Source organism: Trichomycterus rosablanca, chromosome 2, assembly GCF_030014385.1.
Source record: "Trichomycterus rosablanca isolate fTriRos1 chromosome 2, fTriRos1.hap1, whole genome shotgun sequence".
Classification (NCBI taxonomy): Eukaryota; Metazoa; Chordata; class Actinopteri; order Siluriformes; family Trichomycteridae; genus Trichomycterus; species Trichomycterus rosablanca.
In genome coordinates, this window is record NC_085989.1 from 37812312 (window position 1) to 37867078 (window position 54767).

Genomic DNA, 54767 nt, shown 5'->3' on the forward strand with positions numbered 1-54767 from the left:
AACATAAGTGAGTACACCCCACAGTGAACATGTCCAAATTGTGCCCAAATGTGTCGTTGTCCCTCCCTGGTGTCATGTGTCAAGGTCCCAGGTGTAAATGGGGAGCAGGGCTGTTAAATTTGGTGTTTTGGGTACAATTCTCTCATACTGACCACTGGATATTCAACATGGCACCTCATGGCAAAGAACTCTCTGAGGATGTGAGAAATAGAATTGTTGCTCTCCACAAAGATGGCCTGAGCTATAAGAAGATTGCTAACACCCTGAAACTGAGCTACAGCATGGTGGCCAAGGTCATACAGCGGTTTTCCAGCACAGGTTCCACTCGGAACAGGCTTCGCCAGGGTCGACCAAAGAAGTTGAGTCCACGTGTTCGGCGTCATATCAAGAGGTTGGCTTTAAAAAATAGACACATGAGTGCTGCCAGCATTGCTGCAGAGGTTGAAGACGTGGGAGGTCAGCCTGTCAGTGCTCAGACCATACGCCGCACACTGCATCAACTCGGTCTGCATGGTCGTCATCCCAGAAGGAAGCTGACGCACAAGAAAGCCCGCAAACAGTTTGCTGAAGACAAGCAGTCCAAGAACATGGATTACTGGAATGCCCTGTGGTCTGACGAGACCAAGATAAACTTGTTTGGCTCAGATGGTGTCCAGCATGTGTGGCGGCGCCCTGGTGAGAAGTACCAAGACAACTGTATCTTGCCTACAGTCAAGCATGGTGGTGGTAGCATCATGGTCTTGGGCTGCATGAGTGTTGCTGGCACTGGGGAGCTGCAGTTCATTGAGGGAAGCATGATTTCCAACATGTACTGTGACATTCTGAAACAGAGCATGATCCCCTCCCTTCGAAAACTGGGCCTCATGGCAGTTTTCCAACAGGATAACGACCCCAAACACAACCTCCAAGATGACAACTGCCTTGCTGAGGAAGCTGAAGGTAAAGGTGATGGACTAAACCCAATTGAGCACCTGTGGCGCATCCTCAAGTGGAAGGTGGAGGAGTTCAAGGTGTCTAACATCCACCAGCTCTGTGATGTCATCATGGAGGAGTGGAAGAGGATTCCAGTAGCAACCTGTGCAGGTCTGGTGAATTCCATGCCCAGGAGGGTTAAGGCAGTGCTGGATAATAATGGTGGTCACACAAAATATTGACACTTTAAGCACAATTTGGACATGTTCACTGTGGGGTGTACTCACTTATGTTGCCAGCCATTTAGACATTAATGGCTGTGTGTTGAGTTATTTTCAGAAGACAGTAAATCTACACTGCTATACAAGTTGTACACTGACTACTCTAAATTATATCCAAGTTTCATGTCTATAGTGTTGTCCCATGAAAAGATATAATAAAATATTTGCAGAAATGTGAGGGGTGTACTCACTTTTGTGATACATTGATGATATATTAAATATACATATTGAAGACCTACTGAAGGGGGCGTGTGGTGACCAGACTGTCCTTGATCAGATTGGGAGTTCACAATACAACTGTAGATGACTATACTGGGGGGTAAAGGGGGGAAGTTGCTGCTGATTTTTAACCCCATGGCTGTTGCAGGCCCGTATTCAGGCCCAAAAATGAACGAGAATTAATATCTGTAAGTTAGACATCGACAACATATCCCTTGCTGGTAAATAAAGAACCATTTAAAAGCCTAAAATGTCTACTTTACAGCCATGTAAATAATTATAGTTTATTTAGTTTATAAGTTATCTTAACAAAGTACTATTTTTTGTACTATTACAAGGCTGTAATATATAATTATATCTAAAATCATTATAATACATAATAATTGTCAATCATTACTTCCCTTTTCTCCTCCTTGTTTTGTTTATGTGATTGTGAAAGAGAAAAGATCTTTACGTGCGCACAATCTGCGCAGCATTGGACTGTAGTGAACAAACCTTCTTTTACGGCTGTCAAATGAGTCGATCTCACTGACAGCGCACAGAAGAGCATGGATGAGTCTTGATCCAATGATATGTATTACATCGTTCTGTGCTAAATGGAATTATGGGTGACAAAAAGGAGAAAGGCGCGGTGACGCGGAGACGGAGAACCGCCACCATCAGTGGAGAAGCAGCAGCGGGAGCGAGCAGAAAGCACAGCATCTGTAATTCCACCCGAACCACTGCACAGAGCTGCGATCAGCACAGCAGCACCAAAGAGGATGGCACTCATGACAGGATCAGGTAATATTACTCATGGGTTTACATTTAAAAGACTTTATTCTAGGGTCCTAGGCAGATGCGAATTAAACACATTCATTGGTTTGATGCTGTATAAATGTGCGCAAGTTCTTGACCATATTACATGGGTGCCAGGATGCTCTGCTGTATATACTGTATATTGCTGCATATTTGTCAGCTGCACATTCATGCTGCAAATCTCACTTTCTCCTACATGCAAAATGTGCTTCATTAGATTTAGATCCGGTGACTGGAGAGACTATTGAACTAAACAGAACTTACTGTTGTGGTATTGAAAACAGTTTGAAATGATATGTTTGTGACATATAATGCTATCACGTGATCAATAACATGCTGAAAGCCATTATAAGATGGTATATTGTGCCAAAAACTGAGATGCACCACCATCAGCTTTGTTGAGACAAGAAAGGTTAAGTCCATGGATTTATGCTGTTTTCACTAAATTATCACCCTACAATATGCATGTCTGGCACCGAAAACATGCCTCAGTCAGTCAAATTTTCCCCCTAACGTTGGTGTTTGATGTGAACAAAAACTGATGCCTACAAGTGGTATTTAAATAATTTTATAAATACCGTCTTATAATTGATTGATTAGGCAATTGCATAAATAAGCAAGCAGGATAGATAGATAGATAGATAGATAGATAGATAGATAGATAGATAGATAGATAGATAGATAGATAGATAGATGCTCTGCTGTATATATTGCTGCATATTTGTCAGCTGCACACTCATGCTGCAAATCTCACTTTCTCCTACATTCAAAAGGTGCTTCATTAGATTTAGATCTGGTGACTGGAGAGACTATTGAAGTAAATAGAACTCACTTATCATGCAATCATTATCATGCTGAAAATAGCCATTATTAGATGGTAAATGGCCAACTTTTCACTGGGATGCACCACCATTAGCTTTGTTGAGACAAGAAAGGTTAAGTCAAAGGATTTATGCTGTTTTCACCAAATTATCACCCTACAATATGCATGTGTGGCACCAAAAACATGCCTCAGTCAGTCAAATCTTCCCCCTAACTTTGGTGTTTGATGTGAACAAAAACTGATGCCTATCAGTGGTATTTAAATAATTTTATAAATACTGTTGTATAATTGATTGATTAAGCAAATGTGTAGACACCAAAGCATGTTGTGCATGGACTTATTAAACGCTAACAATGTTGAGATGAAAACATCAACGTAATGGATAAAAATTTTATATTTTTAAGTTTGTATTTTAATTTGGTCATTAAAATAGTTTAATTACTTAATTTAACAGTAATGAAAATGATTAGGTAGTTCCAGATCCAAACTGGAAAGAGTAAGCGCAGAGCTGAAATGCACCCTTCAGTCCATCACAGGACACCATACACTCATTCGAACGCTCACTCACTCACACTGAAGCAATTTAGAACAAGGAAGGTGAAAACCTGCATACAGTGATCAAAGCTAAGTGTTAAACCCTGGTCCCCAGGTCCCACATAAGTTTTACTAATCTGCATATTGGTGGCTAAGTGGGTAGCACTGTCGCCTCACAGCAAGAAGGTCCTGAGTTCGATCCCCTGCGTTCGGTCTGGGTCCTTTCTGTGTTGAGTTTGCATGTTCTCCCATGTCCGTGTGGGTTTCCTCCGGGAGCTCCGGTTTCCTCCCACAGTCCAAAGACATGCAAGTGAGGTGAATTGGGGATACTAAATTGTCCATGAACGTGTTCGATATAACCTTGTGAACTGATGATCCTTGTGTAATGAGTAATTACTGTTCCTGTCATGAATGTAACCAAAGTGTAAAACATGTTAAAATCCCAATAAACAAACAAACAAACTAATCTGCATATAATCTGCACAGTGCCCTTACAAATACGTATTGGCACCCCTGGGACACAATACTGTAGAAAACAATTATTTAATTCAAAATATAAATGAAAAGCACATGTTTTAAATTGGCACCCCTTTATTTATTACTTTCTGTCACCTTCCTTTGCTAAGATAACAGATCAGAGTCTGTTTTTGATCTAATATCTGTTGGCACTTGATGGAATCCATGTAATCCTGTCAACATTACACATCCACCACCATGCTTCACGGTAGGAATAAAGTACTTTTCTGAATGACTATGTTTGTTTCTGCAGCAAACATAGCTCTGGTGTTTGAATAACTAATTATGGTTAAGAGAAATGTCCAGAACTGTGTAAAGCAAATGTCTCTGGTGCTTAAAGTTTCATATTAAACTCATCTGTCTCAATTTGTTGTTTCAACAGTTGTCATCGGCTACAGGAGTCGCTGCTTAGCTCAGAAAGTGGCTACAGTAATTACAGAGGAATTCTTAACTGGTGTGTGGTCATGCTGGTAAGAGCTGTATAGACTATAAAGGAGTAGGGGTGTTGAATCCTTAATTAAAATGAAACATAACATGAAACACCTAAACACAGTTTAAGTGTGATAAGACATGCATTTAGCTTTGGAATTGGAATTATAACTGTGGATAACAGTTATGTTCTGTTTAAAACATCATTTTATTATTTAGGCATACTTATTTTTAAGACTGTTTTAAATAGGCAAAACCTAATATCATCAAACAGGAAATTAATTTTTATTATATATACCTCTACGATGGATTGGGTTCTTGTCTGGGGTGTGTTACTGCATTGCACCCAGTGATTCTGGAAAAGCCAGACCCAGAATATCTGGACCAGAAAAAAAATGAAATTGTACACTGCCAATCAAAGCTTTTAGAACACCACAATTTTCAAATTTGTGTTAATATTTGTAAAGATTAATGTCTTATTGTGCTGGTATATAAGATTAAAGCAATTAAGGCATAGAAAAAACAATTTAATATAATTATTGATGTCAGCTGAGCATGAAAGGAATTATTTCTACAATAGAAATCAAACATTGTTCAGAAAGTTCTTCAAACATTGTACAGAAACTATTAATTTATTGGGATTTTAACATTTTTACACACTTTGGTTACATTTATGACAGAACAGGTTACTCATTACACAAGATTCATCAGTTTAAGTCTTTAATGTCAAACACAGTCATGGACAATTTAGTATCTCCAATTCACCTCACTTGCACATCTTTGGACTGTGGGAGGAAACCGGAGCTCCCAGAGGAAACCCACGCAGACACAGGGAGAACATGCAAACTCCACACAGAAAGGGCCCGGACCGCTCCACCTGGGGATCGAACCCAGGACCTTCTTGCTATGCGGCGACAGTGCCACCCATACAGAAACAATATATAAAGATTTGAGAGTCACAACTCATGCTACATTTTGTAATTTGATATGTATATATAGAACACAGAAATGCCATGCATTAAACCTGCTGACCTGGGATCTACATCCAGAATATCTGCTATTAATAGTGTTTTCTACCTTGGTGAACTCTGTCAAGCCTGCATGCTAGAGCTATGTGCTTTATAGATAAACACATACAGCAGGATCAGGTTGTGAACAATTGCTTTGTCAGTAATAGATGTTTTAGATGTTGCTTTATCTTCTGAACCTCTGCAAAGATTTTGGGTTTACCTGTTCTAACAGCAATTTTACATTTGCTAATAAGACAAAGAGACAAGGTCAGGGTTTTTTTTTTTTTTTTGGATCAAGGGGGGTTGCCTTAAACTTCTACAACAGAATGTCATGGTGCATGACAAGTCGTCGTCTGAACATCTGTAAAAAGTGCAGCAGAGTCTAGGTTGTGGATGCAACATTGTCAAAAATTTCGCAAGGCTCTTAAGAAATTGTAGGCTTGACCAATATACTGTTTACATGATATAAGTTCATGCTCGGGTGGCGCAGCAGTAAAATACGCTAGCTCAAGCGTAACACTGGGATCCAGTCAGCCAGACGTCTACATACAGGCATGACTGGCTATGTCTGGGTGGACGTCTTGTCCAGGGTGCATTACTGAAAACGCTGATAAAGTGGATACCACTGGATTTACCACTGGATAAAGTGGTAAAATAAAAAAATTTAATATTTTCTCAACAAATAATTTAGTTAATTAATATTTTTTAAAAATCTGCCGATTATAAAAAGCAATCATCAAGGATTAATGCAGTGTAAAATAAAGTAAAATAAATGTTTTTATATAGATGTTTGGGAGACGTAGAGAGGATACATTAACAAACTATTTAATATAAAATGATCAGGGCTGAGGTGTGAAGGTATGATTGAACAACAATGTAATCAAAATCAAATCCTTATATAATAAGGGCTGTTTTATAGATTGCATACAATAAATTAACATGAAATATTGTGTTAAAACATCAAAAAACAAAAATCAAAGTTTCTCCACACAGAAATGAGGATAAAAATTGGTTTCCTGGACATATTTCTATTAAACTTTTTCATTCCTGCTTTAAACTAGGTACACTGAGTGGCCAAAAATTTGTAGACACCAATTTTCTAATTGACTTTGGGTGTTTTTATGCTTTCAACTTTGTGGCAACAATTTTGAAAAGTTCCTTACTTGTTCCAATGTAAATGAGTTCCTGTGCAGAATATGAGGCTTGTAAAGAAATAGTTTGACAAGCTTGGTGTAGACATCCACCAAGCTCATGGTCACGTGTTTACATGCGTTTGGCAGTATTGTATACTTGACATTGCAATCAGTAGACTTTAAGCATGGAATTACAGGTGGGTCAGGGTAAAGGTGGTATCTCCCCACACATTTACTCACTAACACTCACTAAAAAGGACAATTTAGATTAGGCAACCAAAGCGTGCTTTTGTCCTCACAGATAGTGATCAGAGGCAAGATTTGAACCTGAACCTAGGTTTCCTCTATCCCAGCTCATGGTTGCGTCCTCATGTTATGCAACAAATAAAGTATGAATTGGCTGCTTTAATATGTCCCTAGGTATGAGTGTGTGTGTTTATCTGTTCAGAATTATTTACCTATATATTATTCACCTAATATTTTTCAGTGGTGCTGTATCCACAGCTGCCCAACATCTCCAATATGAACCAACCTTATGTTTTGTTATGTTGCTGTACTTTTGCTGTGCATACTTTGTTTCACTTATTTTACATACTGGTCACACTGTTTTACATGCTGCTCAATGCCCTGCTGTAAAAAAACAAAACATGAGTCTCAAAAAAAGTCTTTAAATGGCTCTAGAATTTTAGTGGAACACTGTTGGGACAGAGGGCTAGCTTGGCATAATTGAGAAGGTAAAATACAACTAATGCAGCTGCAATGTCTGCTCAAAATTCAACTTTAAATCAAAAGCCCAATTTACTCAAACTGTAGCTAATTCTATAAACTGCACCTGGAACGGTCTACTTTTTAAGCTCAGTGCAGTGCAGGATTAAGAAGCTGCTATAAAATAATGAAAATGTTTAACCATATTTAATTGTAGCATAGGTGACTTATTAATGTTAAGGGATACATACACATTTTGGAGCAACATATGCAGCCGTCTTGATGACTTGTTTTCCATAGATATGTTATAGAAGAATCACTTCTTAGTGAAAGAGCAGGTGCTAGATTGGGCTGCCTGCTTTCCAGACCTGCATAATGAAGCAAAATACACGACAACCGAGACCCCAGACCAGTAAGCAGTGTTATATTAAGCAGGAATGGAACCAAATTCCTGTAATCATTGGTGGTCTTACTTTTCAGGCTATTACATAAAGCTGTGAAAAGGTGACATAACACAGTGGTAAACGTGATCTGTCTTTGCCTATCATTGCTGTCTAATTTTATTTTTGTACTATTGTCCCAACATTTTTGGAATTGTGTTTGCACATAATTCATGAACGGCATGTTAACGCATTTGTTGCAGTTTCATTAAATTATAAAACAAAAAGTTCTTGGGCAGAATAAGGTCTAATGGCACCTGAAACTAGACTACAGAAGGTTTGTACTTCTAGCCCTGGGTCTGTTTTTAAAATTCAAAAGTAGGAACTTGTAAATTTATCAGAGTTGCCACTGCTTTTACGGCAGCATCTTTTACATGTTAAACGTTTGGTCATTGTAGCATCTTCTAAATGCAGAGAACATTTTTCTTAGATCCTTTCTTTCATAAGACAACACTTAAATGTAACTCTCAGTGTGCCCTCTAAGTAAAATGAATCAAAGTTGGCACAACAATGATTGGCATGACTGTGTAAGAACGGTATGAGCTTGGTTGTGAAATGATGACTTGAATGAAACTGAAGTAACTTTGCTCTGTAACCCTGCTTACCACATATAACTGGGTAAAACAAATAACGTTCTTCCCCAATAGCTGTACTGTACTCCATGTACTCATAACGGTACTGTTTTTAGAGTGGTACATGTCGATCACTTCTGACTTGCATTACATTACTATTGTAAATGCTGACCTATCTATGTCAAGATAAAATTACATTGTAAAGCATCAGGCTTTTAATAAGCTTTTTTTTAATTTTATTTTAAATAAATAAATTTTTTTTAAAACAAACAAATTTCTCGACCAAGGGCATTGAGTTTAAAAGATTTTGAGTTTCAAGGTACCACTGTATATTCAAATTACATAATATAGGATATTCAAACAATTCGCATTACCAGTTTGATACCACAAGCAAAGCATAGATGCCATTAAACATAATCCTTTGCTTATAAACTACAGCTGAAATTTACATATGTACACCAGTACATGTATAGTAAATTCAGAAAGTATAAGAAATATGTTTACAACTCAGAGTCCACCAGTATTCATTGTCACAACAAAACACAGCCATGAGATCTAAGTATGTGTACATATGCATTATGGAAATGCCAGTGATGTATAACAACATCCAAAGCTTTGAGTATTCCCAGGATCACATTGGCACAACCTTAAACCTTATTATAGTTGTTTGTCTGGCCAAATCAAGCATCTAGGAAATAATGGCCTTGTTCAAGGAAATGAGAAAGAACCCAACTGTCATTTGAAAAGAGCTCCAAAAGTCATGTGGGGAAACCTGTTGGATAGACAGCGACCTCTGGGCTTCATGGCAAAGTGACAAATCTTAAACCACAGTTGAGGGAAAGGCAGATGACAGCTTGCTTGGAGTTTGCTGAACGGCGTGTAAACGTCTTGCTCTGATGAGGTGAAAATTGAACTCTTTGGGGAGAATAGCAAGCAGCTTATTAGGTTCTACACATAAACTGACTAATACTGTTCCTACAAAGATACGTGTTGGTGGAAAAATCATGCTATGGAGGTGCTTCTTAGGGTCAGGGAGGTAAGAATGACATTCTCAGAGAAAACCTAGGTGGCGCCAAACTCATCAATGTGTGGGTGGCAAAGATGCATCCGGCTGCAGCTCATGTTTCGGAGGGGATATGGATTAGCTTCAATCTCCTCTGTCAGGGCAGGGTTTGGCATTGGATGCGCTAAAGGGGGAGAAAGAAAAAAAAAAGAATCCAGGTGTGCAATAATTGCTACCAAAGTACTAAACAGGTCTGAATACTTCTGTAAGATATTTCAGTTGGTGCATCTGTGTGGGCACCCGGCTGGCTTATAGCAAAGTGGTTGGCTAGCGTGTATTACCACTGTGCCACCCAAGCGCCCCATAGTAGTGGGGTGTCATTTCTGTACGCTTTAAGAACTTCCCAAGGAAAACCTAGTCAAAGTTGGTGTATGCATTTCACCAGTCATTCATCTATAAAAACGAATGTTTGCAGTCCTATAACTGCTGTTTCCTTCATGTGTCCTCTTAAAATTTGACTTAGTAGTAAAAAGTTACTTTAGTCAATATATTAAAGTAAATGTAGCACATTAGTACCAATTTCAGACTGTATTAATATATGGCGTTTACATCCTGGGACCTTTACCCCCTTGGTGACTTGATGTGTTAAGACTCTTCTGGGACTTAATGATTTACAAATTAGCTTTGCCAGTGTCTTCACACAACCCAGTTACCCTTTACCCCAATTTCTCACCCAGTAACCCCTGACTCTTCAAAAACATGGCAGGCATCTTGGCTGGCTCATGCTTGAATGGAATCAGCTTGCTGTGTGTGCCAGTTTGTCTATGGTGGAGGTAGCTATTATTATTATTATACAAGTATGAAAAAAGACATTGACATTGTTACTTTAATTAATACTAAATCCATTTCAAGAGTCACCAGAGTTCTTTTTATATTTCAAGCACTGGGTGTGCACTAAAAATAAACAACCACTTCCTCTGCAGAGGGTCACTGGGAGTAAATGACAATTTCAGTGCCATTATCATGCCTGTGGTTTAATGAGGTTACATTAACATCCTCTCTGGAATTCTCACTGTCCCATTTTTGCCCCTTGAGTGTCCCAGAATGCTTCATGTCTACTTACGAATAATGAATAAAAGGCTATAAATGATGAACCTGGATGACATAACTCAAGCTTTTTTCCCAGTTATTTTTTTAAGGGGAAACCTGGTCCCTAATTGATGAAATACTTTTATTTGAACCTAATAACTCATTTTGACACAGCTCAAATTTTAATTGAATAAGGAAACTGCTATGGATTGGTACCCTGTCCAGGATGGATTACCAGCTGGTGTTTTGTAGATGGCACTGACCCCAGCACAACTATAAACAAAATAAACCCATTAGTAAAAACACTGATTGATTAACATTTTATATATGACCAAAAAAAGGTCACCACCTGGATTTAACTAAGCAAATAGGTAAGAGCCTCCCATTGGATATTACTGCATGGGTGATTATGTTTCAGCTGGCAACAAGTTATTTAACCCTAACTGATGCAGTGAGTAGCTTCTCATTTGTTAAACAACCATGTCGAAAGACACATCCTGTGGTCGTGGAAAAAATGTTAATCTGTTTCAGAAGGGTCAAATTATTGGCATGCATCAAGCAGAGAAAACATCTAAGGAGATGAAACTACTAAAATCGGGTTAAGAACTGTCCAACGCATTATTAAAAAGTGGTAGGACAGTGGGGGAAACATCATCTTCGAGGAAGGAATGTGGTCAGAAAAAAACCTGGAATGATCGTGATCTGCGATCACTTAAACGTTTGGTGAAATCAAATGGTAGAAAAACTACAGTAGCACTCAGGGACATGTTTAATAGTGAAAGTAAGAGCATTTCCACACGCACAATGCGAAGGGAACTCAAGGGGTTGGGACTAAACAGCTGTGTAGCCTTAAGAAAACCACTTGTCAGTGAGGCTAACCGGCAAAAACAGCTTCAATTTGCTAGGGAGCATAAAGATTGGACGAAGGTCATGTGGTCTGATGAGTCCAGATTTACCCTGTTCCAGAGTGATGGGCGCATCAGGGTAAGAAGAGAGGCGGCTGAAGTGATGCACTCATCATGCCTAGTGCCTACCGTACAAGCCTGTGGGGGCAGTACTATGGTCTGGGGTTGCTGCAGTTGGTCAGGTCTAGGTTCAGCAATGTTATGTGCCCAAAGAATGAGGTCAGCTGACTACCTGAATATACTGAACGACCAGGTTATTCCATCAATGGATATTTTCTTCCCTGATGGCATGGGCATATTCCAAGATGACAATGCCAGGATTCATCGTGCTCAAATAGTGAAAGAGTGGTTCAGGGAGCATGAGACATAATTTTCACACATGGATTGGCCACCACAGAGTCCAGACCTGAACCCCATTGAGAATCTTTGGCATGTGCTGGAGAAGACTTTGTGCAGTGGTCCAAATCTCCCATCATCAATACAAGATCTTGGGGAAAAATTAATGCAACTCTGGACAGAAATAAATGTTGTGACATTGCAGAAGCTTGTGGAAACGATGCCACAGCGAATGCGTGCCGTAATCAAAGCTAAAGGCGGTCCAACCAAATATTAGAGTGTGTGATCTTTTTTTTGGCCAGGCAGTGTGTATATATACAGTGGGGTCAAAAAGTATTTAGTCAGCCACTGATTGTGCAAGTTCTCCTACCTAGAAAGATGAGAGAGGTCTGTAATTTTCATCATAGGTACACTTCAACTATGAGAAACAAAATGAGGGAAAAAAAATCCAGGAAATCACATTGTAGGATTTTTAAAGAATTTATTTGTAAATTATGGTGGAAAATAAGTATTTGGTCAATAACAAACAAGCAAGATTTCTGGCTCTCACAGACCTGTAACTTCTTCTTTAAGAAGCTCTTCTGTCCTCCACTCGTTACCTGTATTAATGGCACCTGTTTGACCTCGTTATCTGTATAAAAGACACCTGTCCACAGCCTCAAACAGTCAGACTCCAAACTCAACCATGGCCAAGACCAAAGAGCTGTCGAATGACACCAGGAAGAAAATTGTAGACCTGCACCAGGCTGGGAAGAGTAAATCTACAATAGGCAAGCAGGTTGGTGTGAATAAATCAACTGTGGGAGCAATTGTAAGAAAATGGAAGACATACAAGGCCATTGATAATCTCCCTTGGGGTCAAGATCTCATCCCGTGGGGTCAAAATGATCATGAGAACGGTGAGCAAAAATCCCAGAACTACACGGAGGGACCTGATGAATGACCTGCAGAGAGCTGGGACCAAAGTAACAAAGGCTACCATCAGTAACACACTACGCCGAGAGGGACTCAAGTCCTGCAGTGCCAGGCGTGTCCCCCTGCTTAAGCCAGTACATGTCCAGGCCCATCTGAAGTTTGCCAGAGAGCATATGGATGATCCAGAAGAGGATTGGGAGAATATCATGTGGTCAGATGAAACCAAAATGGAACTTTTTGGTAAAAACTCAACTCGTCGTGTTTGGAGGAAGAAGAAGAATCCAAGAACACCATACCTACTGTGAAGCATGGGGGTGAAAACATCATGCTTTGGGGCTGTTTTTCTGCAAAGGGGACAGGACGACTGATCCGTGTTAAGGGAAGAATGAACGGGGCCATGTATCGTGAGATTTTAAGCCAAAACCTCCTTCCATCAGTGAGAGCATTGAAGATGGAACGTGGCTGGGTCTTCCAGCATGACAATGATCCCAAACACACCGCTCGGGCAATGAAGGATTGGCTCCGTAAAAAGCACTTCAAGGTCCTGGAGTGGCCTAGCCAGTCTCCAGACCTCAACCCCATAGAAAATTTGTGGAGTCCGTGTTGCCCAGCGACAGCCCCAAAACATCACTGCTCTAGAGGAGATCTGCATGGAGGAATGGGCCAAAATACCAGCTACAGTGTGTGCAAACCTGGTGAAGACTTACAGGAAACGTTTGACCTCTATCATTGCCAACAAAGGTTATGTTACAAAGTATTGAGTTGAACTTTTGTTATTGACCAAATTCTTATTTTCCACCATAATTTACAAATAAATTCTTTAAAAATCCTACAATGTGATTTCCTGGATTTTTTTTTCTAATTTTGTCTCTCATAGTTGAAGTGTACCTATGATGAAAATTACAGATCTCTCTCATCTTTCTAAGTAGGAGAACCTGCACAATCAGTGGCTGACTAAATACTTTTTGACCCCACTGTATATATTGTTTATCAAATCTAACACAGCTAGATTAGCCATTATTGTTTAGATTTCCACTTTAAAAAGTCCTGTTTAATTGCTGCAGATGAAACGGTGGCTCTGTGGGTAGCACAGTCGCTCCCAGCAAGAAGGTCGTGGGCTCCAGGTAGAGCGGTTTGGGTCTTTTCTGTGTGGAGTTTGCATGTCCTCACCATGCTTGTGTGGGTTTTCTACGGGTGCTACGGTTTCCTCCCACAGTCCAAAGACATGCAGTCAGGCTAACTGGAGATATACATTGCCCTGGGAGTGTGAGTTTGTCAGGGTCGTGCTAGGTACATCTCACTGGGTGAAAGGTAGGAGCACCCTGAGGAAACCCACGCAGACCTGGGGAGAACATGCAAAGTCCTCACAGAAAGCACCCGGAATCTCCATCTACGAATTAAACCCAGAACCTTCTTGCTGTGAGGCGAAAGTACTACCCACCAAGCCATCATGCCACCAAAGAGAATAAATACACTGAAAATATATTTAATAACACAAACAAACGTGTATTTTTTTCTACTCACTGTATATTTTTTCTTGTTGTTTGAAGTGCACTCTTTTACTACATCTTTATCAACGTGTGGAGTAATTCATTGATCAAACGACTGCACCTTAGTATCTTATAGCTGTAGACTTTGATCACTGTGATAGATAATAGTTTTACAACACTAGGGCATGTGGTAAATTGATGTAATCAATCAGAAATAAACATTTACCATATCAGATTGTTATCTACTGACTATTGACAAAATTCCTTTTTTCTTTGTTTAAGGTGTTGTCCAATGCACGCCTTTTCCTGGAGAACCTTATAAAGTAAGTGCATTGTAAACTCACATACAGTTTATGTTGTATGTCTATAATTGTTGTATGCTTATAACTGTTTACAATTTTGATCACTGATATTAGCCAGCTTATCCAAACATTCACAAGGATAACAATTAGTCACATACACCATAGGCATGAGTTTGTGGAGACTCCTACTATTTATGGACTTTAGGTGTTTTTCATTACTAAAAGGTGTATAAAGGTAAAGGTGGTGTGTTAGTGTGTGTTGTGCTGGTATGAGTGGGTCAGACACAGCAGCGCTGCTGGAGTTTTTAAATACCGTGTCCACTCACTGTCCACTCTATTAGACACTCCTACCTAGTTGGTCCACCTTGTAGATGTAAAGTCAGAGGCGATCGCTCATCTATTGCTGCTGTTTCAGTTGGTCATCAGGTACAACCATCATCTTGGTTGGTGGACTATTCTCAGTCCAGTAGTGACAGTGAGGTGTTTAAAAACTCCATCAGCGCTGCTGTGTCTGATCCACTCATACCAGCACAACACACACTAACACACCACCACCATGTCAGTGTCACTGCAGTGCTGAGAATTATCCACCACCCAAATATTACATTTTACATTTTACAGTTTTTACATTTTCAGCATTTAGCAGACGCTTTTATCCAAAGCGACTTACAATTATGACTGAACACAATTTTGAGCAATTGAGAGTTAAGGGCCTTGCTCAGGGACCCAACAGTGGCCACCTGGTGGCGGCAGGGTTTTGAACCGGCAACCTTCTGATTACTAGTCCAGTACCTTAACCACTGAGCTATCACTGCCCTTGCTATATTACCTACTCTGTAGTGGTCCTGTGGGGGACCTGATCATCGAAGAACAGCATGAAAGGGGGCTAACAAAGCATGCAGAGAAACAGATGGACTACAGTCAGTAATTGTAGAACTACAAAGTGCTTCTATATTGTAAGTGGAGCTGATAAAATGGACAGTGCGTGTAGAAACAAGGAGGTGGTTTTAATGTTGTGGCTGATCAGTGTATATTGTGTGTCGAGTTTTCTGCATGCAGGTCTTGGATATTATCCCCAAATAACTAATCTTGAGTTACATTACTGTAGTATCCAGTAGCCCAGCAGTACTGTAGTCTCAGCAGGTCAGATTGACCTTCGATGGTTTAGAGGGGTTTTAAAAGTTGACCAGGTTGGAAGCCCAGTTAAAGAACTAGCTAGACCAGCCTGAACAGCAAAGATCAGCAGACCATCTTAAACTGGGCTGGTTCAATGTCAAATAATTAGCAAAAATATACCGGGGTGAAAAGGGCAGCATGTGAATCATCGGTTCAAAGAAAGTACTCACATCCACTACACATCATCTATTATAAAAATGAATGTTGTTAAGAAATGACAATAAAATGTTTGTTATTTTGTTATCTCCTCTATCTCTACAGATATGGGATACTGGTGGACCCCATCCAAGTGGTATCACTTTTTCTAAAGGACCCATACAGTTGGCCTGCTCCATGCCTTATCATTGGTAATCCTGCAGGATTCTTAGTGTTAGTGATTTTGACATAGGCCTAGAGTGTCATCCAGATGGGAGCATCATTCTTTCAGTACTAACCTACAGTACTTCAGTTGGTATTGCCCTCTTGGCCAGGTTTAGGGGGAAACATTTTGCCTGTGGCACCAAATTTGCCTAGCTTAGCTCCAAGCCTCTCAGTATGTTTTTGCATTATAAATTGTGTGCATCTATCAATGCACAAAACCTGCATATATTGTGATTTTATAATTTTCTCAACAGACAGATATAGGTTATCATGTCTATATTTAGGAACCCGTTTTCGAACAGGTGCAACTGTCTGGTTGAACTCTGTAATCACTCAGTATTGCGTTTTCATCATGCAACTCTCATACTGGAATTTATTATTGCTTGTTTCATGCTGTCAAGCTGAGGTTAAGCCAGTTTGATTTGTGCATATGTTTTTTCAGTGTCCAATGTGTTTATACTGGCAGCTTTGTACACAGAGAGACAGCTGGCTATGGTGAGTGTCATATTATAGTTGAAAACCCAACAGAGGCTTTTGTAAAGCTGACAAATGTGTAATATTTTGCATACAGGGTTACACATAGTTGCCTTGTACCTTGACGTATTGGCTGTTTTATCATGCTGGTTTAGCCTTCCACAAAGGTGCACGTGGTATGACTGTAGCACATCTCTTACTGGGCATTATACTTTTAGCCTTTCTAACCCATTCATCAGTGGAAGATTTTGGTTGGAAGAAAATGGTTAAAAATTGGGGGTAGTAAGAAGTAAAATAAAAAATGGCCAATAAGTAAATGTACAAGACAGGTGTATAGTTCATAAGATATACACCAAGTATACAGTCTGATAAATAATTTTGGACTGATCAAGTCTCTAAATGTTTGTGTTGCTTGGCTTTGTTTTCAGGGCAGAATCTCAGAGAATACTGGAACATTCCTTTATTGTGCCAATCTTGCCACAGTTTTGTGCTTTCCGTCAGGCACCGTTCTTTTTGTAACATCCATGACCCCAGGTACCATTGCTCTTTCAAAATAACATATAATTTATATAGGGAGTGTGTGTTAATATTGTATATTAACATGAATATTAAACTGTCAGTATTAAATAAAGAATATTTAGTTTGTTTCCAAGCCATTTTAGGAAATGTTAATATGCAGTGGGGTTGAAAAGGAATTGCCCCACTTCTTATTGCCTGTGGTAGTGCATCTTAGTCCCACTGAATGGTCATTAAGCAAATATGATATCACACACATGATATTCATGTATTCATGTCGACTGGGTTTTTAAACTGGCTAAGTAAACTGGCTTGTCTAAATTTCCTCTTGTAATTGAGTTATTGAATGATTTAGATTGTCACCTTGTCCAAGGTGTATTTTACTGCCTCTGCACCTATTCATTCCAGATAAGATGGAAATGATGGCATTTATCCACAGCGACTTATGATTGTGACTGTATACAATTAAGCCATGATTAAAGATATCATCAGATTAAATATAGATAAGAATGCCTTTATTTGTCATATATACACATACAAAACACAATACAGAAAAATTCTTTTTGCATATCCCAGCTCGTTTGAATGCTGGGGTAAGAGCACAGGGTCAACAATTGTACGGCGCCCCTGGAGCAGAGACGGTTAAGGGCCTTGCTCAAGAGCCCAACAGTGACTAAATCGCAGAACTTGGATTTGAACACTCAACCTTTCAATTGATAGCCCAAAGCTTTACCCACTAGACTATAGTCACTGTCCCAAATAAGAGAATGATAGATACAGATCACTAAGAATCTCAGATATTTACTGTCTATCAAAAAAGTTCAGATTAAAAAATTTCAGTGCATAATGCTCCATGTATAGTGTGTGGTGAATGGAAATAAAACTTTTTTTTGTTGTGTGTGTTTGCAGTGGGTGGCGTCTTTGCACTATCGGTGTACACTGTCCTCTTACTAAAGCTCTACTCCTATAAGGATGTGAATAAATGGTGCAGGGAGATCAGACAGATACAAGCACGAAAACTATTACGCTCCAACTCTTGTAAGTACAATCAGAAACGTATCTTTATCAATCATCTCTGCAGATCTTAAGAGATTTCCTAATCTTTTTACAATATTATGTTCAGTAGATGGTAAAAGATGAAATTATTTGCAATCTTGCATTGAGAAATGTTCTTTTTGAACTGATAATTCTCTCACAAAGTTTGGCACAAAGTGGTGAGCTACAGCCCATCATTGCTTGTACAGTCTGATCCTTTGGTGGATCCTCCTTTTATACCCAATCATGATTCCCTCACCTGTTAGCGATTCACCTGCTCATTGTGGAGCACTGTAACTTGAATATTCTATAAACTTTTCCCTCTTACTTTGACCCGTCCCAACTTTTTTTGTAGTGTGTTGTGGGCATCAAATTCGGAACGTCTTTATATTTACAAAATACATGTTAATCAGTTAAATAAAGATTCAAGAGAATTAAAATATTACAGTTCTTCTTTTTACTGCATTTTACTCAGTGTCCCAACTTTTTTGGAAACAGGGCTTGTACATGTGGACTGACTTTAGCTTATAATAGTAAATTCCAATGTACGCACTATGTTAACATACATTTGGGATAGTGAGCCCACAGTGATATATTTTCATGGGGCCTAAAATATCTGGCAGTGCCCCTGCATACCTTCTACCATGTTTAATGTGTGTGTGTGTGTGTGTGTGTGTTCCCTGTGCATTTGTTGACTCTTAAAGGGCGTTTAGTGTTTGATTATTTGAAAGCTCATACCACAGTAAACTGAACGAAGACGCCACGTTTATTCCTCTATTGCCATTTGTTGTTCTGCTAATGAGGAACTTGATCTGCCAACCTTTGCAATGCTTCCACCTGCTGAACTCAATTCATGTTGCTTTAAAATCTAACTAACTGCACACAAATGGCAAAGCCAAGTGATGTTGTTTCACAGTTACAGATGGGAGACAAATAAAATCAAAATAAAGTCTTTATGAGGTGTTCCGTCATCATGAGTGACTATAACAGCTTCAGTGCACATCGGCATAGATTCTGCAATTATCTGAAAGTGTATTTCCTTCTGAAGATATTCCCTCAGTTGCAATTTTGATGATGGTGGTGAACTGCTTGTATACATATTAGGGCTGTCGAAGTTAACGCGATAATAACGCATTAACGCGACCTCAATTTAACGCGATTTTAAAAAATAGTGCCGTTAACGCAGATTCTAGTTCATGTTGAGACTTGACTGGTAGAACAAACATTTTAATGTCGGACTTGCCACCGTTTTTCATTTGCGGTTTGTTAACATAATGTAACCGATCGTGGTAGTGATGCACTTGCATAATAAAGAAATAAATACACGCTATATTCACAAGTTGTCGGGAGCAGAACACTTTATTACACTTAATTAACTTCTTCTTCTGTACCGAATACCAGAAAGCTGAGTCAAGCACGTTAGTTCATGAACTATGGAAGCCCCAAAGGGTCAAAACACACTCACTTCGTGTAGAAACGTCCATCAAACCATTGTCACGATACAACCACAGAAAAGTCTGATACAATAACTACGCCTTATCCCATCTAAAGCACCGCTGATCTACAGTGTTTGCTGATGGAGAAATTCTAACCTACAATCTGACATTTACTGCCTAATATGTGAGTGAATAAAACTCCCTTACAGTTTTCTCTTGTCCCAGCAGTTTTTAACATCAGTACATTTAGCATAAAATATGTTCACCATTTTAATTGTAACATTTCACATAAAAATCCTTGTTTTCTATAACATTTACACAGATTTTTTTTAATGCGATTAATCGCGATTAACTATATGAAATTCTGAGATTAATCGCGATTAAAAATTTTAATCGTTTGACAGCCCTAATACATATACATCACTTTTATAATACTTATTAAACTATTCACTGACCCCTTTAGGTGGGTCTTTACAAGCACATCATTAGGGGGTAAACAGAGTACTTGGTCAAAACACCTGTGTGCAAAGTGAGCTGCAACTCCCCACCCTGGTTCCCACAAACAGCAGGGTTTAAAATAAATTCTGACTTTTCTGAATTCATTAATAAATGATGTGTTGTGTTGACTTTCTGATGTATGTGCTCCACTGTAGGTCCGTCTGTGCAGAGAGCCAATGGGAATGCAGTCCACAGCCAAGTGACCTACCCTGGAAATCTTACTCACAGAGGTACTACTACCACTATACCTTGCTACACTGCATGATCACAGATTCTAAAAACCTGTAAGCCTAATAAAGACACAATTATAGTAATTGCTCCTTTTTTGACATTAGAATTTTACCAATTGTAGTAATGAAACACATTTGGATCACTGACCTACTCTTGTTTGACATAATCTTTTAAAAACAAATGGTATTAAAATAGAGTGACTTCTAAGAAGACTTCTCTCAAGACTTTGAAGTGTGTCTGTGAAAATTTGTGCTTATTTAGTATTTAGGAAAGGTTTAAATCCTGGTTGGGCATCTACATAGACATGATTGGTAATGTTGGGAGATTGGGGGGTGGAGCATGATGGATTGGGATCCTGTCCAAAGTGTGTTGCTGCATTGTGCCCATACACATCATGACCCTGACCAGAATAAAGCACTGGTAAAATCAAATAAATTTAAATTAAATAAATTGTTAAGAAGGCTTATTTAATGTCGTCTTGTTCTCTTATAATTTTAATCCCAAAAAGGTCAGTTGCACATGGCCAGCATATTGATATGTCACAGAACATGACAGGATGTTAATGGCTAAATCCTATCATGCAGCACACCAGTCTGAAAGCATTTGCTCTTGTTATGTTTTTTTCACTTAAATCTTTCCTTTTATTGGTCACATGTTTGTATGTAGGTAACATAAGCCAGGTTCATTCATAATGGTAATGCGCTGGATCTTTGAACAGTTGAATCTGCATTTAAAAAAGTCAGCTGTACAGACAGACAGAGGAGATTTATTCCACTTTGGCACAAGCATAATGCTTGTTGTCAGATCAGTGCATCCCTAACTGATGTTCATGTGTGTTCATTTTTCTGTACAGATATGTATTATTTCATATTTGCTCCAACACTGTGCTACGAGCTGAACTTTCCCCGATCGGCAAGAATACGGAAGCGATTCCTGCTGAGGAGGCTTTTGGAGATGGTGAGGATCTTAGTACCAAATCTAATCAAATCTAAAAGTTGCTTATTTCTTCTTTATGTATTGCTATAATAATTAAGATTTTAATGTGAAACAAAACTTAATTACAGAAAAATTTGAACAGTATGTAAATGGTATTTAAACAAAGTGTTTTTAAATCCACTTGTGTTTTTTAATGCAGCCCACTCCTCAGGGTTTTATCCGATTTTTGGTTGTGGTGGGTACAATTCGGGCAAACGCGCACACACACACACACCCACACACATATTTTCACTTAGTATCTCCAGTAAACCTGACTGCATGTCTTTGGACTGTGGAAGGAAACTGGAATTGTGAAGGAAACCCACACAGAAATGAAGGAGAACATGCAAACTCCACACAGAAAGGACCCAGACCACTACACCTGGGAATCAAAGCCGACAGTGCTACCAATCGAGCCACCGTGCTGGTTAATACATACTGCTTTCTATAATGAAGCATTTTATATACTGTTCCAAACATTTTGGAATTAAGGTCTGTTGAACATTTAGAAACATGTAGCTGATTGTACTGCATGTTAAAGTTGTATTAATATTTTAGGAATATATTGTCATATTTACATTAATTAATATAACATAATTTGTCTCCAACATGCATTATATAATATAAATATTTTTATTTATAACAGCTCTTTCTGATGCAGTTACAAGTTGGTCTAATACAGCAGGTAATGAACTTCACTAAGTTTTATTTGCCTTGTTTATTTTCACTGGGTGATATGGGTTTGTTTGGTAATGTGTAGCTTTGACTTTTTCAGTGGATGGTTCCAACTGTTCAGAATTCCATGAAGCCTTTTCAGGTAAAACACTTAGATTCTTACATGTGTTCATTTTTAGATATTACAAAGCAAGAATTACAAGCAAGACTGAATTCAAACTAAGCACAGACCTCTTCAATATTGTAAAAAGATTTGCCCCTTACCCAGTTTCTTCTGTTGGTGCTGTGTTAAAACACAATTCCACCATCAGACTTTGCATCTGTGCCCTCTCTGCTGGCCAAAAATGGCAATGCAGAAGGACACAGCTTAAACGTTGCTCACTGTTGAACTGATTTAGCAGCTTAGCCACATTACACTGTATAATTGATTTAAAACTTTTTTTTGTTTTGTGACAGGACATGGACTTGTCACGAATGGTGGAGCGCCTCCTGAAGCTGGCTGTGAGTACAGTTAGAGGAAAAGACACTCGGCTCTTGTTTAACCAATTTATTGCCTTCTTATACTTTTAGCAATCTTATCGGTCCCTGTTCTTCCACAGGTGCCAAATCATTTGATCTGGCTCATCTTTTTCTACTGGTATTTTCATTCCTCCATGAACTTTGTCGCCGAGCTGATGCAGTTTGGAGACAGAGAGTTTTATAGAGACTGGTGGTGAGTTCATTTTATGTGCTGTTGATCCGAAAAGGGATTTTGTATGTTTGTAATAAAGCTTAAAATGATTGCCTTATGGTCAGCCAATACTGCGTTGCCACTAGCCTGGCCACTAGCCTTGGGTGTGTCAAAGGCAGGTAGAGACAATAGGGTTAGGGTTAGGGTCCGAGATGCTGGAATGAGTGGTAAAGGAATACAGAGAGAATAGTGTGATGCTCCATGTGTTAATACTCTCTGTTAGAATCTACCAATGGCCAGTGTGATGAAGTGGCTGGCAGAGGCGTGTGCTAGCCTCTGGCCCTCCTCAGCCAGCAAGGGTGTCATGCAAGGGGCAGTGCTCGCGAGGCAGGGTGCCAATCCATCACAGGGCTTTGGCCATTCTTGGAAACATAATTTATTCAATATATTTCATTTTGTAGACACACCGTTGGGTGTGTCTGAAACATGTGAACTTAATAATTAGAAAGAAAGTCTACAGAACCTCACTGTGCTTTAAGGCAAAAGTTCCTCAAAGCAGCAGATCTATTTCGTTTAAAGAAAAGCATTTTTAATCAGATGAGAAAAAATATCTAAAGCCTCAGAAGCCTCCGATTTGTTTATTTTCATTAACCTCTTCCTTCTGGTCATGGTAGGTTTGGTAGTACCAGGATGCCTTGGTGATATACCAGGAATACACCCTAGATAGGGTGCTTACACCTGAGTAGACTAGCATGGTTTTACATCTACAGCATTTAGCAGATGCTTTTATCCAAAGCGACTAACAATTGTGACAATACAGTTTGAGCAATTGGGGGTTTAGGACTTTTCTCAGGGGCCCAACAATGGCAACTTGATGGTGTTAAGGCTTGAATCTGCAACCCACTGATTACTAATCCAGTACATTAATCACTGGGCTATCACTGTCTGTCTACCACCACAGTGGTGAAAAGAGAACAAACTACCAAGAGAAAACCTACATGGACAACAAATAAACATTCTCTTTAGGATACATGTTACATGTGAAACCCGTTATATTATTCTATGAGCTACATATGCTCTTATTTTGCATTGTTATCAAATGATTATGAAAGGTTGATCAACATATAATAACATAATGTTAACTGCATCATAATTCATTTGTATTTGTAGGAACTCAGAAACTGTGCCATATTTCTGGTCAAACTGGAACATCCCTGTCCACAAATGGTGTCTTCGGTGAGTCTGAGATCCTGCTCTGTTTTTACAATTACATTTCTAAACTTGCTTTGTGGCAGGAGTGTGACAGCACTACACTTGCGTCAAGTTAAGCTGTTTTTTATTTACCTCCCACAGACACTTTTATAAGCCCATGTTAAGAAAAGGTGTGAACAAGCTGCTAGCTCAGATCGCTGTGTTTCTGCTCTCTGCTTTCTTCCATGAGGTAAGAAAGGATCATTATGGCTCCATTAAAAATGTTAGTGCATGTTTCTAAGAAGACATTAAACTCAGGTACTGGTGGGGATGCTCAGGTGAAGCAGCATTAAAACACTCTAGCACAACTCGTGAGTTCCAATCTCAGCTCTTCTGTTGGGAAGCTAAGTGTCTTGAAAAGCTATTTAAACTGTTTTTCAAAATATTACGACCTCATCTTAAAGTCAAATATTTAAAAACAAAAACAGTGGTCCTAAAATTCTGTTGTAGGACTAAGTACACTAGGCTGTATTGTTTTTTTTTGTTTTTTTTCAAACATGGGGTGGGGGGTATAGCCACAGTTCATGGCATTAGCACTAATAAAAATGGTTGATTTGGCGCACAGGTGGCGCAGCGGGATATTCCACTAGCACACCAGCACCGAGATTCTGAACTCCCCTGTTTGAAACTCGCCGTTGCCACCGGTCAGCTGGGTGACATCTGACGGACATAATTGGCAGTGCCTGCAGGGATGGACAACCGGAATATGTGGGAGGGGGTTAAAACGCTGTGTAAGGACTCTGACTGGCGGATAGAGGCACCTGTGCAAAGTGCATGGGTGGAAAAGGGTTCCGTTAAAGACTGCACGTGGGTCGGAGGAGGCGTGAGCAGCAGTATACCCACCCAGACTGCAAAATATCGGGGATCCCCCAGCAGCGGAAGACAAATTGACTACAGTAAATTGGGAGAAAAACTAAAATTTGAGGTTATTAAGGCAAAATGATGTTCCACCAAGTACTGAGACTGGGGGGTTGAATAATAGTGCACATGTACATTTGTTTTTCATTTCAACCTAAAATTGTCAGCTTATGTTTAAAATTGCTTGTATGAGACTTTGTGTTGTATATTTTCATTAAATTGTATATACTGTACATCACTACAAAACCTTTTAAGGTGAGGACGGTTAATTAATTAGTTCTGTTTGCAACTGTTTATGCAGTTGGTATAAGCACCAGAACATGCTTTTTTATTTGTTAGATAATTCATAGGGCATAAAACTTTAAATTGAAATGACTTAGATTGGAAAAATGTCCATGTTTGTAATCGTTGAATTTATTTGATTTTTTTCAGTACCTGGTAAGCATTCCTCTGAAGATGTTCCGGCTGTGGGCGTTCATGGGAATGATGGCACAGGTTGGTTTAACATAATTACCACTCTACGCATTACTGATAAACCAAGTGTTCACAGTCACTAATAGTTTTTTGGTTTCAGATCCCCCTGGCCATGTTTGTTGGACGCTTTTTAAAAGGGAACTATGGCAATGCTGCGGTGTGGATCTCGCTGATCATCGGTCAGCCCATCGCTGTGCTTATGTATGTCCATGACTACTACGTACTTCATTATGGAGACGTGACTGCGGCTCATCCGGCCTGATGTGTCCTAAATAAGCAATATACTAAATGTAAAAGCCAAATCTATTTTAAAGGGAAATTTTAGACTATGTTGCACTTTTTCAATGCAGAGTGAGAGTGAGAGATTGGGTTATGTGCAATGATCCTTTATCACTGCCCAGCCAAAGTGGCACTGCATTGGAATGCCTTTCTACCGTGTTCAACTTAAAATTTACACACTAAGATAATCAATTCAAGCCTGTACAATTTCTACATTGTCGTTTTTTTTTCATAAAACGCAACATGCACTATGTACCAGCTAAAGAGGTCTAGCAAGCTTTAGTGAATAAGCAACAACTAAAGTAAGAACAAATCGAGGTCCTTGCTGGTTTTTACGCTACTTGTACCAAAAGTATAACATTCAAAATTCACTGGGAGCAACTAGATCCAATCGTTTTGACTCGTTCTGCTTGCAGTTTCCTACATGCTCTGATTTTATTGTGAATGACAAATTCTTCTCCAGGGACTAGAACAGTATTGTGATAATTCCAGAACTTCATACACAGAGACACTATTAATTACTTTATAAGACAATTAAATAAAATATATTTAAGTAAATGAAATGAAATACAAAGTATTTCCATGTTTAAATGTATATTTCTATTGGACACTTTTTCAGTGAATTGTATTTTGATACAGAATGTTTCATTAATGCTCTGCTGTTAACAAATTACTTAAGAATATACATTTTATGGTCAAAAATATGTGGACACCCCTCCTTATTACAGGCGTCCAGCTTTTCTGTTCCAGTATTATGGTTTTCCAAGTGAGGTCCATAAAGACAAGTTTGGAGGAAGGGTGGATGAACTATAGTTTCCTAAACAGTCCTGATCCCAACCCTTCTAAACAGCCTTGGGATTAATTTGAACATCGATTATCAATTAAGTTTTCTTGTCAAAATCAGTGTCTGACCTCAATAATACTCTTCTGGCTGAAGGTGAAAATGCATTCCAGTAGAATTAAGGTTGTTATTAATGTTGATCATGACGAGGTGTCCATATACTTTTGACCTCATGGTGAAATGGATGGGTTTGCTTAATATACTCACTTAAGAATTTCAGTGTTTGATTACTGTTGCTGCACTGAGCCTGCAATGTGGTAGCTGATGTTTCAAATAAATAAATCCGGTCAAACCAATGACATTTCTTTCATGTTTAAAGTCACTTGCCTTATAAATTATTCATCCCCTTAGTTTTTGGCCACACAAATAGTCTGGATGTCTATACTCTATTTAAAATAATTCTTCTTGTACTTTCTTGGGTTTCAGCAGATGTTTGTTTTTAGATTCGTTTGTTTCTTTTATTAGGGTTTTAACGTCATGTTTTACACTTTACATTTTCAGCATTTAGCAGACGCTTTTATCCAAAGCGACTTACAGTACTGTGACAGTCTACAATCTAAGCAATTCAGTGTTAAGGGCCTTACTCAAGGGCCCAACAGTGGCAACCTGGCAGTACCTAGTATCAACCTTTCGATTACTAGTCCAGTACCTTAACCACTAGGCTACAACTGCCCTTTGGTTACATTCATGACAGGAACAGTAGTTACTCATCACACAAGATTCATCAGTTCACAAGATTATATCAAACACAGTCTTGGACAGTTTAGCATCTCCAATTCACCTCACTTACATGTCTTTGGACTGTGGGAGGAAACCAGAGCACCCGGAGTAAACCCACACAGACATGGGGAAAACATGCAGACTCCACACGGAAAGGACCCAGACTGCCCCACCTGGGGATCGAACCCAGGACCTTCTTGCTGTGAGGCGACAGTGCTACCCACTTAGCCACCCTTTTAGATTTGCAACTGTTTGTACTAGAATAAAGAAATGTTTACTGAGAGAAGCACATTACTATTCTGAAAGGTACTCTGAATTAAAGTGGCAGCTAAATTTTGTAAATGTAAGTTTTCAATCTGTCATGAGTAAAGACCAATGAAGAAACATGTATCTATTTAAATGTAGTATTTATTAAATAAAGTATTTATCTTATACAGTCAGTAGAATTTTGAGAAAAGCCCCATTTAATACTGCACACTGTGTTGGACCAGTTCATTTCATACTACAATAGCCAGTGGTGCATTCTTATGAAGGGCCTCAGCATGAACAGAGGACCGTATTGTTTCATATTTCTTCTGTGGTTACCCATCACCTTCAGTCAACGCCGCAATCATAGTAGTTATTCCAACAAGTTTGTAAAATATAGTTAAAGCGTGACCTGACATAGGCAGAGTGGCTGTAGTTTTATATTGTCTCCACTTCTATATGATTAACTGAACTAAGCTGTCATCTATGTTAAGTGCTTTGATTTGCGCTTACTAGATCTGATTTGTTTTGTGGAAATTCTCCACTTCAATCATACACCAAGAAAATGGCCCATTTATTCTTTTTAAGCAACAGAAAACTAAAGCTAATCCACAAATTTCATATACTTCATATTTGTTGACCAACAAATAAAGTTGTCAGGAAAGGTGGTAAAACAAATTAAAGCTAGTCTTAACAATTAAACTAGATATGAATAGGGGGATATGTAGGAGAAACACTTTTCATAACAATGCCCTCAGTCGTATAGATTGTCTTTAACATACAGCTGTAAAGTGTTTCCAATAAAAGTGAAAAAATTGTTTACATTCAAAAAAGTATTTTTTTTAAAGTCACAGTACATAAAGAGAAGCTCATAGCTTTATGTTAAATGTTATAACACACTTGAATCAATCTGCACTGAGTATGTTCATTAGCCAGGATTACCTAGTTTCAAATGGCTATGATTTGTAATTTTGGCTAAACTGTCACCAAGAGTTTTAAATTTTGAATTCACTCACGGTGCATAAAAACATTTATTCATCAGAGAACACAAACAGAAACTAATCACACTGTTTCAAAATAAGGTTAAATATACAAAGCAATGCTAGGTTCCTGAAAATAAATTTAATGTGGTGGTAAAACAGTTTGAAGGAATGAAGGAATGGTTCAGAGGTGCCACATCACTGCTGTAAAGAGACAAAAGCAGAATAAGACGAAATCAAGAATCAGTTGTATCAACTCTGGCAAACCTAATATTGTACTGCAGTTCCAGTTTAAGTGATTGTTGTTCATGATAAACATACAGAACAGCTTGGTTAGCTTTAATGATAATTTTGTGCTTTTCTGGGCAATTTACCAGATTGTTCCCTTTTATACATGACCAACACTGCTCAAATTTGTTTTTATTAAGGCCTCACTTTACTTTGCTTAACAAATTATGCTAATACTAATAATAATAATAATAATATCACTGATTCACTCGAAGAATGATTCTACATTACAGACTGGATACTGAAACTAAAAGCTCTTTTATTTCTTCATCATTTATATTTTTTAATGATTTTTTCCTGATTGAAGGTTAATTTCATGCCCATCAAAGCCAAGGCTGGACTTGAGATCCAAAAACGGTGCGACAGTAGATAAAATGCAAATAAAACCAGTAAGCAGTGATTTGTAAAATGTCTTTTACAGCTAATTAAAAACAGTACAATGATGTACTGTAATGATGTTTTGTAAATGTGCTAATTCTTGAATCAATGCATGCAAGACATTCAAAGTTGGGAAAGGGGCAGTGCAGTGTAAGACTGAAAGGTTTGTGGATGTGACTACTTATGTAAGTAAGGATCACTAGTTCAGTACCTTAGCCACTGTTTGTTTGTTTATTAGGATTTTAACATCATGCTCTACACCTTTGGTTACATTCATGACAGGAACGGTAGTTACTCATTACACAAGATTCATCAGTTCACAAGGTTATATCGAACACAGTCATGGACAATTTAGTATCTTCAATTCACCTCACTTGCATGTCTTTGGACTGTGGGAGGAAACCAGAGCACCCGGAGGAAACCCACGCAGACACGGGGAGAACATGCAAACTCCACACAGAAAGGACCCGGACCGCCCCACCTGGGGATCGAACCTAGGACCTTCTTGCTGTGAGGCGACAGTGCTACCCACTAAGCCACCTTGCCCCTGTGATAAAGTTGACTAGATAAAACATGAAATATCTTGTCTTTGCACTGCTTTCAGTTTTTAAAGATTTGCAAATTATTATAATTTATTACAATTACAATGATCATTTTTCCTTTTCTAAACTGTCCCAACTTTTTTAGAATAAGGTTTGTATTTGGTTACATTTCAGCGTTTAAGCATGTTACACAAAGTGTTCAGTACAGTATGTGTTGACCCACAAGTGAGTTACTTTCTGGGAAATTGCCAGTAAAATGATTTGTATTAGTGATGCACTTCTACATGGACTCACCTTTGCTTTTTGTACCGGCAAATACAGTTTAAACTCTGCTGGGAGCTCATCCTCTGAGTACAGTCGGTCAGAAAAATACACTCTCCTAATGCGACAGTTTGCATGGATCTGAAAATCATAAAGACAATTATTATTTTTGCTAAATAACGTGCCACATTGCTGTTAAATCAGCTGGTATAACATGTATATAAATTCCAAAAAGCACTAAAAATACTGTATATTTTTTCACTTACTAACTAAGCCTTCCCAATATCAAGATGGCTACTTCCTTTAAGACAGAGTTTTTCAAACCCTGGGTCGTGACCTTTAGGTGGTAAAAATAATTAAATGACTTGTACACAAACGCCCCCTTTTGCATTTGGGTCGGCCCCTTGTACATCTTGTATAAATTAAATTAGAATTTATTTACATTGAGCATGCTGGGCACTCTTATTTCCCTTCTGCCCATGGTATTCTTTTGTCAGTGCTCAGTTTTAATCGGTGGAGCCTGACTTATTGTGACCCTGACCAAGCGGTTCATAAAAATAAAATGACGAATGCATTGCATCATGCAACTATGTTTTGGTTCTGTTTTTTCTTTGCACCTGTACTCTGAGTGTTTCGATGTAGTTGGTGCCATAAGCTCTTCGAGTGAAGTCTGACAGGTTGAACTGGATCTGGTTCCAGCCGTCATCCAGTCGCATGGGCATAGTGCAGATGAAAGGCTTCACACGTGTGGTGCTCTGGTAGTTACTGGCTCTGAATCTCCGTCGCACATTTTTATCATCTAACACCTGAGACACAGTAAAAATTAGGTGGATTAGTTAGTGTCATGAAATATTACAGCTTATAATGTTAGTGTATGAGAATGTACAGCATGGGACACTCGTTTCCCAGGGATAGGTGTGTAGAATATGCTGCTTAGTTATGTTTGCTTTTTGTGTAACTAAAAAAACAAATGACTTGTCCTTATATAAAATGTTCTTCTAAACACATTTGCAAGAAAACACCAGATGTTCCTACCTGCACTTCAAATGTGAAATACTTTTTGAGATTCTTAATGATCATCACCAGGAAGGGAAGTTTAATGCCAAGGGTTTTCTTCGGGTCTGCAGGGCATGTGATGTAGGTTGTGCTGTGAAAGGAAGATTAAAACAAATCTTAGACACCGCAATAAAACTTGAGTAAAGTCATTAAAATTAGCTTCCATTTCTAGCTAACAGTGCACAAAAAACTTTTTTGTTTTTTTTACAAAGAAGTTGTACATGGGCGGCACGATGGCTCGGTGGGTAGCACTGCCGCCTCACAGCAAGAAGCTCCTGGGTTCGATCCCCAGGCGGGGCGGTCTGGGTCCTTTCTGTGTGGAGTCTGCATGTTCTCACTGTGTCTGCATGGGTTTCATCCGGGAGCTCCGGTTTCCTCCCACAGTCCAAAAACATGCAGTCAGGTTAACTGGAGACACTGAATTGCCCTATAGGTGAATGGGTGCGTGCATATGTGTGTCTGCCCTGTGGTGGACTGGCGTCCCGTCCATGGTGTTACTGTGTGCCTTGCGCCCATTGAAAAGCTGGGATAGGCTCCAGCACCCACGACCCTAATTGGATAAGCGGTTAAGAAAGTGAGTGAGTGAGAAGTTGTACATGCTTCAATGTGATGGTTACCTGACATTGGTCCCCTCTACCTCAAGCACCAGAGATTGGATGTCATTGTCTGTAATTCGCTTTATATGTCCATTTCTCACCTGCAAAAAAAAGTGTAACAACTACAAGTAGTATTTTACATCTCCCACAACATCACAACAGTTCTAAAAATAATGCTGTGCTAACAAACACTATAGACGTTTGTATTTTATGGTCAGTGGTCCATTAATCCTAATGGCCCCCTAGTGACAGAAATATGTAACTATGCACTGAAATTCCTTGAATCGTTTAATGATATTATGCACTGTAGAAGGAGAAATATGCAAATCCCTTCCAATCTTTCTTTGAGGAACATTGTCGTTAAACGTTTCAAAAATGTTTCCCACACATTTGTTGATGCATTTGAGATCATATGTCCATTTATGTTTCTTAAAAACAAAACACAGGTTTGTCATTTCAGCAGTAGAGAGTACTGATGACCAGTAATAAGTACTATTACTATAAGTAATAATTGCAATAAAATTAATAAGTTTGGTGTTGCTAAGTCGTTGTTTTAGTACATTAAGCCACGTTAAACGTTTTAGACTCTCATCCTCCTCCCTCAGGCAACCTAAACAAGCTTTAATAGTGTTTAAATTATAGCACTGATATTAAACCTGATCAAACACTAACAAATAACTGCATCAGCTGCGTGTTTCCATGGAAACGTGTGATATAAATATAGCTGCAGAGGGATGAAGGAAGAGCTTCTGTCCTGCTGCTCATTTTAAACAGCCAATCACTATAAACTAGGCAGAAATATTTTATTCATTTTATATTATTATTTATATCTGTGTGTGTGTGTGTGTGTCAAAAGACGTCTTCTAGGCTAATCTGTACCATTAGGACATACTAAAACTCATCAGTTACAGTAAAATCTAGTGCTTACCTTTTTATCCCATATTTGAAGAGGTTTGCTGCCGATACTGTACAGAATGGAGAGGAATCCGCTTTGAAATGTATTCTTGAACATAACTAGATGATTATATTCTAAACACGCGTGTAAATATGTTTACACCGCCTTCAGTCTCTGCGGTCAGTGCTAAAAACCTTTCCGTGTAGCAACAAACTCACAGCGGTCCTGATCAATCGTTCCACAACACGACCTACGCAAATGTATAACATAAAATCTCCTTTAAAACCACCGTATTGTTTATTTTCAACTGTACAGTTTGGAAACAGATGACTGAACTAGATGGCTGTCCGTTTTCTCGTTTCAGTTATATCAAAAGCGTCTCCACGTTTTTAAATGTCGCATTTAGTACCATTCATAAGTAAAACGTCGTGTATTAAAGTTATTTAAAGCTAATTCGTGTATATGTTGCAACAGATATCTAATAAAACACCGCACACAGAGCTCACACGATGCTCTGCCTTTGTTATTTATACCTGCTTAGCTACAAAACGCGAAGCTTTATCCCGTCGGACCTGATTGTTGACACACCGGTTGGCATAGCAACATGATGCATCACGTCACGTCCCTAGGCTAGTACGTCCCAAATCACGTACTGTGTAATGCGTAGTGCACTAGTTAGGGCGATTTGTTTTCTAAGTAATGTCTTCGTTTTGTCTGATGGTTTATTAGGATTTTAACGTCATGTTTTACACTATTTGGTTACATTCATGACAAAAAGGGTAGTTACTCATCAGTTCACAAGGTTATGTCGAACACAGTCATGGACAATTTAGTATCTTCAATTCACCTCACTTGCATGTCTTTGGACTGTGCTGTGGGAGAAAACCGGAGCTCCCGGAGTAAACCCACGCAGACACGGGGAGAACATGCAAACTCCACACAGAAAGGACCCGGACCGCCCCACCTGGGGATCGAACCCAAGACCTGTCTTTGTTTTAGAAATCTGTATTAGTTTCATTTCATTAGTTAAGTTAAATGAATAATTTAGGTACTTTACATTTTAAGTATCAGTAAAGCCTGTAAGGACTGTTTATTTTTTGTAATTTTTATATAACATTTCTATTTTTTTAAATATATGTATAAACATTTTTCATACAGTATCTCTTTATTCCTAAAAGCTGCTGTAACACGGCACATTTCTCCCAGTGGGATAATAAAAGGCTATCATATCTTAAGTATCTATTTAATTTCAGGGTAGCATCTTAACACAGCTAGTAGAGTCAGTGCCAAACACTAGTATGCCTTTGCTAGTGAGGAATTTTGCATGATGTGAGAGTGGGTTTCCTATGGGTATTCTGGTTTCCTCTCACCAAGCATAAAAAGTGCACTTCTCTGAACCACACTTATCAATCCATCTGTTTTGTCAACAGAGAGTGGCATTTGTGCCTCCAGACTACATGACAATCTACATTTTATACGTTACAACATTCCCAAAGGGAACAGTCTGGGTTTTTTCTATGTGAAGTTTCCACGTTTTTCCTGTGGCTGTGCTCCAGTTTCCACCCCAGTCCAAAGACATGCAGTGGGGTTAATTGAAGCTATAAAATCACCCTGTGTGTGTTGGTTTGCCCTGTGACGGACTGGCAACCTGTCCGGGGTGTTTCCTACCTTTCGCTCAGTGAATTGGACTCACTACGACCCTGAATAGGATAAAGATGTGGTAAAATAGACAATGAATGAATAAATAAATGAATGGCAAAATATGATGGCAAATCCCTGCATTGTTGACCACTCACTCACTTTCCTAACCGCTTATCCAATTAGGGTACCAGGAAGGGGGCTGTTGGTGCTGGAGCCTATTCCAGCTTTTCAATGCGTGCAAGGCACACAGGTCGGGAGTTTTCCCGGTGGGCCGCTCTGTATGTGGGCCGCTGAGAGAGAAATTCTGTTTGAAATATTCCTTAATAATCCTGAAGTGTGCATTGGCCCGCCACAGTATCCTCACTGCATGTCCATTGGTCAATCACAGAAATGTCCCTCCCCCAGGATAAACCGTAATAAAAAAAAATATTTATTATAAAAAGATAAGTCCGGTCGTAAAATCTGATTGGCTGAGCCGCGTTCGAATTCGTTGTAAAATCCCAGATATACGCACACCTATGACCACCTCACATTATTCCATATTAATATGCCACTGTCAGTGCAGAAACTTTCTGATGCAGGGTTGGAGGCGAGGGGAATTATGGCTGTAACTGGCCACCCAAGTGAATCTTCACTGCAGTCGTACTGGCACCCTAACTTCAGAGAGCTGCAAGCAGATGCAGAAAAGTGCAGGAAACTGGACAACCTGTTTGGCAGTGAGGAACTACAGCATAGCCAAAGAGCAGAAAAGGTATACAGTAGTTAGAGTCCAGCGCCTCTGCTTCATTAGTAATGCCGTTTAAGAAGAGACTGTGGGCCCATCTCAAATGTCGCTTATGCCCTACTTAGGGTACTTTCTAACAGTACAAAACATTTCTTTTAAGTCACTGAATGATTAATAAGTAGTTATCTAAGCTACTGTTGGATACCGGGGGCTTTAAACCAGCCGTTTTAAGGACTATTTTTGTGAAAGTTGTATTATGTCATGTCCAACATAGTGCACTACATAGGGCAGTGATATGTGTGGAGCGATGTGCTTGTAGTGGGCTGGCCAAGAAAAAAGTCCAGGGCTGAATTTTGTTCCCAGTCCAGCCCTGACTGTGGGAGAAAACCGGAGCTCCCGGAGGAAACCCACGCAGACACGGGGAGAACATGCAAACTCCACACAGAAAGGACCCGGACCACCCCGTCTGGGGATCAAACCCTGGACCTTCTTGCTGTGAGGCGACAGTGCTACCCAGAAAATGGGATCAATTGTTGTCCTCTAAAAATACTGTGGTAAAATAAAGACAATGTAAAACCCCCCTTTCTCAACTTTCTTTGAATATGTTGCAGGTATAAAACTTGAATTTAACATATATTTACAAGAGCCAACAATGTAATGAAGAAAATCATCAAATATTATGTTTTTGTACAGTTTGTAGATAGATACAAGCCAACAGAAAATTTATATTTTTATTAGCATTTCACATACTGTCCTGACTTTGGAATTGTAGTTTATATGAAAAGCAGATGGGTATTCATTGAGCTATTAAGTTCCTCTCTACTGGGCACGCTGTATATAATATTAATAATTATTCCATGCAAACTTTGTCTCAAATGTGACATCATTAAGAAATTTGGAGAGTCGTAAGCATTCACCCCTATCTCATACAAATACATCTTCAGAACTACTGTAGTGCAATAAAATAGTCATGTCAAAACATTTTTTAAACACTGGCCAAACACAGAGAAGCATTTGTGCCTCCAAACCCAAATGAGTTAGTAAGGGCTATTCTTCTGGCTTGAGTCCTCCAAGACTGAGCAACACAGGGCAGATAGTTTAGGTCAAACTCGGGCTCTGTGTGATCCAGGTTCAGAGTCGGGGGTAGGACAGCATGGTAGCAAGCCAGCGCTGTAAATGCTGCCTCAAGAGCCCCGGCTGCTCCAAGAAGGTGCCCTGTTGACCCCTTAGTTGAGGAAACTGCGATGGATTGTGAGTGCTGCTGGAAAAGTCTTTTTATGGCTGCATTCTCTGCAGCATCTCCAAGTGGTGTGGAGGTGGCATGGGCATTCACGTATGTCACATCTGATGGAGCTACGCCAGCATTTCTGAGAGCAGCAGACATGCACCTGTAGCAGTCAAAGACAAGACCGATACATATTATATTTATACTTTTATAAAGTAAAGAAATACAATTTTTTGATGCCCAGTACCTGAAAGCACCATCTCCATCCGTAGAGGGTGCTGTGATGTGAGTGCCATCCCCTGAAAGTCCGTAGCCCAGCACCTCAGCGTAGATCCGCGCTCCTCTTTCAACAGCATGGCTATACTCCTCCAGAACGAGCACAGCTGCCCCTTCACCCATCACAAAGCCCTCCCTCTCCGGGTGAAAGGGGCGAGACGCCAACTTGGGCTGCTGGTTCCAGTTGGTACTAAGTGCCCGGGCTCGAGCAAAGCCTGCTATAGAGAGAGGGCTGATGCAAGCCTCAGTGCCACCAGCAACCATTGCTATGGCATCTCCATGAGCAATAAAACGGCTGGCATCTCCAATAGCGTGTGCCCCTGTGGTGCAGGCTGTGGAAACAGCATGGTTGGGGCCCTTCAACTTGTGCTTGATGCTAATGTGTCCAGCAGCCATATTGACCAAAATGCGTGGGACGAAGAATGGGCTCACTTTGCTGTAGCCACGCGTATGAAAGGCAGCAGCAGTACTAGCGATCTCCTCCAAAGGCACCATGCCCATACCTACAGCCACACCTGTGCTTAGCTGCTCTTCATGACCACTGGGATGCCACCCACAATCCTGCAGGGCCAGCTGAGCAGCACCAAGGGCCATAACTGTGGCTTGTGACATGCTGTTGATCTCTCCCCGTGAAGCAAATGCTTCTTCTTGGAACTCACCTTCAGCATCTCCTCTCGGAACTCGAGCTGCTACTTTACACGGCACTGATTTGTATTCATCCGGGTCCAGTGCCACTAAACCACTCTCTCCTGCAATCAGACGCTTCCAGGGTAAAGAAGTCCCTGTCCCGAGTGGTGAAACAAGTCCAATTCCAGTGATGACAACTCTTCTAAGGTTACTAATGCTAGAGTTTGTGTTATCCCTCTCAGATCCTACACTGCTGAAGGTCCGAGTGTAGAAAATAAATCTGCCATGCTGCCTCACTGGCAATCTCTGCCAACATGGCAAAAACATTTCTCCCCACTGTGATCCTGGAAATTGTAACTGAAATAAAGAAATACATAAACAAATTTAAAGCATATTAATAACCTTCACAATTCACACACGACCACACACACAACCAACACAGTCTGTTCCCTGGACTCTGACAACTTCAACACATACAACTACTTAGTGACTATATTACCTGCATCTTTGCACAATATTTCTATTGCACCTTATTATTTTATATCTCTGCTGCTATTTGTATATCTGATTTTTTCCCCCCTCACCTATCATTTACTCAGTACCATGTACTGACATCACTACACTTGTCTCTAGTCTACTCGTCTACTGTTTTAGATGAGAAATAATGTATTTTGTATTTATTGTACTGTTGTTTATCTACACTATGTATTGTGTTGTCTTGCAATTTTTGTTCTGTGTTGCATCCTGGTCCTGGAGGAATGTTGTTTCATTTCAATATGTACTTGTATATAGCTGAAATGACAGTGAAGCCTCTCTTGAACTCGAACTCTTATGGGCCACCGTAGGAACTCAGCTAACCAGATATGTGGGTGGTGGACCATTTTCAGCAAACTTCAGAAAACTTATATTTTACTTATACTTAATATTTATGGCTGAATACAGAATATAAAGTTTGGAATGTATTCGGTAATGCATCCGATTAAAATCAGGATACATTAGGAAAACATTTAGAATGTCCTGGTAACCCTGTTCCTTATTGTTTTTGGCAAAGGCAATTCAGCAGGTTCAAATGGGACCAGTGCCAAGCCTGGCAAACCTTGAAGTTAAGAAAAACAAAAAAAAAACTTCATTTACTAAAAAAATAAACATGCATTTGTACATGGTCAATTTTTCAGCCTAAAACAGCCTAACATTATTCATATGTTTTACACTTTGGTTACATTCATGACAGAAACGGTAGTTACTCATTACACAAGGTTCATCAGTTCACAAGTTAAATGTCAAACACAGACATGGCCAATTTTGTATCTCCAATTTACCTCACTTGCACGTCTTTGGACTGTGGGATGAAACCGGAGCACCCGGAGGAAACCCACACAGACATGGGGAGAACATGCAAACTCCAAATAGAAAGAAGCCAGACCTTCTTGCTGTGAGGCGTCAGTGCTACCCACTGAGCAACCGTGTCTCCCCTGCCCAACATTAAACATATAGCACATAGTCAATCAAATAGTGGTAAGCGCAGTGGTTAAGGTGTAGGACAAGTAATCAGAAGGTCACTGGTTCAAGCCCCACCACCAAAAGGTTGCCTGTTGGTGGCTGTTTTGTCCCTGAGCAAGGCCCCTAACCCTCAGTTAGCTACAACTGTAAACTTATATATAAACAGACAGACAGACAGACAGATAGATATTGTATCAGTTAAAGGAATTTATTGACTAGTTTACTGACAGACCCACCACATAATACATCAATGAAATTCATATCTAATACAGTATTTGGAACGGTAACAGAAGGTGCATGTAAGAGAACAAACTCATATGTCATGCATGTACAAGCTTTACTTCATTTTACTCATGATTAAATGAGTAAACCATGAGTAAACCCAGTAAACCCAGGACCTGGAACCCTGGAACCCAAGAACCATGGAGCTCTAAGTCAGCCACTCTAGCATCTTATGTCAGGTTGACCAACACAAACATAAAAACTGAATTACAACAGTTTAGCTATGCTCTTTAATTCTACACCTACAGTCCATCCCCAAGTAATAGCTGGTCAGTGTTGCGGTGGTGGTCAGTTTTAATGGATGACTTAATTAGCGAGTGTACATGAATGCTCTAAGGTTTAAGCTTTATACAGTTGGTATGTTGGGTACATTTAACAGGGTACGAATATCCACAGGTCACACTGTATCAGCTGCACTGGTACCTTCTTACATAGGATAAATCAACTACTTACCTCTGTTAACGTGAAAATAATCCAGTGCTTCCGTCCCAAACCTCCTTACTACACTATGCCAAAATACTTCGCCTTCTACAGACTAGCAATCTAGTATAGTGCCTATTTAGTAGAATAGTATGTGGTTTAGGACGGAACCCGAAAATTTACAAACGTACTAATCCATGTCAAAATAAAAGTCTAAACCTGAGGCATAAATGAAGCAAAATTCTGTTATTTGCATTCCTTCCTTCATTGATTTATACACTAACCGCTTCATACAGAGCACGTTGTACACTTTCAAAAATTACAGGGCATCAAATAATCTTCCGAATACAAATATAAATTATATAAGAAATGTGAGCAGATGCCAAGTTTAAACCCAAGCCCTAAAACCCTTGACCTACAAGGCAGCCACAATACCTATTAAATCACTGTGTTGCCACTATTACAGTTTTTATAAAAGTATTGCAAACTGAGCTTTGCTTATACAGAGGTGAATTGCGCTAACCCACCAACACAGAACCCATGGTTCGAATCCCCAGCTGTGCTTTCAGCCGGTTGGGGGTCTAACATGCAGACATGACTGGCTGTTTCTGGCCCTACAATGGATTGGCGTCCTGTTCGGGGTGTTTGGGGTTATTAATTTTGATTTCATTAATTATTTTGATATTATTATTATTATTATTATTTATTTATTTTTTTTTTTTTTTTTTTTTTTTTTCCACTGACCACATCACTGAGCAGGATCATGTGTTGGTAAAACATGAATATTACATGCATTATTTATTTTGATTTTATTATTATTATTATTATTATTATTATTATTATTATTACTATTATTATTTCACTGACTGCATCACTGAGCAGGATCATGTGTTGGTAAAACATGAATATTACATGCATTATTTATTTTGATTTTATTATTATTATTATTATTATTATTATTATTATTACTATTATTATTTCACTGACTGCATCACTGAGCAGGATCATGTGTTGGTAAAACATGAATATTACATGCATTATTTATTTTGATTTTATTATTATTATTATTATTATTATTATTATTATTACTATTATTATTTCACTGACTGCATCACTGAGCAGGATCATGTGTTGGTAAAACATGAATATTACATGCATTATTTATTTTGATTTTATTATTATTATTATTATTATTATTACTATTATTATTTCACTGACTGCATCACTGAGCAGGATCATGTGTTGGTAAAACATGAATATTACATGCATTATTTATTTTGATTTTATTATTATTATTATTATTATTATTATTATTATTATTTCACTGATCTCCTCACGGACCAGGATGATGTGTTGGTAAACCATGAATATTGCATACATTATTTATTTAGATTTTATTATTATTATTATTATTATTATTATTATTATTATTATTATTATTATTATTATTATTAAACACGTCAGTTACATGAGCAGTAGGAAGAAAAGTAGTAGGAAGAGTTGCTTAGAGTTGCTTTTCTTACTCAGTAAAGTTGCTGCTCATCTATGTTTTAACCTCCTGGTGGCAGGCCAGGACAGCTGAAGGTAGAAGCTGGGCAGTGGCCTTGAAATGAAGGATATCTTTAAAAAAAAAGTACCTTGGTACAGTGTTCTTACAGGAGAAATGCTGATCACAGTAATTTATACTAAAACAGCCTCAAGTTTGACAACGCAGAGGACCATGGTGCAACAACCATGTCATATTGTTAACTGAAACAGCTTGACTTGAAAGTAAGTTAATGTAACTAAGTGAACATAATTGCATGCCAGTACTCAATGACTGAGAATATATTGCACTTATCATGATCGTTTGGTTATTAAAGCCGCAAGAATAATAACCAAAACTTTTACAAAGCTAGATTTGCACATCTGTTAATACTTACTACAAAGAACATTTTCACAATAGTTTATTATATTACATATTACATTTCTTTATTCTATTTATTCACCCACACAGTACTGTACATTAAACATCTGTTAATGCTTACTACAGAGGACACTTTCATGATAGTTTATTATATTACATTTTACATTTCTTTATTATACGTATGTATTCAGTTACATAGTATTGTACAGTAGTACTTTAATAGTTTTGATTTTAATGTACCTTGAGCTGCTGTAATAACTGACTTTTCCTTTGGGATTAATACATTGATCTGTCTGTCTGTCTGTCTGTCTGTCTATCTATCTATCTATCTATCTATCTATCTATCTATCTATCTATCTATCTATCTATCTATCTATCTATCTATCTATCTATCTATCTATCTATCTATCTATCTATTATTTCAGAAGCCTTTTGAATGAAAAGCCAAAGTACAAAGACACATAACTTGGTGTAAGGAGCACAAGCCTTGACTCCTGAGCAATGAAAGTAATGTAGGCTGATGAGTCACTTATGAGACACTTCACTTCTGAATAATTCTATGTTGGGAGAAAAAAAGGATGTGACCCTCACATGACCCTCACAGTCACCTGATTTAAAAACTGCTTGTCATTTAAGGGAAATTCAGAAGCACTTACTGTAAAGTGTATCTCTTCCTCCTTCATGCCTGGGAGAATTTATGAAAGAATGCTTTAGCATCACACTATTAATCATTAAGGACTTTGCAACTGTTTTGAAGCCAAAATCTGACCCTAGTATTCTATGGTCAGTGAAAGTAACATATTGGTACATGTTTCTAGTTTTTGTCTACCTCTGTTTGTCTCTTTATTCTTATAAACAAAAACTGCCCAACAAGACACATACTGTATATGTTTACAGGTCTCATTCAATCCCCAATTATTTCCAAACAAGTTTTAACCAAACACCAAAGACTCAAAAATTAGCATATGGTGCCACATACTAAAGAGATTCAAATACAGTTACAAAACAAAGTCAGTCAAATCTGGAAAGGGTTACAAAGTCAGTCAAATCTGAAGAGGGTTACAAAGACATGCTAAGGCTCTGGGACTTCAGTAAACCACACCGAGAGCCATAATTCACAAACGTTGAAAACTAGAAACAGTGGTGAACCTTCCCAGGAGTGGCCGGCCTACCAATATTTCACCACAAACGCATCAATGAGTCATCCAGCATTTCATACTTATAATTAACATTTCAATATCACACAACCATGTAATCAACACATTCAAATGCTGGCACTAGAATGGATTGTACTTGTGAGGCTATGATCACTATGTGCAATTCCAAGCATGAACTGAAGTGCTGTAAAGTACAAGCTAGATATTCTCTAGATTGATGGTCATGCTATATTATGCCATATACACTAATCAGCCATAACATTATAACCACCTCCTTGTTTTTACACTCACTGTCCATGTTATCAGCTCCACTTACCATATAGAAGCACTTTGTAGTTCTACAATTACTAACTGTAGTTCATCTGTTTCTTTGCATGCTTTGTTAGCCCCCTTTCATGCTGTTCTTCAATGGTCAGGACTCTCCCAGAACCACTACAGAGTAGGTGTTATTTAGGTGGTGGATCATTCTCAGCACTGCAGTGACACTGACATGGTGGTGGTGTGTTTGTGTGTGTTGTGCTGGTATGAGTGGATCAGACACAGCAATGCTGATGGATTTTTTAAATACTGTGTCCACTCACTGTCCACTCTATTAGACACTCCTACCTAGTTAGTCCACCTTGTAGATGTAAAGTCAGAGACAATCGCTTATCTTCTAGACCTTAATCAGTGGTCACAGGACGCTGCCCACAGGGCGCTGTTGGCTGGATGTTTTTGGTTGGTGGACTATTCTCAGTCCAGCAGTGACAGTGAGGTGTTTAAAAACTCCATCAGCATTGCTGTGTCTTATCCACTTATACAAGCACAACACACACTAACACACCACCACCATGTCAGTGTCACTGCAGTGCTGAGAATGATCCACCACCTAAATAATGGCCTGATAGAGTCCTGACCATTGAAGAACAGCATGAAAGGGGGCTAACAAAGCATGCAGAGAAACAGATGGACCACAGTAAGTAATTGTTGAACTACAAAGTGCTCCTATGTGGTAAGTGGAGCTGATAAAAAGGACAGTGAGTGTAGAAACAAGGAGGTGGTTTTAATGTTATGACTGATTGGTGGCTATCTGCCAACATCAGTGCTCAGCCTTACTATGGCTCTTGTGGCTGAACTCAAAATATCATGTTTCAAAATCTGCTGGCAGAATGGTGAAGAAAAAGAAAGACCAGCTCATATTAATGTCTTGAAAGTGATGTCTGGATGTTAGGTTTTAAAAAATGACCATGTAGTGTACTTTTAACTAAAGGTTTCATCTACAGAGGTTCTGTCTGTAAACTAAAGTTATTCTGTAACTGGTATTTTTTTAATTATTTCACTTCTATTGTTTAACCCCCCTGGGCTGTAGCGTTTTAAGCTTTGACCCCTGCAATGTGTTTTTATTTAGTAAGCCTGCCAAAAGTCCTCACATTCGCTAGGTTGCCATGACAGCACACTTTGCTCACATGGAGAGATGTTTGTTTTGTTCTCTTTTGCAGGAGTAATTTGTGCAAGCTTTATAAGTTTGAGGTGGTAACTGCAATGGAATTGATATATATGTGTAATATTATACACATATATACACAAATGCACTGCAGTTTCATGCCTGTGTTAATACACTCTGCCAGCTGTTTTTTGTCTATATGTCATATGGAGGTGCTTTGCAATTCTTGCGATGCTGTGCATAAGCAGAGTCGATGGAGAAAAGGCAGAGCTATGGATGACGAAATGCATCATGTTTTCCACATGTTGGTTCTTTTAGTTTCCTTAATCGTGAATGCCAGGGTGGTTTACAATCCTTGCTGGTCATAAACAACATCCTACTTGCTATTTTACTACTGCCAAACTGCTGCAGTATTATTAATGCAAGAATGAAAAGCTATTTCGCATCATTAAACATTAAACGAAACATAATACAAAGAAAACATTTTGTAAAACATATTTTCGCATGTTTAAGTAACTAAGCCTTTCAAAGTTATCCATCATTTCTCAACATTCAGTTACCCATATGTAACTAATTAAACACAGTCTTGATTTTAAACAGCCCCGTGGAATATACCCCACCCCCCTTGCTTAAACATGACCATAAATCAAGCATTCACTTTGAATTTTAAACAGAATAACCATGCCATAATTAATAAGTTGGTAAAAGGGTGCTTGGTAACCACACAAGCCCTCTATCACTAACATCTAAAAATCCAGGGTAACCACACAAGTCCTCTATCACTAACATCTAAAAATCCAGGGTAACCACACAAGTCCTCTATCACTAACATCTGAAAATCCAGGGTAACCACACAAGTCCTCTATCACTAACATCTAAAAATCCAGGGTACCCACACAAGCCCTCTATCACTAACATCTAAAAATCCAGGGTAACCACAAAAGTCCTCTATCACTAACATCTAAAAATCCAGGGTAACCACACAAGTCCTCTATCACTAACATCTAAAAATCCAGGGTAACCACACAAGCCCTCTATCACTAACATCTAAAAATCCAGGGTAACCACACAAGCCCTCTATCACTAACATCTAAAAATCCAGGGTAACCACACAAGCCCTCTATCACTAACATCTAAAAATCCAGGGTAACCACTCAAGTCCTCTATCACTAACATCTAAAAATCCAGGGTAACCACACAAGTCCTCTATCACTAACATCTGAAAATCCAGGGTAACCACACAAGTCCTCTATCACTAACATCTAAAAATCCAGGGTACCCACACAAGCCCTCTATCACTAACATCTAAAAATCCAGGGTAACCACAAAAGTCCTCTATCACTAACATCTAAAAATCCAGGGTAACCACACAAGCCCTCTATCACTAACATCTAAAAATCCAGGGTAACCACACAAGTCCTCTATCACTAACATCTAAAAATCCAGGGTAACCACACAAGCCCTCTATCACTAACATCTAAAAATCCAGGGTAACCACACAAGCCCTCTATCACTAACATCTAAAAATCCAGGGTAACCACACAAGCCCTCTATCACTAACATCTGAAAATCCAGGGTAACCACACAAGTCCTCTATCACTAACATCTAAAAATCCAGGGTAACCACAAAAGTCCTCTATCACTAACATCTAAAAATCCAGGGTAACCACACAAGCCCTCTATCACTAACATCTAAAAATCCAGGGTAACCACACAAGTCCTCTATCACTAACATCAAAAAATCCAGGGTAACCACACAAGCCCTTTATCACTAACATCTGAAAATCCAGGGTAACCACACAAGTCCTCTATCACTAACATCTAAAAATCCAGGGTAACCACACAAGTCCTCTATCACTAACATCTAAAAATCCAGGGTAACCACACAAGCCCTCTATCACTAACATCTGAAAATCCAGGGTAACCACACAAGTCCTCTATCACTAACATCTAAAAATCCAGGGTAACCACACAAGCCCTTTATCACTAACATTTAAAAATCCAGGGTAACCACACAAGTCCTCTATCACTAACATCTAAAAATCCAGGGTAACCACACAAGTCCTCTATCACTAACATCTAAAAATCCAGGGTAACCACACAAGCCCTCTATCACTAACATCTAAAAATCCAGGGTAACCACAAAAGTCCTCTATCACTAACATCTAAAAATCCAGGGTAACCACACAAGCCCTCTATCACTAACATCTAAAAATCCAGGGTAACCACACAAGCCCTCTATCACTAACATCTAAAAATCCAGGGTACCCACACAAGCCCTCTATCACTAACATCTAAAAATCCAGGGTAACCACACAAGTCCTCTATCACTAACATCTAAAAATCCAGGGTAACCACACAAGCCCTCTATCACTAACATCTAAAAATCCAGGGTAACCACACAAGCCCTCTATCACTAACATCTAAAAATCCAGGGTAACCACACAAGTCCTCTATCACTAACATCTAAAAATCCAGGGTAACCACACAAGTCCTCTATCACTAACATCTAAAAATCCAGGGTAACCACACAAGCCCTCTATCACTAACATCTAAAAATCCAGGGTAACCACACAAGTCCTCTATCACTAACATCTAAAAATCCAGGGTAACCACACAAGTCCTCTATCACTAACATCTAAAAATCCAGGGTAACCACACAAGCCCTCTATCACTAACATCTAAAAATCCAGGGTAACCACACAAGTCCTCTATCACTAACATCTAAAAATCCAGGGTAACCACACAAGTCCTCTATCACTAACATCTGAAAATCCAGGGTAACCACACAAGTCCTCTATCACTAACATCTAAAAATCCAGGGTACCCACACAAGCCCTCTATCACTAACATCTAAAAATCCAGGGTAACCACAAAAGTCCTCTATCACTAACATCTAAAAATCCAGGGTAACCACACAAGTCCTCTATCACTAACATCTAAAAATCCAGGGTAACCACACAAGCCCTCTATCACTAACATCTAAAAATCCAGGGTAACCACACAAGCCCTCTATCACTAACATCTAAAAATCCAGGGTAACCACACAAGCCCTCTATCACTAACATCTAAAAATCCAGGGTAACCACTCAAGTCCTCTATCACTAACATCTAAAAATCCAGGGTAACCACACAAGTCCTCTATCACTAACATCTGAAAATCCAGGGTAACCACACAAGTCCTCTATCACTAACATCTAAAAATCCAGGGTACCCACACAAGCCCTCTATCACTAACATCTAAAAATCCAGGGTAACCACAAAAGTCCTCTATCACTAACATCTAAAAATCCAGGGTAACCACACAAGCCCTCTATCACTAACATCTAAAAATCCAGGGTAACCACACAAGTCCTCTATCACTAACATCTAAAAATCCAGGGTAACCACACAAGCCCTCTATCACTAACATCTAAAAATCCAGGGTAACCACACAAGCCCTCTATCACTAACATCTAAAAATCCAGGGTAACCACACAAGCCCTCTATCACTAACATCTGAAAATCCAGGGTAACCACACAAGTCCTCTATCACTAACATCTAAAAATCCAGGGTAACCACAAAAGTCCTCTATCACTAACATCTAAAAATCCAGGGTAACCACACAAGCCCTCTATCACTAACATCTAAAAATCCAGGGTAACCACACAAGTCCTCTATCACTAACATCAAAAAATCCAGGGTAACCACACAAGCCCTTTATCACTAACATCTGAAAATCCAGGGTAACCACACAAGTCCTCTATCACTAACATCTAAAAATCCAGGGTAACCACACAAGTCCTCTATCACTAACATCTAAAAATCCAGGGTAACCACACAAGCCCTCTATCACTAACATCTGAAAATCCAGGGTAACCACACAAGTCCTCTATCACTAACATCTAAAAATCCAGGGTAACCACACAAGCCCTTTATCACTAACATTTAAAAATCCAGGGTAACCACACAAGTCCTCTATCACTAACATCTAAAAATCCAGGGTAACCACACAAGTCCTCTATCACTAACATCTAAAAATCCAGGGTAACCACACAAGCCCTCTATCACTAACATCTAAAAATCCAGGGTAACCACAAAAGTCCTCTATCACTAACATCTAAAAATCCAGGGTAACCACACAAGCCCTCTATCACTAACATCTAAAAATCCAGGGTAACCACACAAGCCCTCTATCACTAACATCTAAAAATCCAGGGTACCCACACAAGCCCTCTATCACTAACATCTAAAAATCCAGGGTAACCACACAAGTCCTCTATCACTAACATCTAAAAATCCAGGGTAACCACACAAGCCCTCTATCACTAACATCTAAAAATCCAGGGTAACCACACAAGCCCTCTATCACTAACATCTAAAAATCCAGGGTAACCACACAAGTCCTCTATCACTAACATCTAAAAATCCAGGGTAACCACACAAGTCCTCTATCACTAACATCTAAAAATCCAGGGTAACCACACAAGCCCTCTATCACTAACATCTAAAAATCCAGGGTAACCACACAAGTCCTCTATCACTAACATCTAAAAATCCAGGGTAACCACACAAGCCCTCTATCACTAACATCTAAAAATCCAGGGTAACCACACAAGTCCTCTATCACTAACATCTAAAAATCCAGGGTAACCACACAAGTCCTCTATCACTAACATCTAAAAATCCAGGGTAACCACACAAGCCCTCTATCACTAACATCTAAAAATCCAGGGTAACCACACAAGCCCTCTATCACTAACATCTAAAAATCCAGGGTAACCACACAAGCCCTCTATCACTAACATCTAAAAATCCAGGGTAACCACACAAGTCCTCTATCACTAACATCTAAAAATCCAGGGTAACCACAAAAATCCAGGGTAACCACACAAGCCCTCTATCACTAACATCTAAAAATCCAGGGTAACCACACAAGCCCTCTATCACTAACATCTAAAAATCCAGGGTAACCACACAAGCCCTCTATCACTAACATCTAAAAATCCAGGGTAACCACACAAGTCCTCTATCACTAACATCTGAGGATACAGCATTTTGAATCTCAGCAGTGCTATCAGTCGATCAGGCGTCTGCACAGACATTATGTTCGAATGATGGGATGGAATGACCAAAACAGTCTGAACAGTGGGATCTGCACTTGTCAGTGTGCTGTCAGTGCCAGCCCCAAGCCCAGATAAAAATAGGAGGGCATCCTGTGTAAAACTGTGGCAAGTCTGGTATGCAGACCAGATCTGCTTTGGCGACACCTAAAAAACAACTATTAGTCTGGAAAAGGATAGAGTACTAGTCAATTATACACCGATCAGCCAAAACATTAAAACCGCCTCCTTGTTTCCACACTCACTGTCCATTTGATCAGCTCCACTTACCATACAGAAGCACTTTGTAGCTCTACAATTACTGTCCATCTGTTTCTCTGCATGCTTTGTTGGCCCTCTTTCATGCTGTTCTTTAATGGTCAGGACCCCCACAGGACCACTACGCAGCATGTATTATTTGGGTGGTGGATCATTCTCAGCACTGCAGTGATACTGACATGTTGCTGGTGTTTTGGTGTGTGTTGTGCTGGTAAGAGTGGATCAGACACAGCAGTGCTGCTGGAGTTTTTAAACACCTCACTGTCACTGCTGGACTGAGAATAGTCCACCAACTAAAAATATCCAGCCAACAGGGGCAGCGTCCTGTGACCACTGATGAAGGTCTAGAAGATGACCAACTCAAACAGTAGCAGTAGATGAGCGATCGTCTCTGACTTTACATCTACAATGTGGACCAACTAGCTAGGAGTGTCTAATAGAGTGGACAGTGAGTGGACACTGTGTTTAAAAACTCCAGCAGCACTGCTGTGTCTGATCCACTCATACCACACACTAACACACCACCACCATGTCAGTGTCACTGCAGTGCTGAGAATGATACACCACCTAAATAATACCTGTTCTGTGGTGGACCTGGAAGAGTCCTGACCATTAAAGAACAGCATGAAAGGAAGATAATAAAGCATGCAGAGAAACAGATGGACAACAGTCAGTAATTGTAGAACTACAAAGTGCTTCTATATGGTAAGTGGAGCCGATAAAATGGACAGTTAGTGTAGAAACAATGAGGTGGTTTTAATGTTATGGCTTTTTCATTTTACTAATATAGCACGGACCCCCTTATTTTTGCCACTACATTGCAACAGACCAGTGCTAAAATTGGTCTAGTTTTTTCTATAAATAATTTAAAAAGCATTAAACTTCTTTTTCTTCTCTTGGGACATTGTTCAAATGTGAATGTAAATAAACCTAAAGCCTAGTAAACTGAAAAGAGTTTAAAACTGTATTTTTTACAGATTATTTTAATGGATATAGAAATGTATTATCTGGAGATTGCAACTTGTGTCTGCAGTAAAACAGCAGTGTCTGTTTAAAAAGCAAGCTGTTAAGTGAAATATTTTAACCTCTCCTACGCATGTCAGCACAACATCGCATTCGGGGCAAAGGATCAAACACAAAGCTCAAAGCATTTCTGCTCGTAAATGTTCCTTTAGAAGCATTTTTAAAGCAACAGTTAGACCAAATTGCAATGGCACAACAAGCAGATGTTCTTCCGTTCACCCAGAGAACCATCCATTTTCTTAAATTCAGGACAACAAAACTGTCGCTGCCCACTCTCACTGTCAATCAGAACAACACTAGACAATCTGAAGCATTTGAATGTTATGTGTACATAAAGGGACTGTTGAAAAGATGCAGTGACTGGCTTTACATGTCTCAGAGGAAGCATGTGCTAGTCCCCACCCTCTCAGATGGGTGGGTATTGTGTTATAGATAAGCCTCGGCTAGTTGTTAACTGGCTTGTTATTTTTTCTTCTTTACTAAAGCTAAATGTAATTTAGCTGACAAGAACTCTTTTTTTTCTTTTTCTCAGTTTTAGCACGTCCAATTACTCGATTGCATCATGCTTCCTCTCCACCAATGCCGATCCCTGTTCTGATTGAGGAGAACGAAGCTAACCCACGCCCCCTCTGACACGTGGACAGCATGCCGTATGCATCTTATCACCTACACTTTGACGAGTGCAGTGCAGCTCAGCGTTGTGTACGGAGAGACACACCCTGACAGCACTCTTTTTTCATCTCTGTGCAGGCGCCATCAGCCAGTAGAGGTCGAAATTGCACCAGTCATGGGAGAGAGACCCCATCCTGCTTAGTCCCGCCCATATCTGAACAACAGGCCAATCATTGTTCATGTGACCGCTCATCCTTACCCGGCAGGCAGAGCTGAGATATGGTACGACGTATTCGAGATCCCAGCTCTGGTTCCAGAGTGTATTTTTACCGCTGCGCCACCTGAGTGGTGCTGACAAGAACTCTTAAAGAACCATAGTAAACCCTTTGGAATACCTGAATTTGTGCATGAATTACTTAAAATATGTGGTCTGAATTTCATCCAGCTAAACTAATTACACACAATTACTTTTTGTAAACAAGTCAGTTACACACTCAAGGAGATTCATTAAGGTTTACTTCAAGAATGTTAATGTACCTCTTCCCCACTGCAAAAGGTCAGACCTGCTTCCTTTTCTGCCCAAAGAGTTCAGTATTTATCCCATCAGCCTTTTCCTCATGTTGCCATAGTCCTTTACAGGCTGGTATATTCCTATTACTTGTGTGACCTGATTTATGGACAGCTGCAAATATGGTTTCCATCCAACAGGATTTCCAACCAACCAACCGGACATTTGGGGCTCTTTTAGAGTGACCATTGTTTTTCTCTTACTTCCCTGACCAAGGTCTTTCTACCACGCAACTGCAGGAAGGCCATCTGTAGGAAGTTTAAGGTTAAGACAAGCTTCCTCCATTTCAAGATTCTTAAGTCAGTTCTCGTCCTGGAAACATTGAAAGCCTTAGATTACGTTTAATATCCTTGTCCTGATCAATCCCTTGCCACAATTTGATCGCAGATATCTACAGACAGTTCTTTGGAGTTTATAGTTTGGCTTTTAGGGGAATGGACTAGTAATCCAAAGGTTGCTGGTTCAAGCCAACAACCCACAAGTCGCCTCTTAACTCTCAATTACTTGCATTGTATTAGAGTCACAATTAGAAGTCGCTTTAGATAAAAGCATATGCTAAATGCTGTATATGTAAGTGTTTTGTCTTGAAAATGCAGTGTAAATTGTCTGCCTTTCAAAACTCTGCCCAATCAATTCAAATTGCAACAGTTGAAACAAAATCTTAATAACTTCAACTAACCTGTCAGCTGGCACCAATTTTTTTTCCTAGTCGTTCTAGGCACCATCAATCAGTCAGCAGAGGACGTAATTGCACCAGTTATGAGGAACCCTGGTCCGGCTTGTCCCACTCTGTAAACAACAGCCAATGTAGGCAACCCAGCTGAGATTTGATATGAGGTTTTCGAAATCCTAGCTCTGGTGTGCTAGCGTGTTTTACCGCTGCGCCATTGGGCGGCCGGCACCAATTTTAAATGCCCCAGCAAAGGACCTGAATGCTTTGTACGAGAGATCTTCAAACAGTTTCCGCACTTTTATATTTTCTTTGGAAACGAAGAGGGTGGGAGGAGTAGTAATTTGTCGTGTCTGAGAGAATAAGAGAGCGCTTATAGTTCGGATTTAGCTCCATCTGACTTCCACCTTTTTGGACGCTCAAAGAAGCTTTATGGGGAAGAGGATTTTAATGTGATGATGATGTTAAAGCAACATTGCATCAGTGGCCAAATGCTCAACCAAAAACGTTTTTTGCTGATGGCATTAAAAAGTTGGTACGACGCTGGGGGAAATGCTTCGGAAAGTGACTGTAGAAAAGTGATATCATTTGTTTTTTTAATTCTTTTAAAAAGTGCGGAAACTTTTTGAAGAACCCTCATAATTAAGAGATTTCAGTTTTTAATAAATAAAAAAAAAAAAACTAAAACATGTTCTCACTTGTCTATATGGGTAATTAGGAGTCAATTACTGTGTAAAAAGGCAGTTTTATATTAAATCCACAACACAACTGGTCTATGATATTTACAGTATACCTTTCCACTACGACTATCTGCTTTTTTATGGACCATAACCGCTTTAATAATATTTAATATATAATCAATTTAATTTCAGACACATACAAAAGAACAATTGTTGCTTGAACGATGTTGTTGTATGATTGCCTAAACACTGTAATAGTCTACCTTTCTATCCAGCACCCCCATAAAGAATATATGCACTGAATCTAAATCTGTATTAATTCATATATTACCATGTTATGAATGGTATAGTATATAGTTTAAATGCTATAGAAATTTTCTCCATAGCAAAATAAGTCAATGCTATATATATGATGAATATCTTATATAAACAAGTTTGTCATGTTTGTTTATAGCATAGGTAAAGCAAAAGATGAACTGGGAGACAGGGGAATGGTGAAGAGTTGCAGCTGGCCCCTGAAAGTCAAAGTGCATCAGATAAGAGCTAGTAGGAGGACATGATGTGTGTTGTAGAGAACACTAGTGTATACTACACTTCATAGGCACAGCACAACATGAGACTTCACTAGCTTTCTGAAATATGCTGCAATGTGCTGCAACAATGTTTTTAATCTGACATTCTTTACAAATACATAAAATGTTACAAAAGATTAAATGAAGATTGCTTATTTTAAGTGGCGCACCAGTCAATTACACTAGACCACTACCCCTTGGATCCAAGGTTCGTATTCTCCCAGCATTAATATCGGCTGGCGTGCATCAACATACAGACATGACTGGCTATGTCTGAGGGTAAAGATGACCAAGTCCCTGCAATGAATTGGCGTCCTGTCCGGACGTTGTATTACTGCATTGTGCCCAGTGATTTAGGCGAGACCTGGACTCGCTGCAATGCTGACCAGGATAAAAAAGGTGGTAAAACATTAAATTAAAATAATGTCAGATCCAGACTTCTTTTTACCATTGGCAGGTGCACTAAAAAGAACATTTAAGAATGTATGAGAGAAGGCTGTACCGTTTCTGTCATATATGTAACCAAAGTGTGTAAAACGTGACGTTAAAATCCTAATAAATAATAATAATAATAACATTTATATAAATGTGATCCCTAGGGAAGATTTTGCCTTAATTTCTAGCAGGTTAATTCTTAATAACTATGAGTGGAAATTGACATTTTAATTTATACAAATTACAAATTTATCCGCTGTGTTACCTTAGTCAAGTGTCCTGTATAAGTGTTCCTAAAACCTGAGGTAAAATAGTAATAAAAACATGATACAGATACATTTTGTCCATAATAATTGTACATTTGGCTTTATTAAGTAAAAAACTTTAAAAGTAACTTTTTCTTATATTGTGAGTGTACTGTAAATCTAATTAACCACATTAAAATTCCTATAATCCATTTTACTCATTTTCACCAAGGGAAATAACACATACAGTGTCATTTAAGATTTCCTTACTGAAAACTCAAAAAACAAGAAAAAATAAAAATAATAAAAATCCTAGAGTATAATATGATTTTACATTTTCTCTAGGTAGAAACAAGAACCAAACAACTGCAGTGCAAAAAGAGCTAAACATTAGAGCTGTAGCAAGTGCCACTGCTAACTGAAACACTCATCACAGAGCCATCAATGAAGTGTACAACATTCCAAGTAAATTAGGGCTATTTAAAAAAAAAACCTTTGGCAGTTAACAAAAATCTCATTAATCATAAAATACAAACTAAAAGAAGGATAAAACAATATTTGCACAGTTTAAACATTACCCCATAAAAATATTAAATTATAATGAGGACATTAAAACTATTGAAAAAAAACTGTGGACGTATAGAGTGACGCCAAACAGTGGTGAACAAAGTACGAAGGTTCTTCAAAAAGTTTCCGCACTTTGAAAAACTATTTAATAAGAATTTCAAAAACAAATGACATCACTTTTCTACATAGTCACCTTCCAATGCATTGTACCAACTTTTTAATGCCATCAGCAACAATGTTTTTGGTTGAGCGTGTGGCCACTGATGCACTGCTGCTTTCACATTATCATCACATGAAAATCTTCTTCCCCTTAAAGCTTCTTTGAGTGGTCCAAATCAAATTGCGCAAAATCCTGACTATAATCGCTCTCTCAGTCTCTCAGACCCGAACAATTACTCCTCCTCCTGCACTCACCGTTTCCAACCAAAATATTAAAGTGCTGAAACTTTTTGAAGATCCCTCCCATCATAAAATTAATTTTAAACTGATTGGCACTTCTCTTCTGAAGTTTGGTATAAAGTGTTGAGCTATGACCCATTGCTGCTTTTAAAGACTGATCCTTCGGTGGATTCTCTTTTTCCACCCAATCATGATTCCCTCACGTGTTACCAGTTCACCTGCTTATTGTGGAACACTGTAAGTTTAAATAAAATAAACGTCTTTAAACTTTTTACTATTATTTTGCCTCTGTCCCATCTTTTTGGAGTGAGATGCAGGCATCAAATTCTGA

General features: G+C 39.0%; 3 protein-coding genes across 3 annotated transcripts; 1 reads left to right on the forward strand and 2 right to left on the reverse strand.

The window, feature by feature from the left end:
• The first annotated feature begins 1968 nt into the window (after positions 1–1968).
• On the forward strand, positions 1969–25490 carry dgat1a (diacylglycerol O-acyltransferase 1a). The gene is made up of 17 exons (XM_062990818.1): positions 1969–2195; positions 4466–4553; positions 14393–14433; positions 15850–15935; positions 16391–16443; positions 16851–16956; positions 17848–17976; positions 20063–20137; positions 20992–21095; positions 21760–21798; positions 21889–21930; positions 22245–22289; positions 22388–22500; positions 23629–23694; positions 23812–23899; positions 25000–25062; positions 25142–25490. The coding sequence occupies exons 1-17, from the start codon at positions 2017–2019 to the stop codon at positions 25301–25303; spliced, it is 1479 nt and encodes a 492-aa protein (XP_062846888.1). The 5' UTR covers positions 1969–2016; the 3' UTR covers positions 25304–25490.
• A 2740-nt stretch (positions 25491–28230) lies between these two features.
• Positions 28231–32728, reverse strand: cfap20 (cilia and flagella associated protein 20). The gene is made up of 7 exons (XM_063015125.1): positions 32657–32728; positions 32157–32373; positions 31250–31329; positions 30612–30723; positions 30194–30382; positions 29610–29717; positions 28231–28311 (listed from the first exon to the last, which is right to left on the reverse strand). The coding sequence occupies exons 2-7, from the start codon at positions 32238–32240 to the stop codon at positions 28306–28308; spliced, it is 579 nt and encodes a 192-aa protein (XP_062871195.1). The 5' UTR covers positions 32241–32373; positions 32657–32728; the 3' UTR covers positions 28231–28305.
• A 2477-nt stretch (positions 32729–35205) lies between these two features.
• On the reverse strand, positions 35206–38904 carry oxsm (3-oxoacyl-ACP synthase, mitochondrial). Its single transcript, XM_062990819.1, has 3 exons — positions 38852–38904; positions 35961–36973; positions 35206–35876 (listed from the first exon to the last, which is right to left on the reverse strand). The coding sequence occupies exons 2-3, from the start codon at positions 36941–36943 to the stop codon at positions 35474–35476; spliced, it is 1386 nt and encodes a 461-aa protein (XP_062846889.1). The 5' UTR covers positions 36944–36973; positions 38852–38904; the 3' UTR covers positions 35206–35473.
• Positions 38905–54767: the final 15863 nt, after the last annotated feature.

Coding starts and splice junctions, on each gene's coding strand:
- dgat1a (XM_062990818.1), top strand. CDS start 2,017: ATGGGTGACAAAAAGGAGAAAGGCGCGGTGACGCGGAGACGGAGAACC. Junction 20,138..20,991: donor TGGAAATCTTACTCACAGAG/GTACTACTACCA, acceptor TTTTCTGTACAG/ATATGTATTATTTCATATTT. Junction 23,695..23,811: donor GTCCACAAATGGTGTCTTCG/GTGAGTCTGAGA, acceptor TACCTCCCACAG/ACACTTTTATAAGCCCATGT.
- oxsm (XM_062990819.1), bottom strand. CDS start 36,943: ATGTTTTTGCCATGTTGGCAGAGATTGCCAGTGAGGCAGCATGGCAGA. Junction 35,877..35,960: donor GATGGAGATGGTGCTTTCAG/GTACTGGGCATC, acceptor TGACTGCTACAG/GTGCATGTCTGCTGCTCTCA.
- cfap20 (XM_063015125.1), bottom strand. CDS start 32,240: ATGTTCAAGAATACATTTCAAAGCGGATTCCTCTCCATTCTGTACAGT. Junction 31,330..32,156: donor TTCAAATATGGGATAAAAAG/GTAAGCACTAGA, acceptor TTTTTTTTGCAG/GTGAGAAATGGACATATAAA. Junction 30,383..30,611: donor ATTTCACATTTGAAGTGCAG/GTAGGAACATCT, acceptor ACTGTGTCTCAG/GTGTTAGATGATAAAAATGT.